We start from the raw sequence: 70,988 nt of genomic DNA on the forward strand, positions 1-70,988 counted from the left end.
GTGACATATAAATCAAGTCCAGCACGCCCTGTTCATCCTTTAGTAGGAGCCTTTACACAGTTAAATGAGCACACATTAGTAGATTCACAACTTTTGCAACACAAAATTCAGTACCAACATTGAGGAAACAATCACACATTTCACTTTTATTTTACACTTGCATGTAAAATTGTTTATTTTAAGGACCGGTTCTCACTATTAACTAGTTGCTTATTAGCAGGCATATTACTTGCATAGTGGCTGTTTATTATTATATATAATGCATATATAATGCTTTATTTTGCATAACCACATAATGCAATGCTCACCAATTTTCAACCTTGAGAGTGAGATGCAATGACTGAGAGACATCGCTGACCATGTTTATCATCTGCCGTATGGAGAACTGTGTTTGTTCAACATCACTGAGGCACAGAGCTAGAATGTCTATGAATGACATCCTAATGCAGATCAATGAACACAGTGCACTCATGCAGGGAATTACAATTATTTACGACCCCCCAACACGAGGGTGCCATTTATTATCTTTAAATAGATTCAAAAGTACTAAGGGTGTTATTGATTGATATGCATAAGCTGTGTATTACATACGTTGCTCTGTAAAACTCCTGCAATATTGCTACTGTTGCGATTGGGTTTCGAATTAGATTAGATGCTGCAAATTAAAGGTAGGTTTAGAGTTGGTGTACCATCAGTGCCATAAGTACAATTTAACAATGTGAACTGTCATTTTGGTAACACATCATTTTACAGTGCCCTTGTTAAACATGTGACGTACTTAATAAAAGTAAATTATGTATAATTATGTAATTGCTTAATAACCCTATACTAACACCTAATTTGGTTACACATGTTGTGTGTACTTACTATTATAATAACAATTAATAATGCATAATTACATGCAAATAACTCATAAATAACAAACTCATAAAAAATAAACCCAACCCTAATCCTAACCACATAGTAAGTACATGTAGTTAATTAATATTACTCAGTACTTAAATGTATAATTACACTGTAACAAGGACATCTTAAAATAAAGTGTAACCCCTAATTCTAATCCTAACTTTATAGTAAATAAATGTTGTTAAGTATTCAGTTAATTTTTAAACTGTTTTCAAAGATCCCCAACGGAGTCTTGGTTTATCTCATTATCTTCTGTCTTTAATTTTCTGGTCTTGCTTATTTCTGGACACCTGTAGATGTGAAGATACACAGTTGAAATGAGCAGATGCTAAACGGTATCAGTTGTGTGAGAAAGTCTAGGATGTGACTTGTGTGTGTTGGTAATGAGCTGCGACCCGTCTGTCGGGCCCCGATCCCTCCTGCTGACCAACACTCAATACAAAGATCACCACATGAGATCATGCCTTACAAATCTAGTCTAGTCACATAGCACTAGACTTGTATATGGTACATAGCTTGTAACCATTTTCTATGAATAACATTTCACTTACTCTTTCATTTAAAAACACATTTAAGATTGCTTTAAAAATAGGGAGAGTAGGGATGGTTGTCAGTTTAAAGGGGTGGTCTACCAGCTTTTCTTTTCTTTTCTTTTTTTTTTTTTTCTTTTTTTTTTGAAGGCTTGATTGTGTTTATGGGGTGCATTGTAACGTGTTTATGCTTTGCTTTTAAAGGGGTTCCCTTCCGGGAACTCAACACTGCGTCATCAACGCTCTGGGGAACGCCATTGGCGAGCCGCACTCTGAACATGTCTACAACCAATGAATTAACGGGAGTGACGCACCGGTGCGGTGACGTCACCGGCGCGGTGACGTAAGCGACCGGGAAGTATAAAGCACGTGCGTTTGATGCCGGCGTCAGCTTTTGTCATTCAGCGAGCTCTCTGTGTGTCTGTCTGTCTGCATATTGCTGTTTTCTGTGCCAGTTTGCACAACTTTTATTTGAGCAATATGTCAACCAAAAAGGGGGAAAAGAAACATTTCTAGAAAAGCGGTTGAGCAGCCACATAGACAGTGTGCTCTTCCCTGCCAACGCTTCATTGTTGGCAGGGATGCACACAGTCTGTGTATGGTCTGCTTGGGTTCGGAGCATGCACAGTCAGCCCTTGAGGGGTTTGGCTGCCTGCAGTGTGAGCATTCTCCACTGCGGGTGCTCCTTTCCCGGAAAGCCCTCTTCGAGGAGGGGGCTTCAGCTAGCGTTCCTTGCGGGTCTGGCCCCGCTTCCGTCGAGGCGGAGCGGCAGCTGCACTCGCGGGGTTCGCAGCTAGATCTGCTAGAGGAAATGGAGACGGGTGATCCCCTATCTCCTTCCTTATCGGATCGGTAAACCTCCTACTGGATGAGGAAGCCCGCAATGCGGTTCCTTCCTTCCAGGAAGAGTTTTCAACGCTTCTCCTATCTTCCTCCGAGGAGGTTGATGTGGAAGAACGTTGTCAAAAGTATTCAACCCCCACCCCCCCATTCGCCTCAATATGAGGAGCTGTTGGACGAGCATTGTTATGATGCTGCGGGTCGAACAGACGCTAGTCAGCTATCTGTCACCCGGTCTGGCACCATCCTCGAAAGCTCCGTCTTTGCTCTAACCAGGCCGCCTAAAATAACTTCAGGCTTGTTGGGCAAAATGTACATGTGTCGGGGCTGCTGGACGAGGAGCAGTAAACCCCAGCCGTGTACCAGCTCCTCACATAAGAGGCTCATAATAGGAGCGTTGCAGCTCGTGTCCCTCCGGTAACACCTAGAGGGCGGGCTTAGCAACACTCCTGGCCGGGGACTTCAAAGACCTTGGTTTCCTATGGGAGCAGACGTCCTGTTGAGGCAGGGGCCGAGGCCCGGGGAATATGTGCTTCACCCAGAATGAGTGAAGCAGAGAGTGTCTTTCTAGACTCAGGTGGATCTATTTGCGACTCGAGAGACATCGCAATGTCCCCTCTGGTGCTCTCTATCGCTTTGTTCCTGCGGGACTGGACGCTATGGTACAAACGTGGCCGAGGCCTCGTTTGTACGCCCTTTCCCCGATCGCTCTGCTCCCGGGAGTTCTGGAATGAGTGTGACCTCTGAGGGGGCACATCTCATAGAGGCCGGTCTCTCAACCGAGGTTGCTGAGACCATCCTTCACTCCAGAGCTCCCTCGATGAGGGAACCCTATGACCTTAAGTGGAAGTTGTTTACTGTTTGGTGTAACCAGCACCAATTTGACCCAGTTCACTGCCAGATTGATACAGTACTGGAGTCTCTGCAGTCTCGCTTTTCCGCAGGGCTAACCCACTCCACTCTGACGGTGTACGTGGCGGCGTTATTGGCCTACCACCCCCTTTCAGTGCCTGTCAGTGGGTAGAGTCCCCTTGGTCATACGTTTTCCTCCACGGTGCACCTGGTGACCTTGGAAGTTATGGGTGCGGCCCCTGAGGGGGCACAACTCATAGGATCCGGTCTCGCAACTGAGGTTGCTGGGACCTTTTCCTTAATCCAGAGCTCTCGCCACAAGGAAACCTTATGGCTTATATGCGATTGCCCATTTGACTCAGTTTACTGCCCGACTGGTACAGTACTGGAGTTCCTGCAATCTCACTTTCCGCCAGGTTATTCCACTCCACCTTGAAGGTATCCGTGGCGGCTTTATCGGCCTACCACGCCCTCTCTTGGTGGCTTATTAGTGGGTAAGAACCCCTTGGTCATTGTTTCCTTCACGGTGCACTCCGAGGCTCATGCTAAACCAAGATCCCTACATGGGATCTGCTGTGATGCTCCTCGTGTGCCTAAGGGCCGAGGTATATATTTAGTCTCCCTCTTGTTCTGGGAAAAGACCAGACAAAGGAGTACTATGTTCTCCTCGTGGGCCTGAGAGCCGAGGAGTACCTCTCCCTCTGGTTCTGGTAGATGACCAGACCAAGGATTATTCTCCCTCTTGTTCTGGCACGTATGGTTCCCAGACAGAGGTGTAATACCACTCGCGTCCTGGCAAATTCCCCAGGCGGAGACATTCCAGTGTCCTGGCATGATCACCAGGCGCTCCTCTTTTTCCCTCTTGCTCTGGCAGTTTCCCAAGGCAGAGGTGTAGAGCTGGGTATTTCCCTAGGTACCCTTCCTCTTCATCACAGCTGGTTACACTCGGGCCTCCTATTTCCTCCATTCGATGGAGCTAGACCGTTTGGAAGTATAATTGTAAAAGTGTCCAGTGTGAGCACTGGACACATACGTCCACATATGTGGCGTAAGACAGAGCAAGCTGTTTCAAAACAGCACTATCAGTAGATGGATCGTGGATACCATTTCTACTACTTATGAGCACTTTGGCCTGCCATTACCCCTGGAGGTCAAGGCTCACCGTACTCGAGGCAGGTGTCCCTGTCCAGGACATCTGCAGTGCTGCGGGTTGGTCCTCGCCTCTGACATTTGTCAGATTCTATGAACTCGACCTCAGAGCCACTCCTGGCTCCTTTGTCCTCTCGCCTTAGCAAGGGCTAAGCCCAGAAATTCAGCCCCCTCCCTAGCAGGAGGAGACTTCTCAAGGACGCATTCTTTCTATCAAGAAAGAAGAGAAGTCTTTTTGCCTACTCTCTCCTCGAGTGCCTGAGGGCCGAGGAGCATTTCTCCCCCTCCGCTGGTCATATGACAGGCAGCGGTTGAGAACCCTATCCTCGTGCAATGGCTTATTCGGTCCCTCTTGTTCTGGCTCTTCCCAGACAAAGGACTAAGACTCCTCGTGCGCCTGAGGGCCGAGGAGTACCTCTTGCTCTGGCTGGCGACCAGACAGGGGTCTATCACTTTCCTCGTGTGCCTGAGGGCCGAGGACCACACTGCCCTCTTGTCCGTGGAATACTAGACAATGGCTTATTCGGTCCCTCTTGTTCTGGCTTTCCCCAGACAAAGGACTAAGACTCCTCGTGCGCCTGAGGGCCGAGGAGTACCTCTTGCTCTGGCTGACGACCAGACAGAGGTCTATCACTTTCCTCGTGTGCCTGAGGGCCGAGGAACACTCTGGGCTGAGGACTATTTCTCCCTCTGCACTGGTCAATGACAGGCAAAGGTCGAGAACTCTATCCTCGTGTGCCTAAGGGCCGAGGATCATATCGCCCTCTTGTCCGTGAAATACTAGACAATGGCTTATTCGGTCCCTCTTGTTCTGGCTGTTCCCAGACAAAGGACTACCACCTCTCCTCGTGCGCCTGAGGGCCGAGGAGCACTCTAGGGGGTCGAGTACCCTGTCCTTGTGTGCCTGAGGGCCGAGGACCACACTGCCCTCTTGTCCGTGGAATACTAGACAATGGCTTATTCGGTCCCTCTTGTTCTGGCTCTTCCCAGGCAAAGGACTAAGACTCCTCGTGCGCCTGAGGGCCGAGGAGTACCTCTTGCTCTGGCTGGCGACCAGGCAAAGGTCTACCACTTTCCTCGTGTGCCCGAGGGCCGAGGAATACTTGGCAGGTAAGTATTCCAGACACTGTTTCCTTCTTGTTCTGGCAACCCAAGTGTTCACCAGACAGAGGGAACTTCCTCTCTGGAGTGATGCACCAGAGACACAACGCGTTCCTTTCCCTTGGCTTAGCAGCAAACAGACACCGCGCAGGGATTTGGAATCATGGGGGCGTGGGTATCTCGTTCCCCAGAGCGTTGATGACGCAGTGTTGAGTTCCCGGAAGGGAACGTCTCAGGTTACGTATGTAACCCTGGTTCCCTGAGGGAACGAGACACTGCGTCTCGGACCATAATTCCCGCATCCCTACGGCGCTCGCTTCATACCCTAAGAGCTGGCACCGGCATCAAACGCACGTGCTTTATACTTCCCGGTCGCTTACGTCACCGCGCCGGTGCGTCACTCCCGTCAATTCATTGGTTGTAGACATGTTCAGAGTGCGGCTCGCCAATGGCGTTCCCCAGAGCGTTGATGACGCAGTGTCTCGTTCCCTCAGGGAACCAGGGTTACATACGTAACCTGAGACGTTATATGATGTGGCTAAAAAGAGCATTATTTTGTGTATTTGTTGTAATGCGATGTGTTTATGTGGTTTGAGGTTCAAAAAACATATTATTTTCCACAGACTGTACATTATTTTTGCATCTCTCTGCCCGGCCTTTCTGAAACACTTTGATTTTTACAAAACTCATTGTTGATGGAAAAGAGTTGTTCTCTGATTGGCCAGCTATCCGGTGTGCTGTGATTGGCCAAATTCCTCAAGCATGTGACAGAAATGTTATGCCCCTAACCATGTTGTGATGCTGTTTCTCGCTGCAACGAGACATAAACAATAAAGCCCACTATAAATGAGCCATTTGTTGCATAATTGCTAATTATAATGACTCTTGTTCATAAATGGTATTTTTACGCATTGCACCACTTAAACATAACACCATGTCTGCATTTTCGATCGCAAAACAAGAAACAACAAGCACTACACTCTAGCACTCTACACTGCTCAAAACTTGTCAGTAACAAATTATTTAAATATGAAAACGTACTTACAGGCTGTGAGTCAGACGCACAGACTGTCCTTGCAATGCTGTAATTGCCCCACTTTAGCCTTAACCCTTTGTGTACAGCTGGCATTGTAAGCTGCTCTCCCAGGTTCAGGAAACAGTCCTCTCTGAAATGCACATCACCCACTCGAATATTTGCGTTGTACTGTTCCGGAACAGTGTTGTAAATATAACTTAACCACTGATATATGTACACTTTACACTTAAATAGACAAAGTGAAATGTTGCAACCGTCCCCACAATAGGGGACAGTTGCAACATTCAATAAAATGTAATGAAATCATTCTTAAATATCATTTTGCAATTTCTTTATTTTATTTGTTCACAGTCACAGTCTTCAATAAGGTAAATTGGCTTTTAAAAAAAACAAAGAATAGTAAGTTAAAAACATTGTTAAGTAACAAGTAGATTTTGTACCTATTCACTTAAAAAAGGAGAGATAACTAACTATTAAAGGGGTTTATTAGTATTATCATTATAAAATTACAATTATGTAATGTTATGGCAAGCTTTTAAATCAATATTGTGGTAAGGGACAGCATGTTGGGATGGTTGCAACAGTGTGTCCCTTCAGTGATAGCTATGATAAAAATTGATATATTAGCTTGACAACATATCATTGGCACATGCTAGCTATGCCATTAGAAGCTAAGAACACACTGATCAAAATGCTATGTTTTTACAATTTGTCACACAAACACCTTTAGACACTATGACCAAAAATCTAATCATTAAAAAATTACTTTTTTACCAAGAAAATGATTTTTGGTAGAAGGAATGATCACATGTGACTGATTTCTTCCAGGAAGTATGAGGGGCCAATAAAGCATATGCAGTATGAATATTATCACTGTATCTTATTCCTGCTTGAAGAAATAAGCAATGTTGCAACTGTCCCCACTCTCCCCTACTATTGTCACCCCCCCATTTGACTCTTTGTGTTGGTTTCTCCCTCTTGCGCCCATATTTGGTTGTTCCTGTTACCTGTCCTTATTTAGTCAGTATTAGTTGCCTTGTATCACCTGTGTCAAATTAGTTCTTTGTAATCTTCTGTCATTCAATTCAGTGTTTGTGGTCTGATCTCAAGGTTATGTACGTGTGTATTTTCCTGCCCTTCATGTCTAGATTTACCTATTGTGGATTATATTAAAGACTTGTCACTGTATTTCGCCTTCGTATTGTGCCTTCCTTACACACGACCGTGACAACTACGACATAAAATTAATGATAGAAACTATTGAAAAACACATCAACAAAGAATAAACATACTTACAGGTTGTGGCCCATAAACAACAGCTTCTGCTTTTATAGTTTGAAACTGCTCCTTTTGAGGACAAGCTTTTGAACAAACTGAACTTTCATAGATTAAGGAAGCTGTCCTCCATAAATGTCCAGCACAAAGGACTAAATTTGGACTATAATTTTTCCGGGTAAATTTCAGGGTTTGTGATGTCACTAACCCAGGAAGTAGCTTGTTGTAGTCTCTACCCATCATTTGTAGTAGGCCTTAAAAAGCCAATTCTGTAAAAGATTTCAGAACGTCATTAGACGTTGCTAATGCTCAAACAGTCGCATTACACACTAACTAAAGTTAAAAAGGTGAAATCGTAAACTATGACCCCTTTAACCATTTAAAAATGAGTGACAGAATCATTATTATACATGATCACCACCTTCTTGAGATAACAGCTGAAGCTGTAATGCTCTGTGTTAGAAAATATAAAATATTTACTTGACAAAAAAAAAGGTTGTGAGGTAAGAAAGTGTTATTTGTTATCTAGTGGATCTTTGACTTGGAGTGTGTTTTGTTTGAATCAGAAGATTTTCTTGTTTAATTTAATTTGATAAACGATATATATATAACTAACTATATACTGTACTCTAAAAAATCTACTGATTCTACTGTTTTTTAATTGTTAGTTCATGTTCAAATTTTTTGTACAATATCTTTTTTTTCTCAGCTTGTTTACCTTTTTTAAATAAAGTAATTCCTATTTGTTTATCTTGATGAATTGAATGGCTTTCTAATATACATGGTAGTGATATTGGATATTGAGAAGTCAATTAAATTAATAATAATAAATGCTTGTACAAAATCTAAACTGGCATCCATATTTTCTTTGGTTATGTTGGTAGCACTTTTGATCAGGGAAGACATGTTTTAATTTGCTGCTTAAAAGATTAAGTTTAGGTATTAGGCAGGGTTAAGAGATCATAATAAAGCATTAATTTGTGCTTTATAAGTAATTAAACAGACAATATGCTAGTTATATGCATGATAATAAGTAATGATAAGATAGTAAACTAGTTATTAGTGAATAGCATTCCCTAAATGAGTGTGTCTGTTGTAAATGTGTTGTAAATATGATCTTTTGTTTGTTAATGGATCACAGATAAACAGTAACAGTAACAGCATCAGTAGAGATGCTGCAGACCTTTTTCTTTAGTGCATGCTCCTCATGCTGGTGCATATTTAAATGTAATTTCATTATTTTCAGATTGCATATTCATATGCCCTGCAGAGAGCACCAGACCTCACTGAGCTATTCATCTCCATGGTGACCTGCCCTAAGCGTCAAACCCCGCGGTTAAATTCCGCCAGGTTACTCAAACATGCCGACCATGTGTGGAGCGGGACGAATTAGAAAGTACACAGCTAGTTAATGTTTGTTCACCCTAGTTACTGTTGAGGAAATCTAGCAGGGTCAAGAAATCTGGTGTTTGCACAGGATGCTGTTTTGCTCTGTTTACAGCTCACACAGACACAACTAACTGCCAGTGTTTGACTCTGAGAAGATAAAGGAGTGTAAGTTTGATTAAGAGTGTAAGAGGAGCTGCTATTGTTGACTGTGAAGTAGCATTTTAGCAAGTTTGTAAGTTTTATATTACTATAATATAGCATTATTTTCAGTTGAACTGCTTTATATAATATTAAAAAACATCACTGACTGTCAATGAAAAAAATGAAGGGCAACAAGAAACTTCATGAATGAAACTTCACCAGTTACACTCTTAAAAATAAAGGTTCTTTATTTGCATCAGTGGTTCAATGAAGATCCTTGAACATCCACGGAACCTTTCAAATGCAAAAAAGGTTCTTTAGATGTTTAAAAATGATTAATTTCAAGCATTATTCACTAAAAGGTTCTTTGGGGAACCAAAAATGGTTCTTCTATTTTTGTATGCATTCCCCGAAGTCAAATGTCAGAAATATATCAGAGAAACTTCTCTCAGCTCCAAACATAAAAAGCAAAGAGGCAGTGACAGGTACCGCATGCCCCGAGACAAGACCCCCCTTTTTATTTAATCTCTCACTGCAGGGCAAGATTCCTGGTGGTCCCCACCTGTAGGAACCTCTGATCCTCAACACTGATGTCTGGATGCTGTTGAAACATGCTGTAATCAAGAATAAAGAAGAAAGTTGAGGTTTGTTTCGGACAGTGTTAAAACATTTAGAGTGGAGATACACACATTATTTACACCACTGGAGATTGCCACTTCATGAATGCATCTGCCAGTCTTTTTCATATTTTTAATCTAACATGGCACAGGAGAAAATAAAGCAGTCTTGACAGTAAAGGAATGTTTCATGTTCAGTACCATCAAATATGAAGGAAGTATTGTTTCACTTCTCTTTTATAATTGGATTTGTGTTGATGTGAGTGGATGTTTTTACTATTTAAAATAACAGTTTTCCATTTGAATATATTTTAAGATGTAATTTATTCCTGTGATTTCAAAGCTAAATTTTAGCATCATTACTCCAGTCACTTGATCTTTCAGAAATCATTCTAATATTCAGCTTTTTATTTATTATTATTATTATTATTATTATTATTACAATGTTGATAACAGCTGAGTAGATTTTTTTCAGGTTTCTTTAATTAATAGAAAGTTCTAAAGAACAACATTGATCTGAAATCGAGATCTTTTGTAAAGTTATAAATGTCTTTATCATCACTTTTGATCAATTTAAAGCGTCCTTGCTAAATAAAATATTAATTTCCAGAATTTCATTCCCAAAAACATTATACTGACTCCAAGCTCTTGAATGGTATAGTGTAAAATGTTACAAAAACATTTTATTTCAGATAAATTCTGATCTTTGGATCTTTCTATTTATCAGAGAATCCTGAAAAAAATCTACTCAATTGTTTTAAATATTGATGATAATAACAATAAGAAGGTGACGTTTTTTAAACAACAAATCAGAATATTAGAATGATTTCTGAAGGATCATGTGACATTGAAGACTGGTGTAATGGTGCTGAAAATTAGACTTTGACCACATGAATAAATTACATTTTAAAATATATTCAAATAGAAAACAGTTATTTTAAATAGTAAAAATATTTCAGAATTTTACAGTTTTTGCTGTACTTTGGATCAAATAAATGCAGGATTAGTGAGCAGAGAAGAGACTTCTTTAAAAACATTTTAAAAATATAATATATATAAAACTTTTGATTATAGTGTATAATATATAATTAGATCTTTATGTAATAATATGCACATTTCCACACTCACCAGGTACTAAAAATTAGATTTTTTTTTGTTTCTTTGTTTCTTGTCAGCATATCATATAAGTATTTGTTCATTTTTACATTGTTTGTAAATAATAAGTGGTTCTGCACAACTTACTGTTAATGAAATATTTTGTCATTATCCAAAATACACCTCAAAATTTGACTTTTTTTTCAGTTGCAGGACGTATCAACAAGATCCAAATGTCGTCTGTGACATAATGTTGACTACAAAGCTAAATGTCTTTGGGCCTTTCGGGCTCATTTTGCCTCAGTAAACATTGTGTTAACTTCTTCAAATTCAGAACAAGAATATATAATAACTCGGAGTTACATTGTAAAGAATAATTAAAAGTTTTAAGAACCCATGCACTTTATTAAAAGCTTTTTTTTCATCCCACATGACTGTAAAAAAGTTGGACGTGTCCAAATTATTTTCCACGTAATCTACAATATGCAACACATGCATTCGATAGAGCTCAGAACATTCCTTTACCACATGCTCCTCCGTCAGTATGCATGGAATCTTGGGAACAGCGGCAGATATGAAGCCCATGATCACATGAGATAACTATTCTGTCACTGTTCAGAGCCTGGTAACAAGTGCCTGCACACATTTATCCTACAGATATGGCTGCTTTCCTTTGGACTCCTTTCCTTTTGACCTCAAGAGTGACCGTGTTTTACCACCCTGCAACCACAACAAAGGGGGAACCCCCACAATTCCCTGCGTCACAGGCAGGAGCGGTCTGAGAAGGAATGTAGTGATGTCCCAATGTTCTGACATCCTCATTGTTCTGCACCCCCACCCCCATCACTTGTAAACCAGAGCTGAGCTTTTGTGCTGCAGGAGCTGGGTAGATTTACAGCGATCCACGCTTCACAAAAGAGCCTGCACTCTGTCACAACACTGGCCGATCAGGAAGCTCTCTCTGAGATTAAACTCAGCACTTTACCAAGCCACTGATGCAAGGAAAACAGCCAGACGCAGTCTTTTCCCTCATGGTCACATGGTTTATGTATGTGTCTGCCTACACCAGCAGTAAACATGCAAGTGCTTGTTTTTGTCGGTATACTGTGAAATGTCTATTTTTGGTTGTTTCTGCATTAGCATGGATGTATTTTGCCATGTGTTTGGCTGTTTCTGGTTTGTGACTTTACTGACCATGAGGAAAGTGTTTTGTTACCAAGGTGCATTCAAATGCCTTTTCAAAAGCCTTTTCAACTTACCATAGGTTAGTTTTTTTAGATTTCAAACATAGCAATTTCACTACAAAGTACAAACATAGCAAAAAATCTCATGCTTCTTAGACTTTTGTCTCACATTCAATTGTTTAATTTCTTCATAACAGCATGCCATGTCTGTCTGAATAGAAATAACCATTTTTAAATTAATTATTTTGAGAATTACATTGATTTACCTTTCATTTCTCTCTGCCTTGTGAATTGGTGTAGTTTATTTGATAAACTGAGACACACTGGTAACACTTTACAATACGTGTGCACAAATAAGCATTAATTCATGTTTAATTAATGCACAGATAATCACAAGTTAATGAAGAACTAAGCAATTTATTAATGATTACTACATCAGCAACTAATGAACATTCTATATGATTCATAGATTAAGTAATCAATACATTGTTATTAGTTAATTGTGCCATAATGTATTAATTCCCTAATAACTTATTTTATCAACTAATAGTGCAAATTCATGTGTTAGTTACTACAGTGGTCAAAGCTATGTACTTCAACTTCCAGTTGTCTGCTTTAATTACTCATTAGCTAATGATTTGCAGAGATATCATTATGTTATGACTTTACTTATTGAGGCACAAAACTATTAGCTAATTGTTAAGTAATATGTCATTGTGGTTATGATATAGAATTAGTCAGTTATGCGCCTTAATGTGTTGAAGCCATGCATTTAAACTTCCAGTTGTCTGCTTTAATTAATCATTAGCTAATGATTTGCAAAGATATCATTATGTTATGACTTTACTTACTGGGGCACAAAAATATTAACTAATTGTTAAGTAATATAGTTATAGCTAATGATTAATTAAAGCAGACAACTGGAAGTTTAAATGCATGACTTGAACCCATTTTGCTAATTAACACATGAATTTACACTATTAGTTAATAAAATTGGTTATTAGGGAATTAATACATTATGACACACTTAATTAATAACAATTTATTTTTTACTTAATCTATGAATCATATAGAATGTTCATTAGTTGCTGATGTAGTAATCATTAATAAATTGTTTAGTTCTTCATTAACTTGTGATTATCAGTGCATTAATTAAACATAAATTAATGCACATGTGTGCACACGTATTGTAAAGTGTTACCGACACACTTCTGTGGACATCGCTAAATTTCATTGTATGGACAAAAACAGAGTAAAATAAAGAAATGATGACAGAAGTTTTATTTTTAGGTGAACTATGAACTCTGGACATCAAGTTTAGAGGCCCAGTTAGTTAAAAGTAGTTTTTTTTATGGCTCATATTTTCTCCAAACTGCTGTTACACAGAACGCAGTTCAAGAGTTTTTACTGATGTTAATAAATCTTTATTTGCACATTTGGTGGTGAACAAACAGATACAGATAAATATAGCCTGCATGATCAATAGAGGAAGAATGCGGGTGTTGAATGATGTTGTTGCTGAGTTTACTTTGGTCTCCTCGCAATCAGGAACATTTCCCATAATATTTTGAGGAATAAACTGTCAGCACAACTCATATATAACGAAACCAGACATTGTTACAAAAATAAGTAGCAAGTTAATGAACAACTGATATTTTATTTTGATATTATAAGGTTTGATACACATAACATAATAGAGAGCAGGATGAGCAGTTTATATGAGATAACAGACAAAAATACTGAAAGAAAATTTTATTTTTTTAGATTAGATTTATAAGTTACAATATATTTATATTGAATATTAAAATATTTGAAAACAGAAACTGTGCATTACTTTTTAGTAAGCCTATAAATGATACAATAAAGAAATCACACAATAATCAGCTAATGTTATTGGCTAATATTAAACATTTTAAGAAGGTCTGGTTGCTGTACATTTTTCAGTTCATTTTGTCTTCTGGGAAAGTGGAAGTATCTTCTGTAGCTTCTGAAGGGAAGTACTAAATGAAAAAAATATGATATTTAGGCAAAATAAGAAAAATCTTCATTCTGTTCAAAAGTTTTCACCCCCGGCTCTGTAACCTTCTATAATAGTTGCATATGAGTCCCTCAGTTGTCCTCAGTGTGAAAAGATGGATCTCAAAATCTTACAGTCATTGTTGGAAAGGGTTCAAATACACAAAAATGCTGAAAAACCAAAGAATTTGTGGGACCTGAAGGATTTTTCTGAAGATCAGCAGGCAGTTTAACTGTTCAGGACAAACAAGGGACTCGTGAACCACTATCACTACACAAAAAACACAGCTGTGGATCATTCAGGTAACAGTGTATGTAAACTTTTGAACAGGCTCATTTTTATAAATTCAACTATTATTTTCTCTTGTGAACTATATGTAACTGTATTTTATGTGAAATATCTTATTCAGGTGAGTACTAAATAAACTGTAACATGCATTTAGCATGATCCCTCTTATTTTAGTAAAATAAACATTTCACAGATTCTGCTAGGTGTATGTAAACTGTTGACCTCAACTGTAGTTTTACGTATATTTTAAAACCAGCATGTGAAACACCATTACAGTGAGTTGGCTGATGTTAAAGAGTGTCTTTATTGAAGTTAAACCGGAGCAGAGGTGTCTGGTGACAGCTTTTGTTATTCTGTCAGAGGATTCTCTGTTTCCTCGTCCTGACCTGATACATATGGAAATGACTCAAGACTGAGTCCATCACAATGATGAAAACAATCTGTATGGTGACTGCATACAATTGACTGATGCTTATGGAAATTAAACCCTAACTCCCTCATCCTTATTTCTTATTACCATAAAAGACTAAGTGAATGAGGGAAAAGTGTACTAATCTAAAAGCTCTTTAGCCATGTAATCCACAACATCTAATCACATTTAAAGAGGAATATGTTCATTTCTGTCTTTGATGGATGAATTGGCATTACAGAAGCACTATCTACTGAATCTGAATCTACTAGCACTATTGGCATTTGATTGCTTCAAATGTTCCTCAGTGACAGAGCATCATTTCTATACAAGCATCTCGCAGACACAGTGCTGATTTGTGCTGACTGTGCAAAGTTTTGGTTCAGAAACCCCCAAAGTAAGTGTTTAACTGTCAACAGCTGACACCTGGTAAATGACAGGTGTATCTGTGGGGGTTTTACAGACAGCAGTGACTGACACTGATGTAGCATTCATCAATTTCTATAGAAATAGAAATATCTATAGGCCTAACTCTTTACCATTAAACTGTTTGACATTAAATTTCACATTTCATTTAAAAAGAGTATCAGTAACTGTGTCCTCAACAGTGTTGGGGGTAACACATTAAAAGTAATGCAAGTTACGTAATCAGATTACTTTTTTCAAGTAACTAGTAAAGTAACTGATGTGTTGTCTTTATGAAATTAACAAGAATTTGCATATGTATATCTAAGATTATGCATTATTAACTGTATTATGAATATGTCTTATGAATTATTATATTTATATCATTATTAATCTTTTTTAGAATATGTATTTAAAGGAACACTCCACTTTTTTTTGGAAATAGGCTCATTCTCCAACTCCCCCCGAGTTAATAAGTTGAGTTTTACCGTTTTGAAATCCATTCAGCCGTTTTCCTAATAGGATTCAATGATCTATGCTAAGCTATGCTAAAAGTGATATCGCCAGAACAGGAGAACGGCTGAATGGATTTCAAAACTGTAAAACTCAACTTATTAACTCGGGGGGAGTTGGAGAATGAGCCTATTTCCAAAAAAAGTGGAGTGTTCCTTTAATGCCCTAACAGTTTTACCCTGACTGACCTTTTAAAACATGACATATTCATATCTATCATCAACTCCAACACACAGACCGATGTTCTTAGAACAAGAAGTACTTCTTAGTAAATGTGCCTTTTTAAAGTTTGGGTTGGTGGGCAAACATGCAAATTAAAGACACCTTTTACATTAAATGATCACGAGCTGAGACATGACTAATGATTTGACTAAAATATAGACATAGAAGCGAGCTATAGACTTTTGAACAGGAAATTATGTCTTCCTGAACTGTCTGGTTTTAGGGTATAAGAGGTGCTAACCCTACACCCCTTGCAGATCGAAAACTTCACACTTCTTCTTTCTCTCCGCTCTCTGTCTTTTACTCTGATACTGGGTGCACCTAGACAGTCTAATATTTCTATTAGACTTACTTCTCTCAGATTTGACTGGCTTTGAATTTGACTTAGATCTTTAATCGACTTTAAACTTTGATTAATTAGACTATATTTAATTAGACTTTATTTGATCAGATTGACAAATGATTTAATTATTGACAACTTGGAACTGGGAATTAATATGTTTATTTCTTTTAATCAAAATTACATTAATGGAATTAATAATCATTAATAATGTGATTGTTGTTATTGCTGCTATTCTTTTAATTGTGGCATTTACTTTCATACTCGAAGATATATATCACTTTTGAAAACTTTGAATAAATTTATAACCTTTTTAACCCCCACCCGTCTGACGTGGAATCAATCATTTTTTGCATCAGTGAAGTTTTTTTTTAAATAAGTAACGCCAGCTCTCCTGTCCCCTATTGAGAGAAATCAGGAGTAAGATGTTACTTTAGTTCTAGAATAAATGTGAACATGCATTAATTCACCTCACTCGCAAAAAAACAGAGTGATTCAAAGTCAAAAATGAATAAAAACTGAGAAATGCAACTCAGAATATGACGCAAATAAACAATTAACCTGTTAAATAATACAAATATCCTTTTTGTATGTAATCCTATTTTATTAACCAGTGTCTTTGCTGCTGACCTTCAATGTGGATTCAACCATACTTATAAGCAAAAATTACTCAAGATAAACTAACATTTGCTGTTGTTCTTTTTATATTGCTGAAAAGTGTTGAACTGTCTTCTATGTTCTACTGTAAAGCCTGAGGCTTTCACTGCAAAAAATGTTTTTCTTACTTAGATTTTTTGTCTTGTTTCCAGCCAAAATATCTAAATTAAGAAGGATTTTCTAGACGAGTAAAAATTATTGTCTTGTTTTAAGAAAAAAAAAAAAAGTCAAAATTAAATTAAGTGAGTTTTTGCTTAGAGCAAGGAAAATAAATTAAGTGCTTAGAGCAAGGAAAATAATCTACCAATGGGGTAAGCAAAAATATCTTATTTCAAACAGAAAACAAGATTTTTTTTCTTTTTTTTACTCATCTAAAAAGTGTTTTAAAAAAAAAAATGAAAAAAAATTTAAGTGTTTAAATTTGCCCAAAATTAAACATTTTATATGAAAAACAAACAAGCAAGCCTTTCCCAGTTTTTAAAAAAGTAGCGCAAAAGTATAACACATTACTTTCAATAAAAAAGTAACTAAGTAACATAATTACTTACTTTTTTAGGTAGTAATGCATTATTGTAATGTATTCATTTATCAACACTGGTCCTCAATGGCCTCACACAGCATTGGTAAACAAACCAACTGTTATGTGTCTTTAATAATTATCTCCAAGTTTTAGTTAATGCTGATCATCATAAATAATGTTTAATCCTCTTTTGAAAGACGTAATTCATGTTTACAGACATTTTGAGTTAATGTGTACCAATATAGTTCATCATTCGATGCAATCAAGATATAAAAAGAACAAACCTTCAAATTATTAGATGAGTGTTTCTTCTTGTAAAGTGTTTTGCTGTGAATGTTCCATGTTTGCTGTACCACAGCTATGATGTGAAATTCCCATCCCGTCACTTTTTCTGGCAGGGTCAAATTATCAGCATAGGTCACATTGGTGGTCTCCAGTCTTTTGTCATGTTGAGAGACTGTAAGTGCCCACAGAGTGAATCAGACACAGCAGTGCCATTCACATTCTTCCTGCTTCCTGTGCTATCAGACAAGAGTGTGGGCTGACGAGTCACCCTGCACACATGTGCCCTGCCATTCAAGGCTTAGATGACTCTGCTATGACTTTCATCTGCATGACTTTCTCTTTTTCTGCTGTGAGATTCAGGAAGCATTAGATAATTTGGCATTCCTTAAAGCTGTGCGTTTCAGAGAGATACGGGCTGGCAGTGAACAGTTTTTAAACTTTAAGGTCGTGCCAAGCCCCAATAATGTCACAATTTGAGTACAGGAAGGATGCAAAAACTTTCCACCCTTAAGAGAAAATATCATAATTCACACCCTTTCTGTACTGACGTTTTTGGCTTTGATCAACACTTAAAGGATAACTATCGCCAAAATGCAACCTGGGCTGTTTTGTTTTACTGTAAACGAGACAAACTTATATCTAAAAGCATAATTACGACAAACGAGCCGTTTTTGAGATTGACTGTGATTTCGTTTTGTGGTCAATGGCCGGTGAATGGGAGTACTAGGGGCATACAAAACAACAAATTAGCCGTGCATTTATATGGAAATATGCTTTAGGAGCTATCCATCTTTACTCTCCTCGCATTCGGAGATCGACACCTCTTGACTGGCAAGACGGCCGTGAGCGGAAACCCAAACAGTGAAAGTGAGTTGTTCAAAACCGTTGTTTTTAGTAAACTCTGTGTACACAAACAATGTTCTCAATGCTGGAGTTCATGTGTAGAGACCCAGGCGATACTTCGAGCAAAGATTCATGGTGTGTCGAGCCTTCTTAGTGTTGTAAAAATATCGATTTTGATGCGCTCAAAGTAATGCCCCTAGTACTCCCATTCACCGGCCATTGACCACAAAACGAAATCACGGTCAATCTCAAAAACGGCTCGTTTGTCGTAATTATGCTTTTAGATATATGTTTGTCTCGTTTACAGTAAAAAAAACAGCCCAGGTTGCATTTTGGCAATAGTTATCCTTTAAGAATTCTGATGGCTAATAAACTAAATTTGACTATGTACTGATCCTGTTAATATACTGTAGCAAAAGGACATATGCAAAGAGGATCGCACAGGGAAAACTTCATCTCTTCATCACCCAGCAAACCACATGTCTTAACCGCATGAGGATCCTAACATATTGATCAGTAGAGGTGAAGCCATTGTTTTTCAGTCATGGATGACGGTTATTAATTTCCAGAAGGAGACCATTTACGGTAATACTCTTTGTGGTAAAATGATGATGATGATGCACTTTATGCACCAGCCCAGATGAGTACTGATGACTGCTTACTGTGTGTCTGTATCTGTGAGTGTACGTGATCTCATGTTGTTTCATTTCCAGGAAGAGTTTTTCCAAATAAAAATATTCTAATCTACACAGGTTAAGTGCAGCATCACAGACTAATGAGATTTTAGTGGTGGATAAGCAAATACATTCAAACTATAATTAAGTTAGTATGTACTCCCTGCCAATATGTTTACAGATATAAAGCAAAATTGAGGATTTAAATGGCATTTTTTGCAATTACATACTACATCCATAATGGTCTGCCTGTGATTTATGATTTTAGATAAACAGTCCCGAGAGCCTGGATATATTAGCTTATATTTTTCTAATATTTTAATGCAACTGGATATAGTTAATTATTGCATTTTGCATCAACTGTGTGCTGGTTTATCAGGATCATATTATTTGCTTCACACTTCACAACTGACAGTCCATATGGACAGTGCGGGATCAATGTTTCTCTCGGTCTGACACAAGCGCAGCTTACATTTCAGCCATATCAGTGACCGCTGTGTCCTTAAATCTAAAAATCATTTATATGCGTTAGATTAACAGCCCTCTACGGTGCAAGCATAAAATTCCATGCAACAAGACGAGAATGCTTCCATTAGCTTAATCAAATAAACTGTACACTGCTATGCAGTCGCATAGTAAACTGATTTTGTCAAAAACTTTGTTAGATTCAAAAGTGCAGATTTTACAAATTTAAGTTATGAAAATCTATAACGATACTGATGATTTTGCTGTATGCATATTTAGTAAACTGGCACTGTCTCAAATGGCAGCCTTAGCTATGTGGTCCTTTTCCAAGTCTACACTTTTGTGGCATAATAGCAAATAGGCCCTGTCCCAAATGGCACTCTAAGCCTTTTCGGTCTTCCTCCAGCTGCAAACTTTAGTGATGTAATGCTGCTTTGGATGTCAATTAGACATTCTGATCAGATTCGGGCTCAGGAGAATTGCACATTGAGGGCACAAAATGAACACTCGTGATTACCCTTCTAAAAACTAAAATGATGAATGGGACACCCTACAGCAGGGTTGGGGTCAATTCAGGAATGAACTCAACAATTCCAATTCAAAGAAGGAAATGGAATTGGAATTGAACAACAATTACAGAAAACAGAGTTGGAATTGAATTGGAATTACAGTAAGTGGAATTCAATTCAGGGAAATTCCACTGAATTCCGTTTATTGCTGTTTCTGAGCCTTTATTTGTGATTGCATTTAGAGACATACATTTGAACTTTATTTATGATGCTTTACAAATTCCAAGTAATGTATGAAATAGAGTTGATTAAATGCAAGTAAATCAAAATGAGAACTGTACATTATGAATTAATAATTGAATGACAGTGGTGATGAGTTTCTGGATGTACTATACATTCAGAATATGATTAGCACATAATGTATGTCTTAACTCACAAAAAAATTAATAATTTCATTCACTTTTTATTGCATCGAATTATCATCATTTCCTGAAATTTGGCATGTGAAATTATCATGCTTAACATACTAAACATACAGTACTTTGTATTTCTTTTATATGTTTGTTGTTTATGTGATTTACAATATTTAATGTACTATAAGCTATTAAGCAAATCAAGTCAAATTATTTTATTTAGCAATTCAAGTGGAATTTAGTGGAATTTATTTGATTTCAATTCTGTTTCCTGACATTCCAGTTCAATTCCAATTCCATTTCCTGTCAACTGTAAATTTTATGGGTCTGGCTTCTGGTCTCATCCACTTCCAGCTATTTTTAGTTGCACAAAACAGCTTGTTTTGCTGCTTGGTATTGCAGATTGGGGTGTCTTACAATATTATTTTAATGTATTATCCTAATTATGAACACATTGGTTTGTAGTGCAAACAGTTTTATCATTTACTGCATGTTGTCATTCTTATATGGTATTATATTTTTAATTTCGTAATGTATTTTGTAATTTAATTATCTTAAAATATAATTATTTTTTTAAGAATACCCATAATGTATCAGTTCACTCATTCCGCTTATGAATATTAACCCGACAATAGATTCAAGCACTTTGAAGACACAGTGTCCATGAATTACAGCCGTTTGGATGGGGTGAGACCGGGTGAGACTCATCCATCTCTCAATAGTGACGTAGGGCACCGAGGGGACAGGAGAGAGAGAGGAGGGGCGACGGGTCTCTCTCTCTCTCTCTCTCTCTCTCTCTCTCTCTCTCTTATTGAGCGCAGTGCAGTGAGGATTACAGCTCCTGTCCTCTCAGTGCAGCGGGAACTACCGCAAACAAGGGCTATATTCATACAAGCATATTAATTACAGGCAATGGAGCTCTTTGAGGTGGGGCTCTCTCTGAACTTGTGCATTTTTTCGCTGCTCTTATGTTCTTCTGCAAGTGCATTTAACCTGGACACGCAAAACGTCCTTAGGAAGAATGGTCAACCGGGCAGCCTCTTTGGATTCTCTCTCGCCTTGCACCGGCAGCTCCAGCCTAATGATAAAAGAATGTGAGTAGAATCAGTTATTGCACATCATTGCGATTAATCGAGATAACTGACTGATCGGGAATCTGATCAGATGCGCTCCAGACCCCTTTCGTCTGATCTTCCGTTCATCCTGCACCTGTGCCCCGTTCCTTTTTTAAACAGTTATGTTACCTCTAACTCCTCTATATGAACAGGAAACGATGCGATTGAAAATCTAATTGTTTATGAAGAAGTAAATATCTCTTTCTGAATGGTGAAATGTTAGTGATTGTATATCCGAATGGTGATTAGTGCATTAATCGTCCAGCACTCATCAGTATTGAGCTGCGGCATGTGGGGGAAGGCATGCTGCTTGAAGAGGCTGCTGCTTACTTACAGACAACTTAACAATACCCAACGTGATGCGACAAGTCACCAAAGGACAATGGCTTTTCACACTGAAAGAATTCAAAAAGCAATATCACAAAGTCCGATCTTCAACGTTCTTCAGTGATTATTTTTAGCACTTCAGATTCAGCAATTTGCCTACCATAAGGAATAATTTTTGCCTGTGCATGGCTCTTGAGTTGATTATATGGCTATTTGAAGATTTAAAAAGTTTTTGAAAAGTTCCAAACATCAGTATAACGAATTAACCTTATTTTTTTTTAGTTTTTGTAGTTGGTGCTGTTTTGTCTAAACCACATCCAGTGATTGGAAGTACCGTTTTGGTTTCCTCAAAAACCTTTCAGAGAATAGTTCTTACAGGCATTTTAATAATCTTCCACTCTTGTGGAATGGAAAGGTTCTATGCATGTTAAACATTCTTTATGGAACCATCCACGGCAATAAAGAATGTGTATGTGGCAGAAGTCTTTTAAAATATTGATTTATTATGCATACAAGCTTGTCTTTCAACTTTTTTGTTGCGTTGTTTTGTTTTTAATAGTCAGGTTGGTCATTTGGTTTTCAGCTCAGTCCTTAAACCTTTCTCTCAGATCTGTTCTCCGCCTGGTTCAATTAAGGTTGGGATGCTATGGTCCAAGGCTGTAAAACATCTGTTATGATAGGGCACTAACACAGTAACTTAGGGCTCCTTCTTGAACTAGTTTGAACACACTCAGATTGTAACTATTTAACACTTTGGCGACTTGGTGATTTGGCATGAATTTGTACAATCTTATGCCCCATTGATGGTTTACAGGTGGTCTTTCATCCTTAATTTTTTACTAAAAATCATAAATTTTTCTACAAATTCATACAAAATGGCCACCTACACTCTTAAAACTAAAGGTGCTTTAAAAGGTTCTTCAAGCGATGCCATAGAAGAACCATTTTTGGTTCCACAAAGAACCATTCAGTCAAAGGTTCTTTAAAGAACCATCTCTTTCTTACCTTTTAATAATCTGAAGAACTTCTTTTGCCACAAAGAACCTTTTGTGAAGGTTGTTTAGGGTTCTTTATGGAACAAAAAGAGGTTATTCTATGGCGTTGTGAAGAACCTTTATTTTTAAGAGTGTAGTAAAAAAAAGCTGTTTTCTCAGATCCTTTTATCGTCAAATAACAACCTCCTTAACTTAGTCCAGTTGGTCATCCAACCTAGATTTAAGATGGAAGAAATGCATGGCTGAAAAGATTGTAGATTTGCAATTAACGAAAATGCTGAATGATTTACTTAGAGTGTGAGGGGGGTCACTGGCTAAATAGAACACACAGGCATTTTCTGTGTGTGTCTGTTTGTTCATTTGTGAGTGTGTTTAAACAGTTGTGTGAAATGAACAAGTGTGAGTTTTCTTGTGTGTGTGCTGAAAGACACCTGTTTACAGCATCTATGGTGCCATGAAAATGTGTAGCACCTGTGACCAGTCTTGTCTCTCTGTCTGTCTGTTTGCCTTCCTCTTGATGTGTATCTAGGCCTTTTCATATTTATTTCCAGTCTTGTGTGAATTTTGTTGATTGTTGTGGGGTTAGTGGATTGCGTGAACAACGCATGTGAATCAGGGCTGGGGCTCAATCTTTGGGTGTTTGCCACACTCTTAAAAATAAAAAATCCAAAGGGGTGTTTTTGTGGTTATGCCATAGAATAACCATTTTGGTTCCCCAAGAACCTTTCAGTGAACAGTTCTTAAAAGGACCATTTTAAAAATCAAAAGAACCTTTTTCCACTATAAAGAACCTTTTCTGCATTTGAAAGGTTCCATGCATGTTCAAGGTTCTTCATGGAACCACTGATGCCAATAAAGAAGTTGAGAGTTTCTATACTTATTTAGAATACTGTTTAGCCTGTTTTGATCAACACATTGGCTGCTTGGGATTCTTCAGCAGTTTGCTGGCATTTTCTCTGTTTACCCCGAAAGAGGATCAGTTCTGTGAGGTTAAGGTTAGGTACACAGAGGAGTCTACCAAGGACAGGAAATGAAGGAATATGTTTCAGACAGTCTTATTGCTTCAATTCCACTATTATTATGAAAACATGTTTTGCAACGTACAACAGTTTGAGTTGTGTCTCGTTCCGTACCACCAGAGCTAAACTCTGGTGGTACGACCGCAGAGGGCTCTGGGTGTTGAAAGCCCATTTGTGCTGCATGACTGCATTTCCCTTAGTCAGTGCTGGAGCAGATTTCACATGGGTTTAGAGATCTGCGTTAAAAGATACACTTTTTTAATAACAAGATGATTTTGGACAGAATGACAGTGTGAATTAGAAATATCAGGCTTTGCGTACTTGCTGGTTGTGTGAGTACAAACTTATGTCTGTGGAACTCCTACACTCTTCAAAAAAAAAAGTGCTTCACAATGCCATAGAAGAACCTTTTTTTTCTAAATGGTTCCATAAAGAACCTTTAACATCTAAAGAACCTTTTCTGTTTCACAACAGGTTCTTTGCGATCAGATTATAAAATGGTAAGAAGGTTCTTTAAAGAACCTTTGACTTAATGGTTCTTTGTGAAACCCAAAATGGTCCTTCTATGGCATCACTGTGAAGAGCCTTTTAAACCAACTTTATTTTTAAGAGTGTAGCAGATGCCTTACAAGTAGGGTAGATTTTAGTAGCTTCTTCTGAGTGCCACACAAAAGCTCTTCCTTCCTGTCATTCTTATAACTTCCTGGGGTGTGAAAACGACCACTGCTCATCTACTCTTAGAATAATCTATTAGAAGGAAGCCACACAATCCCCTAGAACAAAACCAAACAAACAACCAAAAAAACACGTCTCTGATGCTGAGTGCCCAGAGCGCTTGATGAACAGGTTGGCATTTGTTTACACTGGAACAGGAGAAATCAGGGAATATGTACACCAGGCCATCTGTGCTCATGTAACTTGAGAGATAGATCGCTAGAGGCCCCTTTTCTTTCTTTTCTTTGTGAGAATGATGGCTACTAGTTGTGTGAATATGTTGGTCTCCTCAGGTGTGTGTAGATTTTCAGCCCTGGAGACTTCAGTGATTTTTATTTTTGTAACAAAACTGTTTCATTGTTTACATCACTCCACAGATGAATAAAAAATCTTTTGCTTTTTATTTGTGGTTGCACCAAAATTTTAATTTTGGGCTGACACCCAAACTGAAACTAGTTCCACAAGGCTAAAGTAGCAGATTTTTTGCATAATGCAAGCACATATGTGACCCTGGACCACAAAACCAGTCTTAAGTCGCTGGGGTATATTTGTAGCAATAGCCAAAAATACATTGTTTGGGTCAAAATTTTTGATTTTTCTTTTATGCCAAAAATCATTAGGAAATTAAGTAAAGATCATGTCTATGAAGATTTTTTGTAAGATTCTTACTGTAAATATATCAAAATGTAATTTTTGATTAGTAATATGCATTGTTAAGAACCTATTTTCGGACAACTTTAAAGGTGATTTTCTCAGTATTTTGATTTTTTTGCACCCTCAGATTCCTAATTTTCAAATAAATGTATCTCGGCCAAATATTGTCCTATCCTAACAAACCATGCATCAACAGAAAGCTTATTTATTGAGCTTTCAAATTATGTATGCATCTCAGTTTTGTAAAATTTAACCTTATGACTGGTTTTGTGGTCCAGGGTCACATATGTGACCCTGGACTACAAAACCAGTCATAATGGTAATTTTTTTTAAATTGAGATGTATATGATTTATACAAAAAGCTTTCAATTGATGTATGGTTTGTTAGGATAGGACAATATTTGGCTGACATAGAACTGTTTGAAAATCTGGAGGGTGCAAAAAATATTGAGAAAATCACCTTTGAAGTTGTCCAAATGAAGTTCTTAGCAATGCATATTACTAATCAAAAATTTTTGATATATTTACGGTAGGAAATTTACAAAATATCTTCATTTGAACATGGTCTTTAATTAATATCCTAATGATTTTTGTCATGAAAGAAAAATCTTTAATTTTGACCCAGTGTATTATTGGCTATTGCTACAAATATACCTGTGCTACTTACGATTGGTTTTGTGGTCCAGGGTCACATATGTAGCTTGCAATGATGGAATGCTACTCTCTCAGTGTAAGACAATTGTATCTATGCAATCTGTTCTAGAATGAGAAAATGCACTGTACTGTACATTTCAATGCACTTCAATGAGAAGTGACTTTCCACTTGTGTTAGACCACACATCAGAGCAGCTGCATGGGTCTCATCAACTGGAACATGTGCCAAATAGGTGTGAAAGAGCAGGCAAGATACAACAGTCAAGGTATTGCATTAAATATCATGCATTAATAAACATCTGGACCACAACCCTTTATATATACGCCACATTTTTTCTGTGTTTTCATGTAATCCCAGACGGATTCAGTGATGGTGAGGTCAAATCTCTGTGTGGACCATACCATCTGGTGTTGACTCTGGATTTGGAAATGTAAACTGAGGGTTTTTTATACTGGCAAACTAAAGCAAAGGATAAATGTTTTTGGTGAACAAATTGGGTCCAGCTTATATGTAGTATATAATGTAGATAAATAATTGCACTATTCAAGTTAGAGATGCTTAAGTAAAAAATGTAATTGGAAATGGTTGTTTGCCTGTACAATGTAAGAAAACAGTTGCACTTTAAAAGCGCATATACATTTTTTTCATTTACATTTAGTCATTTAGCAGATATTTTCACCAAAGCGACTTACAAATGAGGACAATAGAAGCAATCAAAAACAAAAGAGCAATAAAATGCAAATGCTATGACAAGTCTCAGTTAGCCTTTTTAGCCTTATAGTTAGTTTTTTTTAATTATATAATAAATAAAAAGAAAACAAATAGATAGAATAGAATAGAAAAATAATAGAAAAAGCTAGTGTTAGAGGCCTTTTAACAAAAAAAACAAAAAAAAAGTTAGAAAACAAATATAGTGCAAGTCTTAAAGGGTCAAGTTTTTTTTAACAAAACACAAAAAAATGTAAAATATAATTAGAATAGAGAGTGGTAAAGTAAGAGGGCCAAATAAAAATGGAATTAATATTCAATGAAATTAATATTAAATTGAATTAAATATTTATTAAATTAATTTGATTTATTGTCCTACCTGCCTACACTCTAAAAAATGCTGGATTGTTTTAACACAACTTTGTGTAAAATATGGACTAATCCAGCTGTTGGGTTACATTTTTTTCATCAAATTTTTAACCTAAAAATTGGGTTAGTCCATATTTGACCCAAAGTTGAGTAGAAACAACTCAGCATTTTTCAAAGTGTAGCCAATTAATTGAGTAAACACTCTTAAAATTAAAGGTGCTTCACAATGCCATAGAAGAACGTTTTTGTCTAAATGGTTCCGTAAAGAACCTTTAACATCTTAAGAACCTTTCTGTTTTACAAAATGTTCTTTGTGCCAAATAAGGTTCTTCAGATTATAAAAAAGTAAGCAAGAAATGGTTCTTTAAAGAACTTTTGACTGAATGGTTCTTTGTGGAACCAAAAATGGTTCTTCTATGGCATCGCTTGAAGAACCTTTTGAAGCATCTTTATTTTTAAGAGTGTAGTGATGCATCTCTACTTTAAACAAATACATCAAACCCCAAACATGAACACAAACACCCCAACAAAGCCCACCCTAATGCAACACACACGCGTAACACCTCACAAGAAAATCCAATTTAACCAACCACTCCCATCACAACCCAACACACACCTCACACCACAGTGCAAAACTCAACACAAAAAGCCTCGCACAATCAAGCTTTGTCAGTGTAGATCATCTCAAACAACTGGAGCGAATGCACTGCTGGATCATTTGAACAAAGACAAATTTCTAAAACAGTTGCACTGCAGCTTGTGATTATGAACTCTGTATGAGCAGTGTTTGAAACACACAACAGCTGCTGCAGCTTTGGCACGGATGCTTTTGGACTGTGTAACACTTTGAGAATTAGCGAAAGGTTATGGCTGTGGTACATTTTCTAATGGAAAGATGAAAACGTCTGCATGACTAAAGTGATGAGCACAGACAGCTGAGTCAAGTCATTTTTTTCCCTTCAGTGATGAAGCAGCAATCTGAAACAGGTATTAGCTGAATCATTGGATGAGGGTGTGCGTGGGATAAATATATTTACAGTAAGACTGTAAAAATTTGACAGCTGGTAGAGATTCTACTGCAGTATACCCTTACAAAAAAGAAGTTTATTCAAGTGTGTAATTAGTATACTTCCTTTAAACTAAAAATAGGAAAGTCTACTCAGAAATGTGCTTATATACTTCTCATAAATATACTTAAAATGACATTTAAGTATACTTGATTTATACTTAGAAAAAGTCTAAATATATTTGAGCTATACTTGTGCTCTGAGAATCTGTGTTTTCATTGTTATACGTTAGGGACGCTATTACACATTTCTGTACAGAATTTCCAAAACACAAGTGAAGAAGAAACCGAAACAACAGATGCTTCCACATGTAATCTAACACAATCGTCAGGCGTAAAACAGTATCAAAACCATAGATATGTAAAACTGTGTAACGTTATGGAATAAAATGTCGACCCATGAAGAGGTAATAATGACTGTCAAGCTTTTGGGTGTTGATCAACTTTTACGTTTTGATTGTCATGAATAGTCTTTTTTTTAGCTTTTTGTTCAAAATGTTGTTTATTTATGTATTTTTTATTTCATGAAAATTACATTCAAGTGTTTATAAAAAAAGAATGCATGAAGCTAGAATAAAATGGTTTTGTTTACAAGTATACTTAATAAAATTTACTTGAAGTATACTTCAGTTTTAAAAATTGATAATTGTTCATAGAAGATTTTGGTCAAACTTCCTATGCTTACACTGGAGTGTAAGCAAAAGATGGCAAAAGTGGCAAAATAAGTTTCCCTGCAGAGGTGAAGCAACTGTACAGTGTGTAAGTGACAGATTGCAGCCAGCTGCAACCAGCTGTGGGTATAAAGAGTAAAAACACACACTCTGGCACTGTCAGTTTACTCTTGTTAATTATAACTGCTGTAGTTTGTCTAAATATGTGAACTCAAACACAAAAACAGAAGTCAGTTTTCATATTCTGACAATATAATTAAATAAAATAAATAAACTAATAGTTTTAACAACTACATGGATTTAAAATGTAGATTTGGAATTAGTATTAACGTTTATACAAATAAGCCTGTTTAGATGATCGAGTGAAGATAGATATGCGTTCTGGACATTCAAACAAAGCTTTCGAGAAGTCATTGCTTGTAAGGGAATTTTGCTCAGCCTTTAAACCTGGTGACCCTGATTAAATAAACCCTCTTACTGTCAACAATGACATGCTTAGACTAATCAAACTCAATTTTTTCTCAGAACAATGAATTGCCTTTCATGTCTGAAAATAAGACGGCAACATTCTGTGACTTTTTAAGTTGAATGCTGTTTTCCCATCATTTCTATAATGTGATCTTTTGTCCTTCCTTATGTTGGTTGGAAACAGGGAGTGTCAGATTGACTAGCCACATTCTCCACATTCAACTTTAATGATTTGTCTCAGTCATTAGTCACCCAGTCCAATAATCACCCAAGGCCAGTCGCCTCAACCCTTTTTGTGATTCTGAAGATTAAGATGCAAATACCCAATAACAATAGCAAAACAATAGCATGCTGACTTCATTAACTCCCTCAGCCAGCCTAAACACAACAAAGGAACAATCTATCAAAATCCCAAGAAAGTTTTACTGTGATAATAATAGTATAAAAGTATGGTAACCCTAACTAACTACAAACCATAAATAAACTGCCTTCATGGATGCACATCAATGAAGGCCAAAAGACATTTTTTACATGATGGTGGCCACTGTCAGGGAACATTGATTTTAAAAGCAATGCATTACAATATTGAGTTACTCCATAAAAAAAAATAAAAATAAATTCTGTTACTTACAGTTGAAGTCAAAAGTTTACAAACCCCTTTCAGAATCTGCAAAATGTTAATTATTTTACCAAAATACGAAGGATCATACTAAATGCATGTTATTGTTTATTTTGGACTGACTTGAATAAGATATTTCACATAAAAGATGTAAGGTTCAAATGCTCACTGATGCTCCAGAAAGGAAAAACAATGCATTAAGAACCGGGGGGTATAATAACTCTTAATGCATCGTGTTTCCTCCTGGAGCATCAGTGAGTGTTTGAACCTTCTGTAATAGTTGCAGAGAGTCCCTCAGTTGTCCTCGGTATGAAAAGATGGATCTCAAAATCATACAGTCATTGTTGAAAAGGGTCAAATACACAAAAACGCTGAAAAACAAAAGCTGTGGGACCTGAAGGATTTTTCTGAAGAGCAGCGGGCAGTTTAACTGTTCAGGACAAACAAGAGACTTATGAATAACTATCACTAAACAAAAAAACCACAGCTATAAATAATTCAGGTATAAAATAACATACATTTTGAAAGATCCTTCTTATTTTAGCAAAATAATTAACATTTTGCAGTTTCTCAAAGGGGGATGCAAACTTTTGACCTCAACTGTAGTTACTTTTTATGCGAAGTAATGTGTTACATTACTTTTGCGTTATTTTTGGCAAATGTAAAAAGCCCTTTCACACCAAAAGTGAAAAGATCATGCCTCAGGCTAAAGGAAATTTAATTATCAAATGTTTATTGTAGAGGCAACAAGGGTTATTTTTATTTGAAAAAGTAACTCAGTAAATTAAATAGTAATTTGTTACTTTACTAGTTACTTGAAAAAAGTAATCTGATTGTAACTAGGTTTATTTGTAATGCATTACTCCCAAAATGGGGCCAGATTTACTAACAGCTTGTGCCAGCACAAACCGTCTTTTGGCATTAAAATAGTACTGTCAGGATTTGCTAGACATGCAGTAAAGAAATAGCGCTGAAAGGCATGGAATATGCATTTGTAGGAGTTTCCCTTTCAGACGCAAAATTTATGGGAGACAAGTATTTAAATGAATCACACAATGCGATTTACTAACATCAAATTTCTGGTATTTGCGCCATTATTTAACACCCAAAAAAAGTCTGTTAATAAATCACACTCAGAATTTTCCCCTCCCATCTGCACTTTTATTTCACTCTAACGCTAATTTGCCCTGTTTAGTAAATCTGGCACATGGTGGTACATTTTGTATGATATTTTCATCTCAAATTTAAGTCTCATAGGTGGTTGTGGACATTAATGATATAAAAATATGAGTGACAATGCCTATTATCCCATGATTACAATGAAACATTTCATTCATCTGTATGGTTGAGTGTCCCAGTATAGTAAGCCACTGGTGGTCTCCTGTGTTCCCACAGCCAGCCTACATGCTGATTTGAATAGACTCACCATGGAAAGTAGATTAAGGGGCACTGGGTGCACAGATGAAACGCTGATGAAACCTCTCAACACCATAATGGCTGGCCTGTTTCCCATGTAGAGAGCATAGTGTTGAGCACTAAAAATCCAGCTCTGGCATGCCATTCCCAGTGTTGTCCATCAGATATGTGTTGAATTTCCCAACTATGATTGAGGGGTGCTGTGGTCCTGGAGCCTTCCAACCATTACTGTCCACCTGCCACATCTTCGTGGGAATGGACTCCAAATGTTTGCTGTTACTCAACATAGAGTAAAAGATTAAAGACTAAGATTAACAACATAGATTAATTTTCTCATTGGAAAAATGTGCCTCGTACCAAAAAGCCCACTGTACATACAATTCACTGCAGTAATTTCTAGCACAATAATATGTAATGACCTCAATACAATATTTTAGTGCAAGATTGGCATAATGCATTTTTTTTAGATCAAATAACCAGCTCCAAATGTACAGCTTTACTGCTTTGAATGTGTGTTTATTTTATGTTTGCTTTTGTCAACATTATCGGTTATAGATTTAGGGTAGGTGGTACACAGGGTTGCCAGGTTTTCACAACAAATCCCACCCAATTTCTGCCCAAAAGTAGCCAAATCACATTTTGAGTGGGGTCCCGGTAAAAATCGCATTCTGTACATGTTTTTTTGGTATTTTATGGGCTAAATATCACGTTACTGGGGTCGCTTCAACCCGCGGACATGAAAAACAACCTGTGGCAACAGTGTTAAAGTAGCCCAATTCTGTGGGAAATCCTCAGATTTGGCAACACTGGTGGCACATTAATTTCAAATGCAATAGAGCATAAACTATTTAGTGCCATATTTAGTGGATTTAATTTCCAAACTACTGTAATACGAACAGCAACCAATGAAATAAAATGTTGTTCATGGGACGGATGTTTCACTTTAAATGTGTCCTGAACAGTGTTGGGGAAAGTTACCTTTAAAAGCAATGCATTATCCGTATTGAAAAAAAAAACAGCATATGCTGGTCTTAATGCTGGTTTAGATGAGACCCAAGCCAAGCTTAGATGAGAAAAAGTAATGCAAAAGTAATATAATGCATTCATTTCCATAAAAAAACTAACTAAAAGTAATGCAATTACTTAGCAACTTTTTTCTATGGAGTAACTCAAGTCTGTCCCTGTTGAAAATCAGCATATGCTGGTTAGGGAGGTTTTGTTGCTGCAATGCTTGTCCTTAGCTGGTTTAAGCAGGAGGGACCAGCTTAGGACCAGCGTAAACCAGCAAAGGACCAGCATAAACCAGCTAAGGACCAGCATAAACCAGCAAATGACCAGCATAAACCAGCTAAGGACCAGCATAAACCAGCAAATGACCAGCATAAACCAGCTAAGGACCAGCATAAACCAGCAAAGGACCAACATAAACCAGCTAAGGACCAGCATAAACCAGCTAAGGACCAGCATAAACCAGCAAAGGACCAACATAAACCAGCTAAGGACCAGCATAAACCAGCTAAGGACCAGCATAAACCAGCAAAGGACCAGCATAAACCAGCAAAGGACCAACATAAACCAGCTAAGGACCAGCATAAACCAGCAAATGACCAGCATAAACCAGCTAAGGACCAGCATAAACCAGCAAAGGACCAGCATAAACCAGCTAAGGACCAGCATAAACCAGCAAATGACCAGCATAAACCAGCTAAGGACCAGCATAAACCAGCAAATGACCAGCATAAACCAGCTTAAGACCAGCATAAACCAGCAAATGACCAGCATAAACCAGCTAAGGACCAGCATAAACCAGCAAATGACCAGCATAAACCAGCTAAGGACCAGCATAAACCAGCAAATGACCAGCATAAACCAGCTAAGGACCAGCATAAACCAGCAAATGACCAGCATAAACCAGCAAATGACCAGCATAAACCAGCTAAGGACCAGCATAAACCAGAAAATGACCAGCATAAACCAGCAAATGACCAGCATAAACCAGCAAATGACCAGCATAAACCAGCTAAGGACCAGCATAAACCAGCAAATGACCAGCATAAACCAGCTAAGGACCAGCATAAACCAGCAAATGACCAGCATAAACCAGCTAAGGACCAGCATAAACCAGCAAATGACCAGCATAAACCAGCTAAGGACCAGCATAAACCAGCAAATGACCAGCATAAACCAGCTAAGGACCAGCATAAACCAGCAAATGACCAGCATAAACCAGCTAAGGACCAGCATAAACCAGAAAATGACCAGCATAAACCAGCAAATGACCAGCATAAACCAGCTAAGGACCAGCATAAACCAGCAAATGACCAGCATAAACCAGCTAAGGACCAGCATAAACCAGCAAATGACCAGCATAAACCAGCTAAGGACCAGCATAAACCAGCAAATGACCAGCATAAACCAGCTAAGGACCAGCATAAACCAGAAAATGACCAGCATAAACCAGCTAAGGACCAGCATAAACCAGAAAATGACCAGCATAAACCAGCAAATGACCAGCATAAACCAGCTAAGGACCAGCATAAACCAGCAAATGACCAGCATAAACCAGCTAAGGACCAGCATAAACCAGCAAATGACCAGCATAAACCAGCTAAGGACCAGCATAAACCAGCAAATGACCAGCATAAACCAGCTAAGGACCAGCATAAACCAGCAAATGACCAGCATAAACCAGCTAAGGACCAGCATAAACCAGAAAATGACCAGCATAAACCAGCAAATGACCAGCATAAACCAGCTAAGGACCAGCATAAACCAGCAAATGACCAGCATAAACCAGCTAAGGACCAGCATAAACCAGCAAATGACCAGCATAAACCAGCTAAGGACCAGCATAAATCAGCAAATGACCAGCATAAACCAGCTAAGGACCAGCTTAAACCAGAAAATGACCAGCATAAACCAGCAAATGACCAGCATAAACCAGCTAAGGACCAGCATAAACCAGCAAATGACCAGCATAAACCAGCTAAGGACCAGCATAAACCAGCAAATGACCAGCATAAACCAGCTAAGGACCAGCATAAACCAGCAAATGACCAGCATAAACCAGCTAAGGACCAGCATAAACCAGAAAATGACCAGCATAAACCAGAATAAACCATCTTAAGACCAGCATAAACCAGCAAATGACCAGCATAAACCAGCTAAGGACCAGCATAAACCAGCAAATGACCAGCATAAACCAGCTAAGGACCAGCATAAACCAGCAAATGACCAGCATAAACCAGCTAAGGACCAGCATAAACCAGCAAATGACCAGCATAAACCAGCTAAGGACCAGCATAAACCAGAAAATGACCAGCATAAACCAGCAAATGACCAGCATAAACCAGCGAAGGACCAGCATAAACCAGCAAATGACCAGCATAAACCAGCTAAGGACCAGCATAAACCAGCAAATGACCAGCATAAACCAGCTAAGGACCAGCATAAACCAGCAAATGACCAGCATAAACCAGCTAAGGACCAGCATAAACCAGAAAATGACCAGCATAAACCAGCTAAGGACCAGCATAAACCAGCTAAGGACCAGCATAAACCAGAAAATGACCAGCATAAACCAGCAAATGACCAGCATAAACCAGCTAAGGACCAGCATAAACCAGCAAATGACCAGCATAAACCAGCTAAGGACCAGCATAAACCAGAAAATGACCAGCATAAACCAGCAAATGACCAGCATAAACCAGCAAATGACCAGCATAAACCAGCTAAGGACCAGCATAAACCAGCAAATGACCAGCATAAACCAGCTAAGGACCAGCATAAACCAGCAAATGACCAGCATAAACCAGCTAAGGACCAGCATAAACCAGCAAATGACCAGCATAAACCAGCTAAGGACCAGCATAAACCAGCAAATGACCAGCATAAACCAGCTAAGGACCAGCATAAACCAGCAAATGACCAGCATAAACCAGCAAATGACCAGCATAAACCAGCTAAGGACCAGCATAAACCAGCAAATGACCAGCATAAACCAGCTAAGGACCAGCATAAACCAGCAAATGACCAGCATAAACCAGCTAAGGACCAGCATAAACCAGCAAATGACCAGCATAAACCAGCTAAGGACCAGCATAAACCAGAAAATGACCAGCATAAACCAGCAAATGACCAGCATAAACCAGCTAAGGACCAGCATAAACCAGCAAATGACCAGCATAAACCAGCTAAGGACCAGCATGAACCAGCAAATGACCAGCATAAACCAGCTAAGGACCAGCATAAACCAGAAAATGACCAGCATAAACCAGCTAAGGACCAGCATAAACCAGAAAATGACCAGCATAAACCAGCAAATGACCAGCATAAACCAGCTAAGGACCAGCATAAACCAGCAAATGACCAGCATAAACCAGCTAAGGACCAGCATAAACCAGCAAATGACCAGCATAAACCAGCTAAGGACCAGCATAAACCAGCAAATGACCAGCATAAACCAGCTAAGGACCAGCATAAACCAGCAAATGACCAGCATAAACCAGCTAAGGACCAGCATAAACCAGCAAATGACCAGCATAAACCAGCTAAGGACCAGCATAAACCAGAAAATGACCAGCATAAACCAGCAAATGACCAGCATAAACCAGCTAAGGACCAGCATAAACCAGCTAAGGACCAGCATAAACCAGATAAGGACCAACACTGCAGCAACAAAACCTCCCTAACCTAAAATTTTTCAACAGGGACAGACTTGAGTTACTCCATAAAGAAGTTGCTAAGTAATTGCAATTACCTTAAGTTACTTTTTTATGGAAAGTAATAAATTACATTACTTTTGCATTACTTTTTCTCATCTAAGCTAGGCTTGCTTTTTTGTTTTTTTAATAACAAAAAACCCAAAAGTTATATTTTTGGCACTTGTAAAGGCCCTTTTACACCAAAAGTGAAATTAATAAGCCTCAGGCTGAAGGAAGTGCCTCTGCATCTCACTTCCAGTTTTTCTCAACATGGGACAGAAGAGGTATTAGTGAATAAATGGGAAAACAGTAACTTGTGTTACTTATTTGAAAAATTAATTCAGATATTTCAATATAAATTTCAAAGTAATACGTTACTTTACTAGTTACTTGAAAAAGTAATCTGATTGCAATAATTGTGTTATTTGTTATTATGTGTTATGTATGTGTAATTTCACCATAGGCACTTTTTTTGTGTGAGGCTGGGTTGTGTTTATTTATTTTTTAGGCATTTTGAACTACTTGATTCTGATTGATTATCAGCATCAATATTTTTGTATAATGAACTAAACTGATTACTTGACCTTAGTCAGAGGCAGCAATTCTGTGCATGGCTGATAATTTCATGGACATTCATGAGGACGTTTTTCAGATATTTTGTCTAGTAAAGTGAGGTCAGATACACACACACAAACACACACACACACACACACACACACACACACACACACACACACACACACACACACACACACACACACACACACGTTTGTTTTTGTGAATTGTGGGGACATTCCATAGACGTAATGGTTTTTATACTGTACAAACGATATTTGCTATCACCCTACACCTTCCCTACACCTAAACCTAGCCCTCACAGGAGACTGTGCATATCTTTACATTCTCAAAAAAACGTATTCTGTATGATTTATAAGCCTTTTGAAAAGTGGGGACATGGGCAATGTCCTCATAAGTCACCCTCTCCTTGTAATACCTATGTCATACCCATGTTATTACACAAATTTGTGTCCTGATATGTCACAAAAACAAACACACACACACACACACACACACACACACACACACATAAAACCTTGCCTGAAAAAAAGACGCTCTTTTTTATTTCTTCATTAGTCTTACAGTATGGTCCCTGTGTTGACTGAAAGTCTAACAGAGCCAAGTTTTTGTTTTTTTATTTACTGAAGTGCCCAGAACAGTTGATTCATAAGGGCTGTCAAATAAGACGAATGTTCTGGAAACGTTTCATCAGAATAACAGTTGCTGAGCCAGCTGTTCTGAACCGCTGTGTGTGAAGCTAAGCAAACTGCCACTGTGTGCCTCACAGCCATGCTGACTTATATCTGTCTAGTAAATAATAAAAAAGACAATTCATTGAAAATAAATGCAAACCGCTATAATCGTGGTAGTAGGCAGTGAAAGAATTTTCCTTCTCTCAGGAAAGGTGTGTCTGGAATGAATTGTGGAAAAAAGGATTGGTTACGCAGCAGATGGCTATATGGTCATAATCTGAAGTTTATTATGTACTGTGATACAATGCAGATATTTGGGTGAGTCAGTTATTAATATTCAGTTTTATTTATGCTTTGCTAAGCAGTCATTAAAAATGCAATTACTTGCATGACTCTTATATTCTTGTTAATGTTGATTTTAAAAAGTCACATGATTGGGGTTTCCCCTCAAATCTACACCTATACGTGTGTCTTTTGTTCTGGTGTGAGGACAGCAGTGTGAATGTAAATAATTGATTTGGTGCAGCTGGCTGATGGGTGTTGGAAACAGGAAGACACCCGCTGATGAAATAATCTGTCACATCCTCTTCATCAGAACGCACCAGTATTATTTACGAAAGACTGATAATTACATCGCAATTACAAGGTTTTTCCTCTGTTTAGTCTTGCTACCAATCTATGGCTCTGTTCCAAAATCATCTATGGTAGCAACTAGTGCTCCTCGTGTGAACCATTATGTGAGTACACAGTTTCCAACAGAAATGAATGCTAGAGGCGTAAAACAGTGAGCACTTGTAATCGTTTTCATACACAGTTATTAGGGATGCACCAAATGTTCAGCAAATTAAAGAAAATCTGAAAATAGCACCGCTCTTGCAGTGTTTGGCCGAAAAGGCCGAATAAATTTTACGTAACAATGGCGTGACGCGATCAAATAGAGGTGCGCACTAATACAGCAAACATGTGGACAGTGTAAAAGCATTTAAAACTGTCAGAGAAAGACGCTAAAAATCATTACAAGCAACGGCAGCAAAAGACTGTTTAGTATCGCATCGCATGTCTTCCATGAGAAGAGAAAGGGCTGGTTGTTGCTGGTTACTCTATGATGACTGAAATTGCGAAATGGCCATTAGTAAATAAACTTCAGAATGTTATGTTGTCTAATACACACACAAATTGCATTTATTCTGACAGCGATGCACAAGCTCCTCAGCCAGGGTTCACAGTCCAGTTCTGCTGCCGTCAGCAAAAAGTAGTACTGAGGTCTTCTTGAGGGTTTCTGCCAAAATAAAAGTCAACGTTCATAATTGTTAGTATTGTCATTTTACTGTTGTTCTGTAAAATAAAATAAAAAAGTAAGACAATAATAATGATAACAATCATTACAACAGCTCTATTAATGCATTTATTATAACATTCTCCTTTTCTCAGCAAGGCTGCATTTATTTGTACATTAAAGCACATGCCTGATTCAAGAAGGGGGTCTTAAAAATGGCCAAAGAGTATTATTTTACTAACTTATAAATTTGAAGTTAACCTGCTTTGTTGGTAGGCTATAATGTCTACTAGAATGTTAAAAATGTTCAGTGTTAAAAAAATATTTTTAAATTGTTGTTTTGTAATAGATATGTTTTCTTTGAAAAGCAAGACAAAACTGTAAATAGCAAATATTGTCTATTTAATTATTGCAATGGTGAAAAAAAAGGCAAAATACATGGGGGGGGGGGGGGGGAACGTGTTCGGTAATCGGCATGCTTGCGATTGCGTTTTTACATCACATTAGCTTTTGTTCATTCTATGGGGTAGATGTAGTGCAGATGGTTATTTTAAAATGTCACAGAGCATTAGAGTTAAAGCGCCACTGAACGGACATTTCAAGCCAGAACCGCAGTGACTCGTACAAAACCAACATCACATAAAACATACCATATGTACATTCATCTGTTCTGGGGACAAAAACCGAACACTGTTTTAGTGCTACTTCACATCGAATATATCACGAAACGTACGTCTTTCACGTCTTGCAAAAAGTTCCAACTAGTACATTTTCAGCATAAGATCAGGTTGTTTTTTCAACACCGGATACATCGTGCAACGCTTGTTAAAATTCTTCTTATTCCCACAGATTGTTGATCGGTGCTCCTAAAGCCAGGGCTTTGTCCAATCAGGGAGCAAACATCACAGGTGGGCTGTACAGCTGTGACATCACCACCCATCCTGATGACTGCACTCGAGTGGACTTTGACAATGAGGGTACGCAGAAAAAAAAGTTTATGGATTCTTAGATTCAAAAAATATTTGTACCAGAGATTTAACATTCTATAAAATGTGCAATAGATGTTTCACTGGTTTCAATGCTCATCAAGTCAAAAATGCAAGAATTCTCTGATGTTGAATCCTAATCAAGACTTGGTTTGTGTTCATGGTGGCTCTCACAGTTGATGCTCGTGTGGAGAACAAGGAGAACCAGTGGATGGGGGTAACTGTTCAAAGTCAAGGACCTGGAGGCAAGATTGTGGTACGTCAATTGACATTCAATTACAGTGTCTTTACTTTAAAGGAACACTCCACTTTTTTTGGAAATAGGCTCATTCTCCAACTCCCCCCCGAGTTACAGTTTTTCTCAATTGCTTAAACACATTTCTTGAAATTATGCCTCTTATTTGCGAAACTCTAAACACAAATCCACAACTCCTAACTCATTTCCCCAAACTTCCTATATTGAGGTCAAAATGAAACTCTCCACTCAAAACAATTCAATCTTTCTGAAAAACCAAACTTTGCTTTCAGACATGACACACAAATCCTCAAAAACACACACACTACAACACAGTTTTACACACTGATGAGATAAATTCAAAACAATACTACAAAAACAATACAAATAAAAAACTTTTCACATGATGAACACAACAAATCTATTCCTTTTCAAGTGTTTTATTCCTTAATTTAATGTACTGTAGAGTACAGTACAAAACAGCAAAAAACAACAAAATAATTATTCTGCCCAGCATCCTGTCTTTGGTCTGGGACAGGCCAAAGAACCTCTTCAGCATCACAGGCTAAATTAGCCCTGGCCAGGCAGCAGGGGTAAAATCCTCTTGCATGCCTGATCCAACCCTGGCACTCATCAACTAAAATATACGAGACTGCTTGTCTTCTTGCCCTTGCTCTTCCTCTGTCTCTTCCATGTTTTTGTCGTCATTGTCCTCCTTCTCCTCCTCCTCTTCCTCTTTCACCTCCTACTCTTCCTCTTCAAAATTACACATTACTGTATGTGGGATATTGATTGAAAAAGACTGGATAGGATTCACAGTTACACTTGTACTAGTGGTCTGACAAAAAAAAAAAAGAAAAAAAAAAAACACACAACGTCATTGTGAAACAGAAAAAAAAGAAATATGGGCACAAAGGTGAAAATAAAAATAAGAAAGTCCACTGTCAGAATTTGTAACTCCTGTGTTGTCCTCTGTCCATATGCTTTCCAATGGAAGGTTCATGAGATGTACCTTTGATCTATTTCAGAGAACTGCTTTATCATTGGTTGATCTATATTATCTTCATTAGTGAAAGTCAAGATTCACTTGAATAATTCATGGCAAATTTACAAAAAGTCTAATAGAAATGTGTAGAATATATGATTGACAGTTTAGGACAACTAGATCAAAAATTTTGCATTTAGGTAATGATTTATACGATGAGCTAATGACTTGATGTTTTGAGGGGTAAGACTATTGCACAGAGAACTACAGTATATAATACATTTTGAGCAACATGACAATAGCAACTGATAATGTAGGAAACTGCAGACAAATGTATATTTCATTTCTGATCTGAGAAATGCACCAAAGTGACTGAGAAAAACTTTTATCCTTTTATCTCCATCGAAGGTTCTGATTGGTGTGTGCTAAATTTTGACTCCTAGTGTTTCCAGTTGGGTAATTGTGTGCTAATTGAGCTCAAACTTCGCAGACTTGAGTGAACAATATTGAATGCTTGTGCTTTCTAAATTACCTCATGGTGTAAGCACTGAGAAATGTAGGGATTTGTGTGTAGAGTTTTGAAGTAACAGTTCACCAAATATAACTCATGTGTCAAAGCAGGGAATAGTGTTTATAGTTTAGGGAAATGGGTGTGCTTTTTCAAAAATGGCGTTATAGTTTTGAAATTTTAGTTCAAAAGACTGGTTATAGTGTTTTAGCAATTGAGAAAAACTGTAATAAGTTGATTTTTACCGTTTTGAAATCCATTCAGCCGTTCTCCTGTTCTGGCGATATCACTTTTAGCATAGCTTAGCATAGATCATTGAATCCTATTAGACCAATAGCATCGCGTTCAAAAATGACCAACGAGTTTCCGTATTTGTTGTATTTAAAACTTGACTCTTCTGTAGTTATATCGTGTACTAAGACCGGTGGAAATGCAAAGCTGCGAGTTTCTAGGCTGATAAGATTAGGAACTAAACTTCCATTCCGGCGTAATAGTCAAGGAAGTTTGCTGCCGTAATATGGACGAAGCAGGCGGAGTATTATCAGAAATGAGTTCCCAGCTAGTTTAGCATTTGCACATGTGCTGCGTGGTATTACTGCTCCTGCTTCAGCCATATTACTGCAGCAAACTTCCTTGACTATTACGCCGGAATGGAAGTCAACTTATTAACTCGGGGGGAGTTGGAGAATGAGCCTATTTACAAAAAAAGTGGAGTGTTCCTTTAACATTTTACATTTATTTTCTGTTTATCACACACCGTACTATATCAGCTCAGAACTCTAGCTTCTGTCTTTCAGACATGTGCCCATCGATACCAGCGCCTGTTGTTCCCCAACACACCCCAAGAGGCGCGTGACATCACGGGACGCTGCTACATGCTCAGTCAGGACCTGAGCATCGACAGCCAATCAGATGAGGATGGGGGGAACTGGAAATTCTGTGATGGCCGCACCAGGGGTCATGAAAGATTTGGGGCCTGTCAGCAGGGCTTGGCTGCCACCTTCACTAAAGACTACCATTATGTCATCTTTGGAGCTCCAGGGGCATACAACTGGAAAGGTAGAAAAGACATCTGCTGCAAAAGATAAAACTCACACACACACTTATTGGATAAGATTCTGTGGTAAATGTAAGGTGTAGAAGACCAGAAGTAATGACACGTGTCAAGATTTTGACTGTTGTCCTGAAGTCTGGTCCATTCTGAAACACTAAAAAAGGCACAAAATGTGTTTTGACTTTATAATCACAATTTCTGTCCATCAGAAAGTTGAAAGTTACAGATTATTTAACAGAAAACTCATAAAATTAAGCAAAATATGTGTGAGATGGACTGTGTGTGGTCTGGGTGTGTCATCTGAGGCGGAGACCAGAGGAGAAGTGACTCACAGTTCACAGTTTTGACCTTTGGCAAAGTCTTACCTCATAGGCATCTCATGCAGCTATAATTTAGTTATTATGATGGACTGATCCATAAAAATAGCTAGTGTTTTCACTTGCATGTTTTGTATGCGTGATGACCCTCACTGGTGAGGAAGAGCACTGCAACAGCTCTCATTCATTAGTTTATTAATTCACAAAACTGTATTCCCCTTTGGAAATAGAGGTACATTTGTACTTCCTACAGAAATAATATACTTGATAGAAATATACTAACTTTAAGTTCAAATGTGACCCTGTACCACAAAATCAGTCTGAAGTAGCACGGGTATATTTGTAGCAATAGCCAAAAATACATTGAATGGGTCAAAATTATCGATTTCTCTTTTATGCCAAAAATCAATAGGATATTAAGTAAAGATCACGTACAATGAAGATATAGTAAATTTCCTGCTGTAAATTTATCAAAACGTAATTTTTGATTAGTAATATGCATTGCTAAGAACCTAATTTGGTCAACTTTAAAGGTGATTTTCTCAATATTTCGATTTTTTCGATTTTCAAATAGTTGTATCTCGGCCAAATATGGTCCTATCCTCACAAACCATACATCAACGGAAAGCTTATTTATTAAGTATGTATAAATCTCAATTTCTAAAAATTGACCCTTATGACTGTTTTTTTGGACCAGGATCACAAATTGGATGCAATGTTTTCAGACACTTAATTGCAGTTCTACTATTATAGCTTAAATTTATATTAAATTTAGAGTGTTTATTTTCTTGATATACGGTACAGACCAAAAGTTTGGACACACCTTCTCATTCAGGTGTGTCCAAACTTTTGGTCTGTACTGTAGATATGAATTCAACTGAAAAAAACTTGTGAAAAAATATCTTTCAGGTGGTCAAATAGCAAATAGCAGATAGTGGAGCTCTGCAGCCACCTACTGGTAAAAGTTACTTTTTTTACTTTTAAAACTGGATTTTCCAAAAGATGGGCAAAAATCTTACACTAAACCATGTGAAATTATCCATGTTATCCCCATGAATTAAAGTTAGAAATGTGGGTCTTTTATAAAGTGAATTTTACATAAAAAAGCAGTTTTTGTATAAAAACCCATTTAAAAAATATTTATTTATTAATTTTTATATATTTAAAAAATATCACTAACCCACTGAAAACTGCACAAATGTAGAGTAAAAAAATATACAGTACAGACCAAAAGTTTGAATGAGAAGGTGTGTCAAAACTTTTGGTCTGTACTGTATATTATGTAGGACTTAAGTACAACATTTGAAATAAATATATAATTACGGCAACACTTTAGAATAGGGAACACTTATTCACTATTAACTATGACTTTTTTGTGACTGCTTATTAATATTTGGTTAGTTGTTAAGTTTAGGTATTGGGTAGGATTAGGGATGTAGAATAAGGTCATGTAGAATAATGCATTAATATGTGCTTAATTAGTACTAATAAATGGCTAATATTCTATTAATATGCATGCTAATAAGCAACTAGTAAAGAAACCGTAAAATAAAGTGTTACCTTAAGTTGTAACTTAGTACACTAAAATATGTTAATATATAAACATAATTATAATTAAAAATTACAATCAAGCATATTACATGTGATTTAGTATAAATACTGTAAGTGTACTTCTTAAAAGCACAACAGAAGATCAATAAAGATAAGGATTTAAAATTTGCATTAAACTAAAACTTTTCATTTGACACTTTTCAACAGAGTAATTTTCATGAAATGTCATGAAAACATGCTGTCCTTATCTCCTTTATTAAATGTATACATTTTCTCGGAAATACATTGTAAAGATATATGCTTTAAGGATTTAATTGCACATTTAAAACAATTAATCAAAACAATTTTTAAAAATTCACAAGGATTTACTCAAATAAATTACACGTTTTTAATAATAACCAGTGTTCTATTAAAATAATTGTGTTGTTTATTTCTCACCCCATCACATCCGTTCTCTAGGTATAGTACGAGTCGAGCAGAAGAATAACACTCTGTTGGAAATGGGCTTGTTTGATGATGGTCCTTATGAGGTGGGAGATGAAAACCGGCTGGATCCAAATCTTGTGCCAGTACCAGCCAACAGTTACTTAGGTGAAATTGAGAACCATTCACATCTGTGTTTGTGTGTTGCATTTTGACGTTCATGCGTTTGTGACACTGAATCTCCTGTACATACAGGATTCTCTCTAGATTCCGGCCACAGTATCACAGAGAAAGGCAAACTCGTCATAGTGTCAGGAGCGCCGAGAGCCAATCACAGCGGTGCAGTGGTGTTTTTGCGGAAGGAAGGCGAAATGTCCACCATGCTCACACCTGAACACGTTCTGGAAGGACCAGGACTCGCATCCTCCTTTGGATATGCTGTCGCTGTGGTGGACCTGAACGGCGATGGGTGGGTGACTCAGGATCTGTAGATCCTCCTCAGGAACAAAGAGTAGGTAACTGAACTGTGTTGATTGTCTTTCCAGTTGGCAGGATGTTGTGGTTGGTGCACCCCAGTTCTTCCAGAGAGATGAGGAAGTGGGTGGAGCTGTGTACGTTTACATCAATAAGGCTGGAAGGTGGAAGGACGTCATTCCTACTCGCCTGAATGGAACGAAAGACTCCATGTTCGGACTGACTGTGGAGAACATTGGAGACATCAATCTGGATTCTTTTGAAGGTTGAACGAAGAAGTTGATTTTCAGTTTTCAATGCAAATAATGCTTGATTTTAGTTTGTTTGATTGATTAAGTTGTTTAATGTTCCTGCTTTTATCTCAGATATTGCAGTAGGCGCTCCTTATGCAGACTCAGGGTTTGGAAGTGTGTACATCTACCACGGATCTGCTGACGGCATCAATACCACACCAGCTCAGGTTAGACGCTCCCCACTGTCTGTCTCTCTCAGTTTTCTCTTCTGTCTGCAGTTTTAATGGATGTGTCAGTGAGAAATTACTTGGATCAAATATTGGTGGAACTGAAAGAAATAAATGGCACTATGAGATTCATTTTCCAATGTTATCCGGTTTAAAAGGTTTTCCATTTTCAGCATAAAACATTGGCGAAAAAATAGATAGTTATTTGGTTTTATACATTAGATATTTCATTGTATATCTAAATCTAATTTGGTTTTGGTTCTACTTTGTTTTTATCTGATGTAACTGTACTCTTTCTGTTGTGAACTTCAAAACAAATATAGGTTTTTAAATATGATATTTACAGTGCATTTGCGAGGGTACTTTAGGTGCTTTTTTGCAAATTTCACGTGTGTTTTCAAGGGTCTTCACTGAGGAGAAGACTGAGTCTTGAGCCACACTGCCATAAAGCCCAGATTGGTGAAGTGTTGCAGTGATGTTTGACCTTCTGTAGGTTTCTCCTATCTGCATATATGATCATGGAGCTCAACTAGAGTGACCATCAGCTTCTTGGTCACCAGTCTAACCAAAGTCCTCCTCTATCAATTGCTCAGTTTGCCCAAGAGCCCAGCTCTAGAAAGAGTCAAGAGTTTTCAAATAGAGACTACATGCTTCTGTGAACCTTCAATGCAGCAGAATTTTTTCTGAACTCTTTCTCAGATGCGTGGCTTGACGCAATCCTGTTTCTGATTTCTGCGGGAAGTTTTTTTGACCTCAGGGTTTGGTTTTTGCTCTGATATGCATTTTCAGCTGTTAGACCATTTATTAAGACATGTGTCTTTCCAAATCATACCCATTCAGTTGAATTTGCCACAGGTTAACTTCACTCAAAGTGTAGTAACATCTACAAGCGATATGAATGCTCCTGAGCTTTTCTCTTAGATAAGGGTATGAATACTTATGCAATGGAATCATTTAGGTTTTTTGTTTTTTGCTTTTCAGCTATGGTGTATAAAGTGTAGATTGATGTGGAAAAAATAATAATTTAAAGCAGTTTAGAATAAGGCAGCAACATAAAACGAGAAAAAATGAAGGTTTATGAATACTTTCGCAAGGCAATGTATATGGTTTTTACAGTTTTATATTTTGTGTGGTAGTTTTTGCTGTTAAACAATTAATACAGCTAATTACCTTTGTTCAAATCCACTAATCTGACATGATCTTGTAGGTTCTGGAGGGTAGACAGCACAACATTAAGATGTTCGGCTATTCTCTGGCTGGAAACATGGACCTGGATCATAACTCGTACCCTGATCTTGCCGTGGGCTCGCTCTCTGACACAGTTTTCATATACAGGTGCTGATAGCTCATATGTCATGTCAAAAGTTTTACCTGGAGATGTTTTGAGATCCTATAGCTTGATATAACATCTCTTGTGTGCAGGTCTAAAACAGTCATTAGCATCAAGAAAGACATCAAGGTGACACCAAAGGAGATTGACTTGATGAAGAAAACATGTGGCAACAGCGTTTGGTGAGATACTGACAAAACAAAAGCTCAAGAAGCATCTTTCATAAATGTGCTGGACATTTTGAACTCTGTCCTGTGGGAAATATTCATGGTGTTTATTCTTGCATCCTTCATAGCTTGACTGTGGAAGCGTGTTTCTCATATAAAGCAAACCCATCCACCTACAACCCCAAACTCAGTAAGTCTGTTTATGCTCTTATATTGAGAAACAAACATTATCTATTATTCTTTTGTAGTATTTAGTTTAAGGAGCTGTTCACACCAAGGATGATAAGAATAACTATAAAGTTTAATAATCATTTTAAGCCCTTAGCGTACCAACGTTCCCCCGGCGGGACGTTTTGTATTGAGTTAAGTTTGACAGGAATGCTAAGTTAATTATATACAAAAAGAGAAGTCCACACTGAAACTATAGTGATAACGAAACAGAGAAACAATATTAGAATCACTTTTCAGCTGATGAATGCTAAAAATATTGACAGCCAATCAGAATCCATTCGGCTGTAAAGTGCTTGAAGGTTTAAAGTGGCAACATATGCTTATAATAAACAGAACGCTATCATCTGTTGGCTTGGATGTTTATATAGTTATCAATATTACCTTCATAATTATTGTTCTTAATGTGAATGGTGCTTACGGTTTAGTCTAGGTGTATTCTGTTTTTGCTGACAGGTCAAAAGTTACACCTTGCAGAATCTGCAAAATGTTAATTATTTTACAGAACAAGAGGGACTATACAAAATGCATGTTAATTTTTATTTAGTACTGACCTGAATGAGATATTTCACATAAAAAATGTTTACATAGTCCACAAGAGAAAATAATAGTTCAATTTATAAAAAAACCCAGTTCACAAGTTTACATCCCCTTGATTCCTAATACTGTGTTGTTACCTGAATGATCCACAGCTGTGATTTTTTGTTTGTTTAGTGATAGTGGTTCATGAGTCCCTTGTTTGTCCTGAAAAGTTAAACTGCCCGCTGTTCTTTAGAAAAATCCTTCAGTTCCTATAAATACTTTGGTTTTCCAGCATTTTTGTGTATTTGAACCCTTTCCAACAATGACTGCATGATTTTGAGATTCATCTTTTCACACTGAGGACAACTGAGGGACTCATATGCAACTATTACAGAAGGTTCAAACACTCACTGATGCTCCAGAAGGAAACAAGATTAATTCAAAGCCAGGGTGTGAAAACCTTTGAACAGAATGAAGATGTTTACATTTTTATTACTTAGCCTAAATATATTATTTATATGTAGTACTGCCCTTCAGAAGCTATAGAAGATACTTCCTAGAATACAAAAGTAGTTAAATTTACTCTGATCTTCAAATTCAAAAAGTTTTTACCTCTGTAATAGTTGCATATGAGTCCCTTAGTTGTCCTCAGAGTGGAAAGGGTTGTTGGAAAGGCTTCAAATTCACAAACATGCTGAAAAAACCCCGCAAAGAATCTGTGGGACCTGAAGGATTTTTCTGAAGAACAGCGGGCAGTTTAACTGTTCAGGACAAACAAGGGACTCATGAACCACTATCACTAAAAACACACAGCTGTGGATCAGTCAGGTAACAGTATTAAAAATCAATTCAAAAGTGTATGTAAACTTTTGACGTCATTTTTATAAATTCATCTATTATTTTCTCTTATGGACTATATGTAAAAGTGTTTTACGTGAAATATCTTTTTCAGGTCAGTACTAAACAAAAAATAGCATGCATTTTATATGATCCCACTTATTTTAGTAAAATAATTAACATTTTGCAGATTCTGCAAGGTGTATGTAAACTTTTGACCTCAACTGTAAGTGCATTTCTTCATTTTGAGATCTGCACTCAGACATTCTAAATGTTTTTGTTTGTTTGCCAGCCATTTCCTGTACACTTGAGGCAGAGTGGTACCGCAGGAAGCTTGGTCTTCCATCTAGGGTTGTGTTTCTGGAGAAGAGCGCGAGCGATCAGGATTTTCAGTCGACTGGCATTCTGGAGCTGCGAGGACAGAACAAGAAAGCCTGTTATAAGGCCAAACTCAGATTACAAGTAAAACTTTAAAGTTGTAATGAAATAGGTGCACTATCCCTATAATTGTTATTTTGGAATTAGGAACTTTGGAACTAGCATCTGTTTAGGCTTTCATTAATTAAATCCTATTTATTTCAATACATGTTGACTGAGTAGTATCTGCTATGTCCTGGTTTTCAGGAAGGCATCAGGGATAAGCTCAGAGCGATTCCTATCGAGGTGTCTGTGGCCATTCAGAGCGCAAAGAGAGGAAAACGACAAAGCTCTCTGCCACAACTAACACCAATACTAGACTCCACTGTGCCCAACAAGACCATCACCGAGGTATACTCACTATTTACTGCATGTTATTAGGAAATCTTATGAACAGTCAGTACATCTTTAAATGCAAATGTAATTAATGTGATATATATCAGCAATGCATTTTGCATAGAGAACAATATCTAAATAGGCTAATTAATGAAGTAATATAAAACACATAGACTTGAGGTTTGATTTGCCACTTTTCCTGGCCTAGGTGAACTTCCTAAAGGAGGGATGTGGCACAGACAACATCTGTCAGAGTAATCTACACCTGCAGTACAGGTTCTGCTACAGAGAGTCCAAACAGGATGTGTTTCCTCCTCTACCGCTGTATGTATGAGTAATAAATTCCATGCTAACATGCAACACAAACCCAACACACACCAGCTCACAGACACTCATTTAGTTCTGCTATTAATATCTATTATACATGTGAAAAATAAGAAATCTTATTGTATCAGTAGCATATGTATAGCTGATTATCTTGATTACTAAACATCTATTAAACATTTGATATAAACAAAAAATGTATGCCCTGATACACTATTGGATGATAGATTGCATGTTATTTGCAATCAGTAAACAAGGTTTCTTTGTTGGTGCTAATTCACATCCATCTCTCAGGGAGAATGGTGTGCCAGTGATTTCTCTGAGTGATCAGAAGGACATTGCTCTGGAGGTCACAGTGAGGAACAGGAATGGAGACGATGCCCATGAAGCCAAATTGGTGGGGCATTTTGATGAATCTCTCTCGTACTCTGGATTCAGGTCGCTGAGAACTACTGTAAGTGGATCACAAGTCTATCTCTAAATCTTCTCTATTTGATTTAACCCCTTAACTGTCACCCCCATTTTTTAAAATAGGCATGAAAGTGCACTATCCAAACTCCAATTGTTGTAATTCCTGAACACTTTGGAATAACGATATAAGGTTGGTCTCTTTTTAAAGAAGACAATCAGCAGAATTTTTTCAAAAAAAATAAAGTTTCAACAAATTATAGAAGTTTAAATTTACTGTAAATAAAATGCACTGAACAATTTTTATTATATTTTATATAAAATATATATTTTACATAAGGTTTTATCCTAAATTTGATATCAAATTGAAGCCTCACATCTAAATAAGTTATGTTCCAAATTTGAAGTTGATATGAAAAAAATTAAGGTTCCTGTGAAAGTTTGTTTTGGCGTTATACCACAAACAGCCACCGGGTGCCATCCAAATGCCATATATTTTTTTATGCATTTTTCTGTCAAAAAAGTCAAAGTTTTTCTGAAAATATTCAATCTATCACAAAATAACCTGATACTCTTTCTAATGATATGTTTTTTGTCAAGATTGTAAAAAGTTGTGATTCTAAAAGGCCGTAATGCATTTTGTAATATGACACCGCTAAGGGGGAGGAGACCGCCAAACGAATTTAAACTACCTTTCCCATGGTAAGGCAATGTCCAATTTCAAAATGGTTTTCACAGGATGATTCTTGAGCTTCTAAGCTTTCAAATGATATATAATTTATGTTGGCTACTAAAACATTTGATAGAGAAAAAGGACAACAGAAAAAAGAGTGCCAAGCGTCCCACAGGTGGGACGGTGACAGTTAAGGGGTTTTAAACACTTTTATGTTCATGTCATCACTCACATTTATGCTCGCATTGTGCTGTGATGTTGTGTAACCAAACCCCTGTCGTCCTGTAGGATAAACATGTGATCTGTGTTGCCAATCAGAATGGCTCTCTGGCAGACTGTGAGCTGGCAAATCCTTTTAAAAGAGATTCAGAGGTCAGTTATAGTTCAAAGTTGCAATATTACTCTGTCATAAATTGTCTTTTTATAACTCAAATGTTTTTATAGGTAACATTCTATATCATTTTGAGCACTGGCAAGATATCACTCGACACCAAAGAGGTTGAGATCGACCTTCAGCTGGAAACGTATGTCTGAAATATCAAAATCACAATTGATTTAAACATGTTTGATATACAAACTAAAATGCTACCGTAAGCCTGTTTAATTGAATGATGACTGTATACTGTTCTCATGCAGAACAAGTTCACAGGAAGGCCTAGGCAAAGTGAAGGCCAAAGCCAAAGTGGTGATTGAACTGCTTCTTTCCGTACAAGGGTACGTATCATCATTTTATTTAGGCAAACGTGCTTTCCATTGAAAATCATTGCTGTCTTGGAGAGAAAACTGAGACATTAAAAAGACATTTTCTGCCTTCCATTACTTATTGCAGTTGAGGTCAAAAGTTTAAACCCCCCTTTCAGAATCTGCAAAATGTTAATTATTTTACCAAAATAAGAGGGATCATACAAAATGCATGTTATTGTTTATTTAGTACTGACCTGAATAAGATAGGCTATGCCACATAAAATATGTTTACAAATAGTCCACAAGAGAAAATAATAGTTGAATTTATTAAAAAAAAGTTTACACCTCCTAGATTCTTAATACCAAATGATCCTGAATCATTTTGATGTTGTTTAGTGATAGTTGTCCCTTGTTTGTCCTAAACAGTTAAACTGTCTGCTGTTCTTTTGAAAAATCCTTCAGGTCCCACAAATTCTTTAGTTTTCCAGCATTTTTGTGTATTTGAACCCTTTCCAACAATGACTGCATGATTTTTGGATCCATCTTTTCACACTGAGGACAACTGAGGAACTCATATGCAACTATTAAAGAAGGTTCAAACACTCACTGACGCTCCAGAAAGAAACACAATGCATTAAGAGCCGGGGGGGAAAACTTTTGAACAGAATGGAGATGTGTACATTATTCTTTTTTGGCCTAAATGTCATGTGTTTTTCATTTAGTACTGCGCTTCAGAGGCTACAGAAGATAGTTAGAGTTTCCCAGAAGACAAAATCTGTTAAATTTACCCTGATCTTCAAATCTTCAAAAGTTTTCACCCCCCAGCTCTTAATGCATTGCTTTTTCTTCTGGAGCATCAATGAGCATTTGAACCTTCTGTAATAGTTACATCTCTCAAAATCATACAGTCATTGTTTGGAAAGGGTTTAAAAACTCAGAAATGCTGGAAAACTCAACAGTATACAAGTTAAGTTTGTACACTACATGCAGCGGTAGGGTTGGGGGACTCTTAAGTTTAAGTGTCAAAACTTCTAAAGCAAAGGCTGCAAAGACTTAAACAGAGTTTACCATGAAGCTATAGAAATACTGAAATCAATACTGCTCTGTCACCTCTGTACTCTTGAGTACAGCACTTAACCTCAGGTTAAAAGCAACTGTTAATAACTACTGACGTACTGTATCTCTGCCATCACATACTTACCAGAATGACTCCCCTTGTGAAAAACAAGTACACTTTAGCATACTTTAGAGTACTTATTGCTGAAATAATATACTTTAAAAGAATATACTGAAGTGTGAATTGAATGTTTTTTGAAACGTGGTGATTGCAGTTAAATGAGAATTGTATTAAATTCAGTTAGCTGAATTTAGTGTGCTTTTGACCCACTTGAGTAGGACTTAAGTACATATTTATATGTAATTTCCTCATTATTTCAGTTTTCCTTAAAACATGGTTAAAGTGTACTGCCAAATAACAAGCATTTCTGCTAAACTAAAATGTACTTGCATGACATTTCAAATTTAAAAACATGTTTTTAAATGTATTTACACGTGTGTAATGAAATTGCAATTTAGTAAACATTAAAATATTTAAAAGTAGACTATTTTAAAGCAAAGTGTACTTTTAAGATTTAAAATGTATGCTAAGTTGGCACCGATAGCCTTGTGTTTAGTGCGCCGACATAAAGCGCAACTGTGCGAGTTCGATTCCCGCCTCGAGGTCCTTTGCCAATCCTACTCCCCTCTCTCTGCCCATTGATTTCCTGTCATCTCTCTACTGTCCTGTGCATAAAAGCCCAAAAAATATAACCTTTAAAATGTATGCTAAAATAACACTTTGATTTTATAATGTGCATACACACAAGTTGCCTTTTATTTCATTAATATTATATTATCTGCGAGTACAGTTTTTTGTGCACATTAAATACAATTAAGTGCACTTCTTTTTTGTCTTATGTCATCACATCATGTCAGCAAGTATGTTGTATTTGATCGCTGTGCCTTTTTGTTGTTTATCAGGGTTGCTAAGCCATCTCAGGTCTATTTTGGAGGTGAAGTCAAAGGCATGAGCGCTATGAAGAGAGAGGAGGAAGTCGGCAGCTTGATCGAATATGAATTCAGAGTAAATGATAAAAGAGTTTTGAAGAATCATATCACATCACTATTTTTAAAAAGCTCTTTTAAACTAAATATTTGATTTTTATGCAGGTTATTAATTTGGGAAAGCCTCTGAAGTCTTTTGGAACTGCATCTCTCAACATCCAGTGGCCTAAAGAAACCTCTGTGGGGAAATGGCTGCTGTATCTGATGAAAATCAACACCAAGGACCTGCAGTTAGTCACCTGTTCACCTGAGCGAGAGATAAACCCTCTCGGACTGAGTGAGGTACCAAATACACCAAATATGCTGTCGAAACATTCTTATGTTTTAAACTAGTCAAAATATTATGCTAGATTGAGAAAACATTTGTAAAATTGGACCTGAAGCTGAAGAGGTTGATGATAAACCAAACAACACCACAGACAAAAAGTAAACACATGTGTCATACTTCCAGGAGTCAACATCAAGGAGAAAGCGCGAGCTAGAAGAGCGAAAACCATCTGAGGGGAGTAAAACATTGCTTTTCCCTGACAAGCGCAAGCACAAGATTCTGGTAATGAGATGTGGTTATTTGTATTTGTGGTAAACTTTCATTTTTAGCATTGCAAAAACAACTCCTTGAAATGAACGTTTTCCTCATAGTCTTGCAGTGGAGATGCCAGATGTGTGGAGATCAAATGCCCCCTACAGGGCTTGGACAGCACTGCGGTCATCATTTTAAAATCCCGGCTGTGGAATTCCACTTTCCTTGAGGTAAGGACACTAAAGAATGCCTGTTTTGTTCCTTTGAAAGAATGTCTTGGGTTGCTAAAGCATTCTGTTTTGTCTCCCTCTCTCAAACAGGATTATGTGAACTACAATTACCTTGATATAATAGTGAAAGCCTCAATAAGTCTGGATGTTTCTGCCAAGAACATTGTCCTTAAAAATCCTGAGACCCAGGTAACACAGTTTCCCATTCAAGCGTAACACTCTGAAATCTGTGAAAACATTTAAATATGTAAATGATATACTGTGTGAGTTATCAAAGCAGCTAGACTTACTTTACATGTGATGGCTAGGTGAGGCTGACCGTGTTCCCAGAGACGACAGTGACTCCGTTCGGAGGCGTCCCATGGTGGATCATTCTGGTGGCTGTTTTAGCCGGAATTCTAATGCTGGCTCTTTTAGTTTTGTTACTCTGGAAGGTAATAAAACACTCACACACACAAACATAAAGTTAACATAAACCCAGTAGCATTATTCCATTGCTTAAGAAATATTTTTGGTTGAAAGCTTGAATGTGGACTTTTACATTAATATTTAAAATCATTTTTTTTTTTACGTTTTTTTTTTTTTTTTTTTCCATTTTTATAGCTTAATTTATCCTGGTTTACACTTTTAACGGCCCTAAGAAGTATTTGGAGACTGAACTACACTTAAAAAAATGAATGTCATTACATTGCATAAATAAAATAAAATAAAAAAGTGTGAAATATTTTTTCAAGAGAGATGCCACAAAGTGCACACAGGACGTAATGATGCTCAATGTTTACTGCAGTTGATTTTTTTCTTTTTTTAATAGTTTACATTTATATAAAATGCAATTAGCTGAACTTGTGCTTTTTTGACCTACTGAAGTAGGTCTTGAGTACATCTTTATTTGTAATTTCATATTTCTAATTGCTTTGAAATATAGTCAAAGTGTAACGCAAGGTATACTAACAAGTATTTGTGTGTGATTAAATATATATACTGAGTATATATAAATATACACACATATCTAGATATAATTTTTTTTTATATATATATTGTTTACATAATATATGTGTGTGTATTGTGTTTTTTATATAAACACACACACATGGTTTGATATATTTAAGACAAAAATTATGTTAATATATTAAATATATTTATATAAAATATATGTAAAATATACATGTAAATATATTTTTAATATATACTGTACGTGTCTTATATATATATATATATATATATATATATATATATATATACATATATATACATAATAAATATACACAATACACACACACATATTATGTAAACAAAAACTTATTTGGGATGCGATTTATATACATGTGTGTATTTATATATACCCAATAAATATGCACAGTACACACATATATTATGTAAACCAAAACTTATTTTGAAAGCGTATAATTTTGATTAATCATTTGACAGTACTAAAATAAATATTTTATATATAAATTTAACAAATTTTTCATTAATATATTCATGTATATGTGTGTATTTATATATAAATAATAAATATACACAGCACACACATATATTATCTAAATAAAATCTTTTATTTTGGATGTGATTAATCACGATTAATCGTTTGACAGCACTAATATAAATATTTTATATATAAATCTAACATTTTTTTAATAATATATACATGTATGTGTGTGTATTTATATATACATAATAAATATACACAACACACACACACACACACACACATATATATTATGTAAACAAAAACTTATTTTGGATGTGATTAATCACGATTAATCGTTTGACAACACTAATATAAATATTTTATATATAAATCTAACATTTTTTTATAATATATACATGTATGTGTTTGTATTTATATATACATAATAAATATACACAACACACACACACATATGTAACATACTTTCCATTAATATATACATGTATGTGTTTATTTATATATACATTATAAATATACACAGTACATATATGTAAACATAAAAATTATATTTTGAATGTCATTAAACACAATTAATCGTTTTGCAGCCCTAGTGTAATGATGAAGTCACAATTTAGTACATAAAATATATAAACCTTTAAATGTAATATCCAATATGTAACAGTACAAAAGCCAAAATAAGTGTAATTTAACACAACAAAATATTATATTATTTAAAATGTATTTTAAAAGTACACTTAACTGTGTTAAAAACAGTCACAAAGTGTGCTGTCTTTAAGCACACTTAAATAGTGTTTTACTCCATTAAAATTATATTATCTGCAAGTACAGGTTTTTTAAAACATACTTTTAAGATCTGAAGTACACAGCAAGTGGACAACCACTAAAATCACCAAAACACCAGCTGATTCAAAGACATTGAGCAAAAATTCTCCTGTAACATTTGGGCATTTAATGCAATGACATTCATACATTTTTATTCAGGTTTTACTATGCTTTTTGTAACCCATTTATTAATCATATAAAATATGTGCTAGTGCACTTATCATGACATGTTTTGCAATGACCCCTGAATTTGCCCCCTCTGTAGTGCGGTTTCTTCAAGCGGGCCCAGAAGGACGAATATGATGCTGCATTTCACAAAGCTGAGATTCACACTCAGCCCTCAGACAAACAGTCCACTGAGGCCTAGCTCTCCTTACCAGGGTAAAACACGATCGCTGCAGCAGATTGGTGTCTGCATGACGTGTGGCCTAACTCACTAACTCATCTTTTGCTTTGACGAAAGGAAAGGAAAGACACATGCTGCACAGCGTGCTTCGCTCTTTCCGTGTGAAGCTCGGTTTTTGTTTTGTATTGTGTCGATGGGTGTGCTTCTACATTTCCTGTTTTGTCAAGCATGTCCCCGTCTCAGTGTTCTCCAAAGCGCATAATCGCAGAATGAAATCGAGTTTAATCAAGTTTTGAGATGATGCTAATGTGCTTTTGTTCTTTCTCTGTCAGTGTGGATTTTTCAAACGCTCCAAATATGAGGACAGCGTTCCGAAATATCACGCGGTGAGGATTCGTAAGGAGACACGTCTCTTGAAAGATGGAAAGGACATGTTAGATCCCTTGGAGAAGAAGCAATGGATGACCACATGGAATGAGAACGAGAGCTACTCATGAGACTGTCTCTGCATTTGCTGTGGACAATTTGCTGCCATCAGGTGTCTCCAGTTATGAAAAGTTTCAGACGAAGTCCACCTCTGCACAGTCTCTGAGCCCACAAGGAGAGAGAGGGCTTTACATATCCACGTTTTTGGTAACTAAAGTGTAAAGACTGGCTTCTGGATACCTCTGGGCTTTTTGTTTGCAATGCCACTCCTTAAAAAGTGTTTGTATATTTTTGGAAGATGCATGAGATGCCAAGACGGAACTGTCTTGTTTTTCTTTGTAAATATTTTACAATGCAGTTTATTTATTTTGTCTTGTAATTTTGTACTAAGATGCCTACTGCGCATGAACTGCCCAAAGATTATTTTTCATGTCTTTCGGGTAGCTATGATTAGATTGAATGTTTTGAGGTCTGTCAGGTGAAGCTCAAGCGAGCAGTGTCAGAAAATAAAAAATAAACGAGTCAGTGAGTTACTACTGAACAATGCTGATCTTTGACCGAAACATATAGTTATGCAACTGGAGCAGTTCTTCAGATGTGAGTACATGCACAAACCATCACATGATGATACATCTGCATAATCTGATGTAGTTTTAACACGAAACATCTCTAGATTGCTAACAAAAACTAACATTTCCTTGCTAATCAGCATGTTGGTTGGTAATAAAGATAGATTACCATTAAAGAGGCATCAGCTGTTCTTCAGTAGTTCTGCAATCTATTGATGTGCATCAGCATGATTGTTTTGAGTTTCCTTATGCAAGAGTTCAGTTCCAAAAAACCTGCCTGTTATTTTCAAGTAACCCTAAACACTTTGATTAGCTGGTTCAGATGTGTTTGATTGAAAGGTTGGAGACCCCTGCCTCATGCCCTTACCTGTCTAACAAAAAGAAAGTAACTCAATACCGGGAATTTTTCATGTTTACACCTGTTTTTTTGTCTTTGTCAATCTGCCTTTTGGCCTTTTTTCTGCCTTTTGTGCTGCCAAACTACACTAAAACTACTAGCTTACGTACACAGGTGCCAGCCAATGAAACAGGATTCTCTTGACGTTTAGTGAAACACTGCAGGTCACATCAGTTCTCTACGGTAGTCTTAACTGACAAATGGATGAAACATTATCAGAGACCAATAGAACATAGCTTACAGTTTTAAAGACATTTGTTACTCATTCACATACAGTTGAGGTCAAAAGTTTATGTACACCTTGCAGAATCTGCAAAATGTTAATTATTTGACAAAAATAAGAGGGATCATACAAAATGCATGTTATTTTTTATGATGTTTCTTAAAGCAAAGTTCGGGAGGAGCACGTCAGATACTTAGCCTAATTAACACAGCTGGAACTCACTCAAGCCAATCTACATCATGCATAAATAAAGCCGACTCACCTCTACCCATTTGACGGATTATCAGCATTCGGTTTGCACCTTTTGCCATGACATCACAGATCTTTCCCAGGATTTACAGGATTCATCGCGGTCTCTGCTTGACCAGCCACACACGCTCTCACCAAAGCCCTTAAAATGTAATCTCGCCCCCACCGGCGTCACTTCCAAACTTCTTCCCCGGCATCCTCTTGTCATCCGGCCGGGCCAACAATTCCTCCGATCGGAAAGTGGATCGTTTTTAATGCCTGAGGCAAACGCTGATCAATTCCGACGCACCGTCCTCGCGGATGATAAACAAAGTGAATCCGTACTATCTTATTCGTTTCCCTTCAATCAGCCAACCTCACTCTTAAATCCACTCCAGCAGGGCAGCCAATATTTCCAGCAAACTCGCAAAGCCCCGTACTCCCCTCGTTCGATACCACCACCGCCCCGCATTAGACCCGGCTCGTGCACTGGGTCTCACCGGCAGGCCTTCAACGAGCCCGGGCCGCGCCCCAGATCTCATCGCACCAAAGCCACTCACTGCCCGCTTTGGCTCAACCATTTAACGTGGCTCTCCCGGCCACAGCATCGAATGCAGCTCTCGTAGCAGACACTATAGCCTGAAGACGTCTCCGCTAGAGACACAGGTCATGTTGCAAATAAATTTTAGAAACAGTTGCAAAGGTAGGTCATTTTTTGCTAGAGGCTTTTAAACGATGTTGTGACATAAAATGATGTCAATGTAATTTTTGTACCTAGGATTGAAGAAACTCCGTAAAACACAACAAATTACTCAGTTTCTGAATTAATATTATTTTTATTTTAAATTTTAAATTACACATTTCACTCATAATCTGACAAAAGATCGATTTTCGAGAAATAAGTGTTTGCCTAAATGACTATAAATAAATAAATAAATATTAAAATAAAATAAATAAATAAACAGCGCAAGTGCAACTAAGCACTCGTGATGTGCATATTGCAAGCACTTCTCTCCAAGTCTCTAGCGGATGTGCCACTAGGCTAGCTTTTCAACACTTATTACTTTGCATGGTTAAGAGGAAAATGTCTTTTTAGCATCTTATTTTCAAAGCATGCCTGAAGTTGCTAAATTTTTTACATTTATAGGATATTTCACTAAATATTAGGGCTGGGTATTGTCACCAATTTGGCGATTCGATTCTTATTTTTATGGTTTCGATTCGTTTTGATATCAATATTTCATTTAAAATGTTAGTTTTGCAGACATGTGATCCATATTTTGATATAAATGTTGGTAACTGAAACTCTCCTACTTAAGTTTATTACTGAAACACACATCTACATTAATAATAGGGTGCACACAGTTGTTATTTTAAACAACTTTTATTTTAAATGAACACTGTAACAAGAAGTCATAAATATGTGCATCCATTGTACACCATGTAAACAAACTGCAAAATGCACATTACTGTAAAAAATAAATAAATAAAAAGACTGTAAATGTGCAACAGTGAAATCTATCAAGAACTTCAAACATGTTTAAGAAATAAAACTTTTTTCTAAATTCAAAACACTCAAAACAGGCCCATCATAAAGCCTTTGTCTGCTTATACAAAACATTCTAACTGTCCATAAAACTAACAGTTCTTAACTACAGCCTAATCATTTTTCTGCAAAAGAAGCAGCTGATCAACATGTTCTGATCTGATCTAAGGCAGCTCCTTTGCGCTGTGATTAGATTACCAGCGGTTGAGAAAACTCTCTCAGCAGGAACACTAGTGACACCTTCAGGAGGAGAGGTGAATATTCATATCCTCTTACGTGAAGCACGTGCATTAAGAATAGATTCGGGGATTTCCCGAATGGATATAGTTGCATTCAACTGAAGATCGATTAAAATCGGAGAATCAATATTTTTTACCCAGCCCTACTAAATATGTTGCTATGTGCTTTGGAAAAGACGTCGCTAAGGTAATCTGAGAAGTTGCAAAATCTGGTAACAATTTGTCCAATTGGTAACACTACCATACTGCAACATACAATCTACCCGCCCCACCTTCCCACAGCACCGCGGTTTTAAATGTGTTTTTATTCTAAGTTCACAAAGCTTGAATTTAAGAATGCAGCAATTTCTCGTGCAAGATCGTGCTTCCAGTCTTATCCATTCACATATGAATGTAAGTCTATGGAATGAAGCGGCCTCCAGCTCCTGTAGCAAACACTACTGTGAAGCTGCCTCTGCTAGCAGTGCAGGCTACACGGGTTCTTCCAGACTCCCATCCCGTGGCCCACAGATCAAGCCAGCGTGAGGCTGCCTCTGCGTGATCTCAGCCTTTTTCCTGCAACTACTAATAACCCCTTTTTTCTTTTTAGTGGCCTCCAACTCCTGTAGCAGACCGTAGAGCACCAATGAGCTGACGATTGTTTTTACATGTCACCATGCAATTTCATTTTCGTTTGACTAAATCACATTCAGTTGAAATTACCACTTAATCTTTAATATTTGGCCATTTCTTTACAACAGACATGTTGGAATTGCAAATCCTTGGATGCGGACATCAAAGCTGGCACTCTTCCGAATATATCATTACATTCAGTCATTTCACAAAATAACCTTCCAACATTTCCCCCCGTAGGTGGCATGAATTAAATGAGGGTTTCACATTAGCCAATTGAAGTGGCTACTAGCATAATTCTTGGGTACGAAATGCCCTCTAGTCTATCTGTCAGCTCCGCATAACTCCCTGTTTCCAAGCATTGTCGCCTAAAAAAAAAAAAAAATCCTCTTGACGAATTCTCTCACAATAGTAGGACATTGATCGTGCAACCAATTTGTTAAATCATGGGTCTTCACACTGGCAAAAGTCGACATCACCTCAGCTTTTAAAGCTATGCCATCCATCCAGAACCATGGCACTTATTTAGGGTACGTTACCACAAGAAGCCTATGTCGTACACCTAACTTTCAGATGCAAGCAGCACCAAGATTTTCTGACGTTATCAGAAGCGGCTTTTTGGATTTGGCAAACATTTTACATAAAGTAATCCTCAAAGCATTTACCCCTTTTTAGACAACTCAAATTGAGTATCGAACTCCCTGTCAGATGCTGCTAGAGCATCCCGGTGGTGCAAATATATTTCTCTTTCGACTCTCAACTACCGGCGAAACGTACCTGTCTGAAGCCGCGAGTATTAAACTCACGTCAGACCCTGCGAGAGCCTTTCCACTCGTAAATGTTTTCCTTCAACTACAAAAAAAAAAAAAAAAAAACATTTTGGATCTTCCCATACCTAACCTTTTCCCTCCTACGATCGGCGAGGCATTCCAGTCTGATACCGTGAGCCTTGGTCTCCTGTCAGACACCCCAGGAACCTCCAGACCACACAACTTTACCATTCTGTCGTAGGTTCGGCGGGGCCCACCCGTTTGATACGCAGGGGCCCCCTGGCCAGACAATCTTACCTCTTCGACACCACAGTTGGTGGGGCTTACCCGTTCGATGCCGTGAGCATTGGTCTCCCGTCGGATGCTGCAGGGGCCCCCCGGCCAGTCATCCTTAGTTTTCCACCCTACAGTCGGCAAGGCCTACCCGTCCGATCAAGAGCCTTGGTCTCCCATTGGATGCCACGAGAGCCTAACCGAACTTGCAAATTTTTTCCGTTCCGTCTACGCTGTGATTATTAAACTCCTGTCAAACGCTACAACAGCCTTCCTGTCAAGCAAATCTTGGCCCCTCAGTTCCGTATACCAGTTCCGTCTACCCATCTGATGCCTTGAGTATTGAACTCTCGTCGATTGCTGCAAAAAAAAAAAAAAAAAACATTTTGGATCTTCCCATACCTAACCTTTTCCCTCCTACGGTCGGCGAGGCATTCCAGTCTGATACCGTGAGCCTTGGTCTCCTGTCAGACACCCCAGGAACCTCCAGACCACACAACTTTACCATTCTGTCGTAGGTTCGGCGGGGCCCACCCGTTTGATACGCAGGGGCCCCCTGGCCAGACGATCTTACCTCTTCGACACCACAGTTGGTGGGGCTTACCCGTTCGATGCCGTGAGCATTGGTCTCCCGTCGGATGCTGCAGGGGCCCCCCGGCCAGTCATCCTTAGTTTTCCACCCTACAGTCGGCAAGGCCTACCCGTCCGATCAAGAGCCTTGGTCTCCCATTGGATGCCACGAGAGCCTAACCGAACTTGCAAATTTTTTCCGTTCCGTCTACGCTGTGATTATTAAACTCCTGTCAAACGCTACAGACACCTAACCTTTTCGACACCACAGTCGGCGGGGCCTACCCGTCCGATGCCGTGAGCATTGGTCTCCCGCCCGGTCAACTGCACTTTTCTTCCCTACAGTCGGCAAGGCCTACCCGTCCGATCACGAGCCTTGGTCTCCCATCGGACGCTGCGAGAGCCAAACCGACCATGCAATTTTTCCGTTCCGTCCGACGGTCGGCGAGACTCAACCGTCCGACTCCAAGTCTCCGCCTCCCGCCGGACACTATCTGAGCCCCTTCAGGCCAACTTCACATCTTTTCCCCCCACCTGGCGAGGCTTACCCATTCGAGGTTCTGAGTCCTGATCTCCCCTCGTATGCCGGCGAGAGCCCTCCCAGTCGGGTTTTCCTTTCTGCCTCCCCGGCCGGCGAGGCTTACCCGTTCGATGCCGCGAGCCTTGGTCTCCCATCGGACGCCGGCGAGAGTTCTCCCGGTCGGGTTACTTACTTGGCGCCTGCAAGCGAGACTTATCCATGCGATGCCGTTTGCCTTGGTCTCCCATCGTATGTCGCGAGAGTCGCCCGCACCAGGCGTCCCAAAACCTTTTTACCTGCCAAACCGAGAAGACCCACTCGTCTGACGTTCTGAGTCTTGATCTCCCGTTGGAGGCTTCATGGGTCCTCTCGGTCAGCACCAATAGGGGCCGATCGACCAGCAGAGCCCTCATGCCAACATCGTAAGCTGCTCCGGCCAAGGCAACCCGGGTTCTCCTGATCGGGCCCCAACCACGCTGCTCCTCCTTCGGCCGGTAGGGCTCACCCGTTCCAACGCCGTGTGCTCCCGTTGAGTATCGGTTGAGCTCTCCCGACCGGACGCCCTAAATCCCGTAATCCATACAAGCAGCCGGTAGAGCCTTTCGACCTGATACAAAAACCTCTCCCATCAGAGTACGAAAGGCTCCCCCGGCCAGCTAACCAAACATCTTCTCCCAAACAACGGCCCCCGCCAGATCTCAGTTCTCTTTCTGGCGGCTGTCCTACACTCCATTGCTTATTGGGGGGTACTCTAGGTTCGGGCCATTCCCGAGCTCGGAGCCCTTCCCCGGACAGCACGCCAAACATGCTTACATACTCCAGCTAATTATATGTAAGTGGGAACTCGTGAAATTAAGTACTGACCTGAATACGATATTGGACATAAAAGATGTTTACATATAAGTCTACAAGAGAAAATAATACACTTGATTCTTACTATTGTGTTGTTACCTCAATGATCCACAGTGGTGCTTTTTTGTTTGTTTGTTTGTTTAGTGATAGTTGTTCATAAATCCTTTGTTTGGCCTGAACAGTTAATCCTTTAGGTCCCACAAAAACTTTGGTCTTTCAGCATTTTTGTGTATTTGAACCCTTTCCAACAATGACTGTCTGATTTTGAGATCCATCTTTTCACGCTGAGGACAACTGAGGGACTCATATGCAACTATTACAGAAGGTTCAAACACTCACTGGTTCTCCAGAAGAAAAAACAATGCATTAAGAGCCAGGGGTGAAAACTTTTGAACAGAATGAAGATGTGTACATTTCTCTTAGTTTGCCTACATATTGTTCATATTGTCATATTGTTTCCTTTAATATTGCCCGTCAGTTTCCCAGAAGACGAAATAAGTGAAATTTACCCTAATCTTTAAATTCAAAAAGTTTCCTTCTGAAGCATCAGTGAGCATTTGAACCTTCTGAAATATATTCTTCTGGTCAGTACTACATAAACATAACATGCATTTTGTATTTTTGATAAAATAATTAACATTTTGCCGATTCTGTAAGGTGTATGTAAACTTTTGACCTCAACTGTAGCTCTGGACAATTGCTCAAGCCAGGGGCGACACCTTTTACAGGGACATTACTGTAAATGTTATATTTTGATAGGGATTACCGTAAACAGATCTCAGAATCATATTTCAGCAATCATGTGTTTGTTTTCTGTCAACTTGTTTATCAGAATAAGCGATCGCAGATTCATCAAACGGCTTTGCAAAAAGGTCTAAAATTGTTCATGATTCAGTTTGATTAATTTGGACAGTTCACTCATGCACGCATTTGCAGCAGTGGATATTCTCTTGCACTGCATAGTAGGAAACAAAACTTGCAAATGTCGTCCTTTGTTTTATTATTTAGTTGAAAATAAAGATGAAAAAGTTTCAAAATGTGGGCACACTTTTTTGATGGGGGTCTATGCCCTGTAATGGAGGAAAGAACATTATTTCTATTGAGATGAACCACCCCCAACCAGGGCACCCCGAGTCAATATGCTGTTCAGGGGGCCCAGAAACGATAGTGGCACTCCTGGCCCCAATACTGATGAAAACCCCTGTGTATGTGGCAGATTCCTCACCCCCCTTTTTATTGCAACTTGACTGAGCGATACAATGCACAAGCTACAAAAAACAGAACATACATATGACAAACACTACTACTACATGGGTCTCTCACACTGCTACAAACGTATGTATGTACTGTAGAAGGTATACAGAACATTTAAAAAGGCAGACAAACGTGTACACGACAAGACTACACATAAGTGTAATATACATTACTCAGAACCTAAAGTGCATGTCAAGACACCTACTTTTTTATAGATTTGTGCCTTTCCAAATACCCACACTTTGGTCTTTGCACTTGACCACTTGACTACTTATATGATGTATTTTCTGTATTTGGCCCAGCGTTCAAGTCACGATCAAGACAAGTGTGTGTTAAACTTTTCATTACCTGATGGGACACACTAATAGTGTTGTAAAAATGCAAGTGGTTTTTTTTTCAGAGCTTTATTTTTATTTTCAGTACTTTGCATTTAAAAATTAACTTCTAACAGTGTGTTAAGTAGTCCCTATAAAAGATGTCTCAGTTTAATTCGTCCTGCTTCTAATTAAGTGATAAAAAGTGCACACACACTCTCAAGTGGTCACAACCGCAAGTGTGGGTATATGGACAAAGCATTAGTTATATGCAGTTTTCATATTATATCAGATTCAAGTGTCCAGGCTCCATATTTTTTCAAAAGTGGACATCTTATTGATTGTATATTTTATTTTTATTAAGTGCTGATAATATTAGGCACAGTCTTCTTGTCTTGACATTATGAACCACAGATCAAGGTAAATGCATCTCTCCAGTGAAGAAGGCCATAAGGCAAGCAATGCTGACCACCAGTAGTACTGGGGGTAAACGATTATTTTTAAAACGATTATTCTGACAATTATTTTATCGAATAGTCGACTATTCTAATGACTAATTAGATGATTTTTTTTTTTTTTTTTTTTTTTTACATAGTTAGCAGTTTCCTCCCAAATGGAAGTTGTGCTGGTGTGGTATGCTAGCTCCATCTTGCAAAGACTGCATATAACTATACCGTTACGTTTCTGGCTGTGTTTAAAATATTCCCACACCTTTGAGGTAGGAAGGCGAGTTGTTTTCTGATGACAGGGCTTGACATTAAGCTTTGACATGTGCTTGTCCTTCGGACAAGTAAATCAGACATTCACTTGTCCGAGTAAAAAAATTACTTGTCCAAGGCAAAAAAGAGCCTTTTTTTGCCGTAAATTAATCTTTTCTGAAGCAATAGTCTCATCACTGCTCTATAAGGTCTTACTTTAATCAGAATATTTGTGATATTTGCCTTAAATTTATTCTAGGACACTTTTTAACTTTATTTATCTAACCTTACTAAATGTGTCATCATTTATATTAAATTCTGAAATTTTACAGTACATTCAATTAGAATAACTCTGTATGGTTACCATTCAGATTAAATCAGTATCAACAAACTCCATCTTTCCACTGCACAGGAAAAACCCAGTCTGCATCGAAAATGCAAATGTATTTACTTAGACTGTTTAATGAAGATAAGAGGTTCCAAAAAATGCATTTACACAGTAAAACTGCAAATACATAAATAATGTTATAAGATTAATGTTGTACTTTTTTAACGTATAAATCGTCTCAGGTTACGTATGTAACCCTAGTTCCCTGAAGGGAACGAGACGCTGCGTCGAAACGCTTTGGGAACGCCTCCAGCGTGACCACGCTCTGAATCACGTGTGTAATCAGTCCAATGGAATCGCGAGACGTCACGTACGTGATGACGTCACCGACCAGGAAGCTTAAAAGCACGTACGGTGAGAGCAGCGCTAGCTTTCTGGAACAGCCTCGGCCGCGTCTGTACCATAGCGTCCAGCCCAAGAGGAGCTGGATAATGCTGGGAAAACCACAGGGGACATTGTGTGTGTTTTTTGAGTCACGAAGAGGTCCACCTGAGCTTCCCCGAAAACCTTCCAGATCTGTTTCACCACGGAGGGGTGAAGCATCCATTCCCCGGGCCTCGCCCCCTGCCTCGACAGGAAGTCTGCTCCCAAGTTTAGACGCCCAGGGATGTGAACAGCTCTCAACGAGAGGAGTTTCCCCTGGGACCACACAAGTATCTGGTGCGCCAGCTTGCATAAGGGGCGCGAACGCAGACCTCCTTGGTGGTTGATATAAGAGACCACCGCTGTGTTGTCGGTGCGCACCAACACATGGTGGCCTCTTAGGTCTGGGAGGAAGTGTTTCAGAGCCTGAAACACGGCTAACATCTCCAGGCAATTGATGTGCCACATGAGATGCTGGCCCCTCCACAGACCCTGGGCCGAGCGGCCACTCATGACCGCTCCCCAGCCGGTGAGGGACGCATCCGTCGCAGGCGTGACGCGGCAACCAGGAGCTCCCAACACCGGGCCCAGATTCAAAAACCAAGGATCCCTCCACATGTCCAAGGCACGAAAGCATCGCCGCGTGACCTTGATCATGCGAAATGGGTTTCCCTCGGGGAGAACCCCTTGGTTTTGAGCCACCACTGTAGGGGTCTCATGTACAGCAGGCCAAAAGGAATCACGTTGGACGCAGCTGCCATCAGACCCAGCAGTTTCTGCTTTGAGAATCGACTCTACACGAGTGGGGGACAGCCGTGCCTGCATCGTGGAGGAATCCCAAATTACACCGAGATAAGTGGTTCTCTGAGACGGAGACAGCACACTTTTCTTTGGCGTTTAGTCTTATCCCCAGCTCTTTCATGTTGAACTGCCACCTGCTCGGACTGGGCCAAAATCAGCCAGTCGTCGATGTAGTTGAGTATGCGGATGCCCTGGAGTCGCAACGGAGCCAGAGCTGCATCCACACACTTCGTGAAAGTGCGGGGTGAGAGTGCAAGGCCGAAAGGAAGAACCCGATATTGGTATGCTTCGCCCCTGAAAGCAAACCTCAGGAACTTCCTGTGTTGAGGAAGGATGGAGACATGAAAGTATGCATCTTTCAGGTTTATTGTCACAAACCAGTCCTCGGACCGAATCTGTGAGACAACCTGCTTGACAGTCAGCATCCTGAACTTGAGACACATGACTGACTGATTTAGAACTCGCAAGTCTAAGATGGGCCTGAGGCCCCCATCCTTCTTTGGAACTATGAAGTACCGGCTGTAGAACCCGGACTCTTGATCGTGAGGAGGGACCACCTCGATGGCCTCCTTGCCCAGAAGAGTGTTTACTTCTTGTTCCATGACCAGAGCCTGCTGAGGGCCCACAATAGTGGGAAATACTCCGCTCTCGAGGCTGACCTCTGGTGTTGGAGAGACAGCTGGCCTGGGGACCTGAAGCGGCATACCGGCAGGAAAGCACCCAGTCAGCTGTAGAAGAGACCCCCTTGGGGGTCGCGAGCTTCCCGGTACCGCTACGATGACGGGCAGTAGCCGAGAACTGCGCTCGCTGGGGTCTGCTGCGCCCTGAAGCACCACTGGTGACAGGGTTTGCAAGACACACCCCTGGGGACACCGAGGAGAGACGGGCACCGTATGATGAGGTGTTGACCGCTCTTCCCCGGAGGGGACTGTCCCCAACGGCCCTCCAAATAAGTCAGGGCCATTTAGCCGGGCCCTTCTTAGCCTGAAGAACGACCCTCAGATCGGTCTTGGGCTTTGAAGGACCCGACTTAGAGCATCGCCGAGACCCGCGGTCCCTGCCAACGGGGGGCGCACGGGAGGCAACGCTCTGCTTTTGAGCCTCCCGGTACGAGGAGCTGGCATGCGGCTGAGGCTGCTGAGATATTCCTTCACTTGCCCATTCACAAAATCCACTTGTCCCGGACAAGAGTTAATGTCGAGCCCTGTTTCTGATGACATGTATTGCTTGGGAGTGCAGGCTGCTGAACCTGAGAAGTGGGCGGAGTTTCGTTATCCATGCTGCTTTGTTTGGTCGCCCACATGCGTCTGGTGAGTGGACGTGATGTGTCGACTACTGGATTTGACGTCGATGTTTTTTTAGAACCGGGTCGTCGACGTCATCGACGCATCGCTGCAGGCCTACCCAGGTGAAAAAAAAATATATTTAAATGCAATTAAAATACACTTAAATACCCGCAAATACATTTTTAGTACATTGTTTTTTTTTGTGTTAAAAGTTTGATGGTTATACACTATAAATTTACTAATTAAAAGTATGTTTATACTTCAGTAGGACTTTAGTACACTTGACAAAAGTATACTAAATACCAGTAATACTTAAATATTTTTTTAGTGTACTACAATAAAGTACACTACAGAAAAAACATCCAAAAGAGTTTTATTAGTGTGTTTTTCAAAAGTGTACTTTAAATGCTTTAAACATTAGTTGATTTTTAGTACACTGTTTACATACTAATCTTGAGTTTAAAATAAGTTAATATATAAAAAATCTATTAGTATTGTAGTAGAAGTACATTTTCTCAAAAGTTGTACTTAAGTACACTTAATATGAATGCATTATTATCACTAACACTTAAATTGATTTTGAGTGTGGTAATTTTAAGTTTACATTAAATTGATTTTATTAAAAATCTATTAGTAATGTACTGTAGTAGAAGTACATTTTCCCAAAAGTTGTACTTAAGTACACTTAATGTGAATGCATTATTATCACTAACACTTAAATTGATTTTGAGTGTGGTAATTTTAAGTTTACATTAAATTGATTTTATTAAAAATCTATTAGTAATGTACTGTAGTAGAAGTACATTTTCCCAAAAGTTGTACTTAAGTACACTTAATATGAATGCATTATTATCACTAACACTTAAATTGATTTTGAGTGTGGTAATTTTAAGTTTACATTAAATTGATTTTATTAAAAATCTATTAGTAATGTACTGTAGTAGAAGTACATTTTCCCAAAAGTTGTACTTAAGTACACTTAATGTGAATGCATTATTATCACTAACACTTAAATTGATTTTGAGTGTGGTAATTTTAAGTTTACATTAAATTTATTTTATTAAAAATCTATTAGTAATGTATTGTAGTAGAAGTACATTTTCCCAAAAGTTGTACTTAAGTACACTTAATATAAATGCATTATTAGCACTAACACTTAAACTGATTTTGAGTGTGGTAATTCTCCCAGGTTAAAAAAAAGTGCACTAAAATACACTTTATTTAAGTATACTTAGTACACTTTTCAGTAATGTACTAAAAGTGCTCTATTTTCGCACACTAATTTTGTACTTATTGTACTAAAAAATAGTATTAAGTATATGTTAAGATAAACTTAATACCATCTAAGTGTACTCAACTGTGCTATTTTGAGACACCATGAAATTGAACTAAAATGTGCTTTTAACATACTATATCTGTATTTAAAAAAATATATTTAGTTACAACTAGAAATACACTTGAACCCTACTTTTGAACATTTATAAATATATTTATGACTAATTTAAAGTATAGCAATAATATATTAAAAGAATATACAAAGTGTGAAAAAAGTGTGCTAAAATACAATTTAAGTACACTTAGTGCACT

The 70,988-nt window shown here is 38.0% G+C and overlaps 2 protein-coding genes across 3 annotated transcripts in view; both read left to right on the forward strand.

Moving 5' to 3' along the window:
- The first annotated feature begins 21,512 nt into the window (after positions 1 to 21,512).
- Positions 21,513 to 58,294, forward strand: itga6a (integrin, alpha 6a). 2 transcript variants are annotated; one of them, XM_073845489.1, is made up of 26 exons: positions 21,513 to 21,769; positions 39,550 to 39,677; positions 39,863 to 39,942; positions 42,212 to 42,473; positions 44,796 to 44,927; positions 45,015 to 45,228; positions 45,305 to 45,498; positions 45,599 to 45,693; positions 46,901 to 47,028; positions 47,116 to 47,205; positions 47,319 to 47,380; positions 49,070 to 49,239; positions 49,402 to 49,545; positions 49,739 to 49,854; positions 50,149 to 50,308; positions 51,224 to 51,307; positions 51,380 to 51,459; positions 51,572 to 51,649; positions 53,639 to 53,741; positions 53,828 to 54,004; positions 54,174 to 54,272; positions 54,362 to 54,472; positions 54,563 to 54,661; positions 54,781 to 54,906; positions 56,992 to 57,107; positions 57,405 to 57,542. In XM_073845489.1, the coding sequence occupies exons 1-25, from the start codon at positions 21,588 to 21,590 to the stop codon at positions 57,091 to 57,093; spliced, it is 3,216 nt and encodes a 1,071-aa protein (XP_073701590.1). In that variant the 5' UTR covers positions 21,513 to 21,587; the 3' UTR covers positions 57,094 to 57,107; positions 57,405 to 57,542. The 2 variants fall into 2 exon arrangements, with proteins under 2 accessions (XP_073701590.1, XP_073701589.1); XM_073845488.1 differs by lacking the exon at positions 56,992 to 57,107 and having other exon boundaries at positions 57,405 to 58,294.
- Positions 58,295 to 69,416: 11,122 nt separating this feature from the next.
- The window catches only part of cybrd1 (cytochrome b reductase 1), a 4,494-nt gene continuing 2,922 nt past the window's right edge, over positions 69,417 to 70,988 (forward strand). Inside the window, exon 1 of the mRNA XM_073845036.1 lies at positions 69,417 to 69,425. Within this exon, the coding sequence (XP_073701137.1) occupies positions 69,417 to 69,425 (9 nt within the window). The remainder of the gene's footprint in view (positions 69,426 to 70,988) is intronic.

The sequence above is a fragment of the Garra rufa genome, chromosome 8, assembly GCF_049309525.1.
Source record: "Garra rufa chromosome 8, GarRuf1.0, whole genome shotgun sequence".
NCBI lineage: Eukaryota > Metazoa > Chordata > Actinopteri > Cypriniformes > Cyprinidae > Garra > Garra rufa.

Bases quoted from the DNA above. Each gene is read 5' to 3' on its own strand.
- itga6a (XM_073845488.1), top strand. From the start codon at position 21,588: ATGGAGCTCTTTGAGGTGGGGCTCTCTCTGAACTTGTGCATTTTTTCG. The intron at 53,742-53,827 runs GTAAATGATAAA...ATTTTTATGCAG, and splicing joins TGATCGAATATGAATTCAGA to GTTATTAATTTGGGAAAGCC. The intron at 54,662-54,780 runs GTAACACAGTTT...TGTGATGGCTAG, and splicing joins TTAAAAATCCTGAGACCCAG to GTGAGGCTGACCGTGTTCCC.